General features: G+C 39.9%; 3 protein-coding genes across 3 annotated transcripts in view; 1 reads left to right on the forward strand and 2 right to left on the reverse strand.

Annotated features, from left to right (window-relative positions):
* Positions 1-2,341: 2,341 nt before the first annotated feature.
* On the reverse strand, positions 2,342-47,032 carry LOC140242362 (DNA polymerase theta-like). The gene is made up of 27 exons (XM_072322097.1): positions 46,624-47,032; positions 45,274-46,261; positions 44,800-45,093; positions 44,308-44,423; positions 43,511-43,667; positions 34,913-35,048; positions 33,961-34,154; positions 29,872-30,033; positions 29,259-29,405; positions 27,838-28,050; positions 26,954-27,096; positions 26,055-26,253; positions 25,302-25,453; positions 24,591-24,915; positions 23,515-23,758; positions 17,080-20,561; positions 16,466-16,603; positions 15,215-15,372; positions 13,937-14,090; positions 12,153-12,313; positions 11,352-11,531; positions 9,246-9,549; positions 8,186-8,455; positions 7,479-7,663; positions 6,501-6,612; positions 5,482-5,751; positions 2,342-4,568 (listed from the first exon to the last, which is right to left on the reverse strand). The coding sequence occupies exons 1-27, from the start codon at positions 47,008-47,010 to the stop codon at positions 4,321-4,323; spliced, it is 9,519 nt and encodes a 3,172-aa protein (XP_072178198.1). The 5' UTR covers positions 47,011-47,032; the 3' UTR covers positions 2,342-4,320.
* Positions 47,033-60,736: 13,704 nt separating this feature from the next.
* LOC140242363 (cationic amino acid transporter 4-like) lies at positions 60,737-64,820 on the forward strand. Its single transcript, XM_072322098.1, has 3 exons — positions 60,737-62,395; positions 63,953-64,061; positions 64,654-64,820. The coding sequence occupies exons 1-3, from the start codon at positions 60,737-60,739 to the stop codon at positions 64,818-64,820; spliced, it is 1,935 nt and encodes a 644-aa protein (XP_072178199.1).
* Positions 64,821-69,236: 4,416 nt separating this feature from the next.
* Positions 69,237-72,089, reverse strand: part of LOC140243161 (caspase-3-like) — a 23,365-nt gene continuing 20,512 nt past the window's right edge. Inside the window, exons 5-6 of the mRNA XM_072322891.1 lie at positions 70,135-70,279; positions 69,237-69,472 (exon numbers count right to left, since the gene is read on the reverse strand). Of these exons, the coding sequence (XP_072178992.1) occupies positions 69,237-69,472; positions 70,135-70,279 (381 nt within the window). The remainder of the gene's footprint in view (positions 69,473-70,134; positions 70,280-72,089) is intronic.

Below are 72,089 nucleotides of genomic sequence, written 5' to 3' on the forward strand. Positions count from 1 at the left end.
TGCAGTTGCAATACATATGCAATTTCAGAAGAAAAAGAGATCTTTCTTCAAATTTGTTAATATGCATTGTCTTTTAGGTTATCAGGCATCTTCACTTGACCCGACTTTGTGTAAAAAGTTTTGGTTGGATCTTAAGTTGGACATGGAAGCGTATTTGCAGTTGCCATTACAAACCAGGACACATTCATACTTTTCAGTGTGACATCTCATACACACCTGTGATCTCAAGGATTGAGTGTTGAAATGGGTGTACCAGTTGGAAGTATGAAGACAACCTTTATTGAAATGAGGGTATCACCATGTTGTAATACCTGGCTCCTTTCCAGCTTCCCACAACTCAGCACAATTGCACCCTTGGGGCTGAACTGAGTACATACACTGTAGATGCATCCCAGCACTGAATTTCTGCACAAACCCATTTTCACTGGTTTTATTCATGTACGGACCAATTGATGCTCTGTATTTGTAGGTCAGCTCAACAGTTTGTGGACTCTTTGAGAAGCTGACCAATCAAAGCTAGATTTGGCAGTACTTTGGTGTTAAGAAGAACTGTTAAAGACACTGATGGGTATGAGACAAGAAAATCAATGTACAATCTTGCCATATGCATCTGTACAAGTACTGGGCATCAGGCCTCTAGTTATGATGAAGAGCGCCACAACACAAAAAATATACTGTGGTTTATTTCGGTTTATTCTAGGTGTGTGAAGAGAGCCCCATCATTCACCTAAAACATAGGGTAATATTCTACCATGCATTCTCACTGGCATATTTAAGTGTTCGGTTTTTCTCACACTTTTGCTGAAAGATACAGAACAGAGAGTAGCCTTCACAGAAGCTATGCAGTGATAATAATGCATACAATATAATTACACTGATGACATAAAATGCAGATTGTTATAACAGTTGTTTCAATGAGTGTGTGGATGAACCTCCATGGGAGCACTGTATTACATTGCTCAATTTCTTCTTCTCTTTTTGGTATGCATTTTTTATTTTGATAAATGACAAATGTTCATGGTTAGACAGTTTTTGTAATGATTATAACTTTACTTTCCAGTGAGTGAGAAAATAGAAAAGTTATACAGTATCAGGTTAGCTCTGTAAATAACTTTCCTTCTTGTTAATTTAGTGGTAATTTTGTGTTAAGAATTTTGTGATTATCAACAGCCTGTTGTGCCATCATCTATTACAACAGCTCTTGACTGTGCAATACGTAGAAAATCTCCCCCTTGTTGAAGGAGAATTCAGTCAATCCAGAATGCCACATGTAATACCAGAATGATTTAAATTGGTATGGAAGAAAGTGCAGGTTTCTCTACAAGCAGTGCTGGCACGAAAGCATTTTTCTAATCATCAGGAATCCCTGGGCTGCCCATCTCATGCAGCCTCTTCCAGTCAGAACTGTAAAAGAGAAATATTCCTTGATATCGTTTTAATGTCCTGTGACAGCATTCCGGTCGCAATTCTTTGGGAAATCTCCAAATTCATTTATCGAGATTGCCATGACAATGATGGTCGTGGTGATACTTACGATGTCATAAGTATGTACAATCAACCCTGCCTAAATCGATTCTATTTGGACTGAACAAATAGCTTTGACTTGAAGAAAATTTAACTTATGAGGGATTAAAATCAATAGAATATAAAGAGAAGAGGATTTGCAAAGACCTTTGACTTAGGTAGACTTAAGCAAGGTTGGCTGTAGTACATAGTCATATGAATGCAGAAGAATGCTCGCACAGTTCAAATAAAATGTGTCTGATGCTAATGCCTGGTTGATTCTCGCTGATGATTTGAAAGGAAATAATAAGAGGCAAGCAGTGGAAGTTTAAAATCAGTGACAAAGATGATACAGGTGTACTCGACTTTGCATACTCGACCTGCCTTTCATACAGCAGTGTTCTGTGGGTATCACGCTGATGAATGTGTTTACGTGTAATACTTTTCAGTTTTCCTGTTGAAACAGTGTTTTCAGCTTTGGTAAATGAAGTTATGTAATGTCCCCCCCCCCTTTTTTTTTGGGGGGGGGGGGGGGGGTTGAAGGGCCTGGCACTCCTGCCAAATTGTATCACATATTTTCAAACAACTAAGTTTGATGAAATAATACTGAGGGCAATCATCATGTAAGAAATTGGAAATGCTTGGCAATGCATTACAGAAAATGTCTGGGTAGATCAGCCCAGTGCCGGGTAAATCTTGAATGTCCAGATTTGAAAATTAATGCACCTTTGGTAGTCACATTGTAAATATACCATTTTGTACAGAAGTCAATGTTTCTTTTCTCTGGTTTGTCACACACTTATACACTTAAAAAAAACACATTTGGCACATTTGAATGTTCATTCCATCATATTGTGTCTTATTTATTGACATCGTTGACCAGAATAAATACTGTAAATGTTGATATCGCAGCTTCCTACACTTGTTTTATTTCTGTCTTTATTTAAAGTGTTTACCAATATCAAGTTCAAATGGCTATTCATATGTACGTCAGTCTCAGTCATAACCATCCTTGTCCATTGGGCTGTGATATTTCTTATTTCTTATTATCCACCATCTTCTAATTGATCTGTAGTAGCTTGTATTAAAAGTGGACATTTTCATTGTGTAAAAAGTTATGCACATTTTGTGGAACCAAAAACTAGCGCGAAAATAAAAGCACATGAATATTTTAATTCGCCATATGTTCCAGTAGCTGCTGCCTTGATTCCGCGGAATTATAAACATGCGAAACTCTTCTGAGCGCGAAAAATTAACACACACAAAAATATCCACTATTACAGTATTTCTCAGCTGTCCTCATTTATTTTTGTAAAAAAAAGTGGCATCTTTAGATTCTCCATTTAAAACACAAGTCAGCAATTACAACTACATGCACAGCTGAACAGATACCCATCAGGATAACAACATACCACCCCATACATTGCATTTTTGAACTAATGTTTTTCAGTGTGATATGATATGAAGAACACTATTTTTTTCTTATTACTGTATTGTTCATAGCAATTACAACAGAAATTCATGGACAATAGAATTGCTTTGAATATACACAATATAGAAGTTTCCCCTGAGTAAAGGCACTCTGAATAGTAAAATATGATCATATTCAAAAATGCAATTAGGAGAAAATTTGATTCACATTTTTTTTTCAAGAAACACAGATGGTAATTTTTCACCTTACATCTACAAAACTTATCAAAGCATCATAAAATGCATTGTTGCAAGACAAGTAAGTTCATTCTATTCATGATGCACAAATGCAACTTCATAAAATATTCGCAAAATTAGATTTCCTATTTACAAAATAATACAGTCAATAGATACAATACAGTTCAATACACAGTAGGTACCAGCCCCTATTGTCTTGAATAATATGTATTCTAGAAAATAAAGCAAGAATAGACCCTTTCCTAGGAGACAGCAATTGTATGAAAATTGTTTTCTGAGTGCAATAATTGTATTGGATTACAGAATATTTCTCCCTCCATTTACAGTTGGATAAGGTAAACTATATGTGCATATGAATTATAATAGTACATCTGAATTTGCAAAACAGTTCATTAATTGTGGAGTTGTAAACGTAGACATGATTGATGGGAGTGCTAGTTCCTCAATTCATGTGATACAATTCATTCTAGCACAATCTCCCCTTCCTAACTTTAAGATCAAAATGATGGTAGAACATTCTAGAAGCATGCTTGCTATTTACATTCATCAGGTAATGTTTGACTATTGACTGAGCAAACAAGAGTCAATCTTTCATTGTATGTGCCAATATGCAGTGTGCGAGTTCACAGAATTTGTCTCTGGTCCCAAAAAGGTTTTGCAAAGTCTTTGTGAGTTTGAAGAAATAAAAGGTATGCATGCATTTCCAGACATACAAAATATCCAACGTTCTCAATCAGCAACACTTGCAAGAACACTATCTTCGATACCTATGCAAAGTATTCTGCTTGTGTGTTGTGGTATGTGTAATCATGGAGCGCATCCATAGTGACCAAAAAACACAATTTCACACAATGCTGTGGGCTTTCAAAAGCGACACCAAGCTGTGGGTATGAATAGCACTGCACAGCTCATGCAGAAAACTACAAGTACGGTATAATCAACTACAGAAATCTATGTGAAATTGCACAATATCTTTGTGAATACATTTACCAGACATCTCTGATAACAAAACCTCATGATGTGAGCTATTGACTTCTCTGCTATGTTTTGGCTATATTTAACCAGTCATTATAACCAAATATGATTAAAAAAAAAGGAGGGGGGGGGGGGGAGTAGAAACCAAGGCACAATTTCACTGAAAGCAATTCATCAGAGGTCCATGTCTTCCAATGTACCCCATGTTGGTCCCACTTTGACCTTGACTGGCAGCCTGACGGATAGTGCGAGGGCGCCTTCCATTTCCGCTTTAATCAGCTGTGCCACCTGATGGACATCCTCCCTCCGCACCTCATAGATGAGCTCATCGTGTAGCTGCAGCACCAGGAAGGCCCCAGAGGGGGCGGCGGTGGTGGCGGCAGTCTGCAGTCGTCGGCTCTTGCGGCGATTTGGGACGAGCCCTTCGGGAAGAGAGACAAAAAGATCGGATTAGACGTCAGTGGCTTCCTGGCAAGACGCAATACAAGAGTGCTGCAGTATTGTCAGCTAAATGGAAGTGCCATCTTTTCTTGAATTGCACTTAATTGATAATTTGTTCTATGTAGCTGAGGAAGCGATGAGTGATTTTAAGCAATCAACAGTGGGACTGACAGCCTTGAGGTCTGCTCAGCGGGACTACAAATGCCTTGGAAGGAGCACAACTGCTGAAAGGGGACACGAACCTGGAAACTCAGAATAGATGGTCTGGTGTCAATATCTACTTAATAGCCAAAGCAGTTTCTTTTAGAACACATTTAACATTCAGACCCTTCTATGCGCAGTGATGGTTTTTTTTTAATGAGGGAATGATTGCTACTGAGCAACAGAGTTCGTACAGTTTTACAGTGCACTCCCGTTGTAACAAACACGGTTATAGCGAAATTCAGGTTACAAGGAAGCAAAAATTCAGGCCCCAACATTATCAGCTCTATATTATTCTCGATTGTTCATTTGTTCAGTTATAGCAAAATTTCCATACAACGATAGGAAACTGCTGGTCCCAAGGACTTCGTTATAATGGGAGTTGACTGTACAATTGTTTTGATCACAACTGCAGAAGATTGCAGCTGCACAAATAAGGACACAGTCAATCATCATTTTTTTTTTTTGTGTATGGCACAATGCACCTGATTGATCACTCTTTGCTGATTACTGCTAGTCAACCGGGGCAAACCACGAGGGGTCATCATCTTTCGCCCATTTTTTGGTGTTGGTGGACCACTTCATCAGGTTAGTAGAAGTACAATGAAGGTTGGCTTTTTTTTTTTCTTCACTATGTACTATAAAGGGGCTTTTTGTAGTCTCAGAAGAAAGTTAGATTTTTGCTGCACTCACCAAGCTGTTCATCTGAGCGATGCCTGTGACTCCTCTGGGTGTCTGGAAACTCGACGGCCAGCCTGCAGTCAATCTTGACCATGGCCGTCTTCACCAGGTCAGCGGCGGAGCCCTGGACGGTGGTGTTGACCGCCTGCCTCTCGGCCTGGCTCCGGGCACCGGGGTTTGCGTGGTTGATGGACGGGAGGTATCGCCTCCGGCCCGTCAGCGTCTGGACGTAACCTTTCTCCTTGCACTGCTTGACCACATTCAGCAGGTAATTCTTCATACCTTTGGGTGATCAGGAGGAGAAACAAAAAATAATTACCATTAATTGAGACATTAACTGAGAAAAATAAGAGAATCTTAAGGCCCCAGTTGCAAAGATGTTGTTATCATCAATGACACTGAAGGTCCATACTTGATCTGGGAAGCACATTCTGTTCAATAATTTTGTTGAAGTATACATGCCACATATGCCCTTTTTATTTCTTCTCACAGCCTAATATTAGGAGCAAAAATGAGCAAAAAAAAAAAAACCCAAATACAAACAAAACATATTTTGTAATAATCATGTCTCTGTCTGTCTGTAATATTGTCAAGCAATGGACACAAATAAAATCTACATTTTGAATAAAATGCCTACTAACTGTAATAGTGGAAATTTTTGCACATTTAGTGCAACTAGAAACCAGCATGAGAATAAAAACATGCTAATATTTTTGCAAGTCATATGTGTTCCACTAATCAATGCATTGATTCAGCGAAATCAAAAACATGCAAAATTCATCTAACCTTGCCAAGCGCAAAAAATAACTTGTGTGAAAATAACCACTTTTGCAGTATCATGCCTTCATTGGTTCTGACCCTTGGCTGGTGACCTTTTCACATGCTGAGAGTCACATCAGCAAATAACCACGCCAAACATTGCATCACAGTTTAGGCTGACAGTGATAGTGTACACGTGGTGAAACACATGCTGGGCATCATATTTCGTGCTATTATTTCATTGCTGTATCAAGAGGGCGCTATTGTCTGACCTTTGTACTGGCCCTTAAAGGACTCCATAAAAGCCGCTGCGTCTTCCTCGCACACTCCGAGCTGCTCCCCCAGGGCTTTGGCTCCGATGCCATAAACCATCCCGTAGCAGATCTGTGGGCCATAACACAGAAGAGTGTCATTTCACTAGCAAAGTATTATTGAGCTCACATTACAAAATGCATACGGATGTATGAAATATGGATAAACTGATAATGGTACATTCTCTGTTTATGGAATACACTAACCTTACTTCAGAGTTACATATGAATATGTATTTAGGTTCGTATGAAGATGGACTTGTCTTTCTTGAATTATCTTGCATCTATTTACAACTGTATTTGTACTCAGGACTTTCAAAGTGGAGGAATGCATTGATAACAATGTATTGAATGATGTCATTCATCATGTGACTTTTCATGTCCAGAAATCATTCTTATTCTTTAAAGGTTATGTATCCCTTTTGCAGCCCTGAAAATTAGATTCCTTTCATAAGCTGGTTTATGGTAGAAGTAGGTAATTCAGACCTTTCCTCAAAATAATACAACTCGAAACTTTTTTATGATGGTTTGAAGCGGAATAAAAAAATTGATTTCACATGAATTCATTTGGACTTGTAAAAAAAATTAATCTCTTATTCTCGGTACAAAAGGGAGCTTATTCTCAAGTGACAATGGGCTTTGTTTTTAAAAAGTCAGACGTGTATTATCAAAAGATTTAATACATGATATTGGGAGACATCATTCTTCCACCAAGCAAAATTTTGCTATGTTTGCAAAACAAATATTCAACCCTTAACTTTTCTTATTCCTTTAATAAAAAAAAAAAAATGACAGGAGGAAATGGATGAGTGCAAGAGAGCATGTAGAAAAGGGGATAAAAACCATGATGAATAAGATATGGTACTTTACAAGATGGTGCTACTTCAGCCGGGGGGCGGGGCGGACTGGGACTGTGGTTGACCAGTGATGACCACTAACCTGCTTGGCCTGCTGTCTCTGCTCCGGTGTAACGTCGCCAATGTCTGCCTTCCTCCACTTGGCAGCTATCTGCTTGAAGACATCACCGCCGCCGTTGAGGATGGCGATCAGGGCCTGGTCGTCGGCCAGGTGGGCCAGCAACCTCAGCTCCAGCTGGGAGTAGTCTGCCGCCAGCATTAAACCACCTGAACAATATTGAGACAGAGAGAGGGAGTTCATGATCTGATGTGGCTCAAAAGAATCTGGAGAACAGTCATATTTTGCATGGAGTGGACAGACATATAAAACTGAGCTTCAATCGACAATACAATTGGCATTACATGGATGATCCCCTTTGTGTCACATTGGGGAATGTCCCACATAGAAACAGTGCTTCTAAGTTTTGTCATTAATTAGAACTATTCCAAAAATATTTGAATTATTATAATCTTGTGCAGATCTCACACTGTTACATCCTGAATTACAAGCATAATACCACCAATACTCATTGTGTATTAGATATCAAAACATTCCATTCATACAGGTTAGTGGGCTGAAGGTATTTAAAAAAGACGCAAAAATGAAGGTATGATTTTATAGTATAGATGTGCTGCAGAGGGTTTGTAAAAAAGTACCTTGATAATGAAAATGAGAAACTAGAGCAACCTTCCTCATGAGCCAGCATTATTTCAGTACATGGGGCTATGCAATGTGTATAACATCCCCACCTGGAAATGGGCAGAAAACTTGTCTGATGCTGACAGCAAACTTTGGACCCGGAGCTTTGGATGCCAAACTCCCCGCTCCGGTGACTGGAGTATATGCTCCACCCTTCATCCGCCCATGCTTGCCCCTACGCATGCAAGCTGCGGCACCAGAGTACTGTCTGTTTGGAAGGGCCCCAACTCCTGGCGGGCTCTCTTCGATCACTGACGGCATGTGGATGTCGAACTCCTTTGGAATGGCTTGGATGTTGGGTTCAAAGGTCGCGACACGTCCTACATGACACAGCATCATTTTAATTGATCATTACTTACAAAAAGTGTAGCACAGAGAAGCATGAAAATTCTAGTGTCGCTGCTTGGAGAGCAGTTGATGACAGTTTTGAGTCCCACTGGTTTCTTTTACCGAAAAGTTTGTTAATACAGTATATACATCAACATTTGTGCAGAGGGAGACAACTGATAAATATCTTTCCGGAAAGTTCTAGTTACTGTTATCTTTTGAGTTTTGCTATTTAAAACTTTACATGTCCAATGATACAGTTATTTTCAATTTTCATGGCAACTTGTCTTTCATGTTTCACAGATCTCTTCAGTGGTTAAACTTGGTCTGTCTTTTTCTGATCATTTCTACATTGCTGTTTGTATCTGAAAAGATATCCATCAACATCTAATGCTAAATCTCTCATCTCCAAATTTATAAAGCTAAAACAGGAGATGAGAAAGTATATCTTTATAAAACTGTTAAAAGAGATGGGAATGTATCTATCTTTTTTCAAACTGTAAATTTATGAAACTGTAAAGGGAGATGAGAAAATATATTTTTATAAAACTGTCAAATTTAAATAACTTTAAAAGGAGATGAAATAGTATCTCTTTATAAAACTGTAAAATTCATAACACTGTATAAAGAAATGAGAAAGTATATCTTTACAAAACTGTAAGATTCAGACAACTGTAAAAAGAGATGACAAAGTATCTCTTTATAAAATTGTTAAATTCAAAACACTAAAAAGAGATGAGAAAGCATATTTTTATAAAACTGTAAAAGGAGATAAGAAAGCACCTGTTGCTGTGTGTGTCTGGTAGACGGTGTAGACACGGTCCATCTTCAGTCTCTCATGGGGAACCTTCTCCTTCTGTAGTGGGAAGACGACCTTGGCCACCGCCGCCGAGATGCGGCGGAACTCGAGGATGACGTCGGGCAGCGGGTGCAGCGGCCGGAGCTTCTCCAGCGCCTCCTTGGACGTGCTGAAATGCTTGGCCAAGCGGGGGCGCCCTCTCGCCCCCAGTGTTCGGCGGGCCGGGCCAGGCAAGGGGGCAGCCGCGGCATCTCCGTTGGGTGGCAGTTTCAATTCAGTGTACAGAACCTGGAGGGGACAAAATTAAAACATATTCACATATCTCAGCACCTGTAGCAAGCCTATCTATACTCTACTTGGTGAAAGGAATGCTACAAAATTAAGTGAAATCTAAGTCTAAGCTGGAATTTTTAAGCGGCGATTCATTGATTAAAGGCATAATTTACCATTTGCAGATGAAAGCATTAGTGCTATGAAATAGTTCTAAAATGTGAGTTAGGGATAGAAACAACCACTGTCAAAATTTGAATCCGTATAATCGATGTTAAGTGTTGTTAAATACACAAAATGTGAACAATGGTTATAATAAAAAATTTTCCAGACTAAACCATATACAGTTACGGTTTATTGAGAAAAACCCTGATATCTCCTTATATTTTAGGTTTTACTGCAAATATTTCATATGGTAGGATGTTTTATGATACAACAGACCTACACATATGCATCAAATATGATATCTTGAAAATTTTTGAAATCACTGCTCCCAAAGGTAAACTGGACCTTTAAAGGACCTTGGCAATGCAAATGCATACTGATTGGTGTTGGCTTAATGTACCCTGACCATCACTTTTTACTTACAGTGTATATGAGGGCAAATGAATATGTAAATATGTGCAATACATCTACATCTTTTGATACTCTTTTCCATTTTTTATTCCAATTTTTTTTTTTTTCAGATGACTAGGAAACACCTAAGAAAATCTTCCAACCCAAGGTTCTGTCACTGACAACTATCTGTTAATCACTGCTAAATGACTAATATCACTAACAAAAGACAGATGTATCGGTAGAGCTAAATTGCATTGCCAGTAAGCATGGGCTAGCTCATACAGTGTACATCTTGAATAGCCTCAGATATTGATGCATTAATTCCTATGGACTAAACTCCCACAAGACATTTGTAACCTGTCCTCTCTTAGTAACTTTAAAATTTCACTCAAAACGTGGCTATTTGGACAAGCATTTTTGTAATATTTTCCTAAATTCATTCTTCTCATATCTCTCTTCATGGATATTCCTTTTTGCCTGTCTTTGCGCCGGCAGCATCTATTCACGATAGATACCAGCACATTACAAGTGCTCACATTATCATTATTATGATCGTTGGATAGTTTACTGCATGGCCGGCGGAGCTGTGGGGGCTCGGGCCCCCACACTTTTTGTGCACCATACAAAGGAATACATAAGGTGTCATCACTTTGGGCCCCCGCACTTTTTTTTAACCCGGAAGTTTAAAGTAAGTGGCACTAGAATAGAAATAGATAGAGATCTTGAGGTATGGCGGTGGTAAGGTTATGTTTTTTCTCTGAAGACCTTTTTTTTTCGCTTGACAAATGAAAACACCCTGAAATGGAAGGGGAGAGAATGAGCTGAGGCCCTTTTTTTTTTTTTTTTTTTTTTTTTTTTTTTTTGCTTGTTAGCTCATGAAACCCGGAAGTGGGCCACCACACTTTTGAAAACGCTCCGCCGGCCCTGTACTGTAAAATGAGGAATATTCATGTGCGCTTTAATTTTGCAAATTTCACAAGAGCCAAGATTTGCAGAATCAGCATGCACGCGAAAGCTCTTGTCTACACTACATGCCTTGAATGCTAGTGACAATTCACAAAAATTTCATGCCACAAAAAAAGCAGTTGTCTCGAATTTGCAAAAATTTAATGCAATGAAAAAGGTTGTCTCCAATTTGCAAAAAATTTCATGCTGCGAAAAAGATTATTGTCTCCTATTTGCAAAAATTTCATGCTGCAAAAATCTTGCTTTACAGAAGTCCACCATGCAGTCTCCCGAGTGGGGACAGAAGTGGGCATTACCTGAGCGATGTCTTCAGGTGAGGTAAGGGAGAAGCAGTGGCCAGCCAGCTGGTAGGCTCTCTCCTCCAGGCTACCCAGCTTGGCCTGCATGATGGCCTTCTGGGTTTCGCACTCCGCCCCGTCCACCCCGATCCCGTTCAGCTCCACTCGGGCCAGGGTCACGATCGATGGCATCTCCACCTATTTCAGCATTAGAGATACAGATACTGATGATTAGTATACTGCTAACTTTGACGGAATAATTTCACTACAACAGAATTGCCCACTGTCCACCCTAATCCTGTTCATTTCCACTCGTGCCAGAGTCATTTCTGACGGCATCTCCAACTTTTATGGTATTAAAGATACAGATACTGATTGGATAGTTTAACAATGGTAAAGTTGTTGGGTACAAAGGGAGTGGAGCAGAAGAAACAGACAAGCCAAATTTCATTGCATGGAATTACAACATCTGCTATGATATCCTACAGGCACAAAAAAAAAAGAAGCTTGAAAACTGCACATCTAAAGACTTGAAAGCATGCCCTGTTTTTAATAGTTGAAAATCAAAAGACTGCATATGCTGATTACCATCACTGAGAGTAAGTGCTTCAGTGTTAGCACGAGATATACCTAAATCATAGCTTGTGGTGACTGAAAATATAAACAACAACACACAGGAACAGCATGAAGAGTCCTAAGATGAAAGGGGTCAGCATGATAAAATAAAATATAGGCTCAAGAGTCCATGGCATTTGCCTTGGGCCAGTGAAATGGGGGAATCATAAGGGCATAGCAACCTGTTTCATGCAAAAAGCGTACCTCTTCAAATGTCTTCCACAGAGACAGCTCTTCAAGTTGTGTCTTCATCGCGTCCATGAGGCAGAGGCCCAGGACAGCTTCGGTGGTCGCCCTCAGCCTCCCGGAGCCCTGCATCTCGGGACTGGCTCCCGGTCCCCGGAGCCCCACTCCGCCTCCAAGGTCTATGGGTCATGAATGGGATGATAAACCAACACTTTTGAAATTCAGATTTTTGCACCCCTCTTCTTGCAGCTCGTGTCTTGTTGCTATTCTCATTTGAATTTCAATAGTAATCATTATAGAATGGGTAGCGAGAATCCTGCGATCTCATTGGTCGAGAGCTATGTGTTCATTTATACTGGCAGCACACTGAGTCACAGTGGTAAACATGTTATCGCGCACTTGTAGCAAGAGTACGCGCACTTGTAACAAAGGTTCTCGCATTAAGCTAGTGTTCGCGCACTCAGTACGAGACGCCTATTGGCTAAAACAACTGATGCATGAAACCATGCGTCCAGTAAAAGCTGATGCATGGTTTTTGGGCTCTCGTCTATGGCAAGCCAAAAAGAAATGCATCCAGTAAATTTGTCATCGGGTAACACGATAGAAAAATGGTTTCTGGCAAGAAAATTACCCATTCTATAAAACAGATTACGCACATGTCTTTTCGTGCGTCAGTCGGAATATAGTGTGCATGCGGTAACTATGGAATTTAGCCTAAAGCCACTGGGCTTCGCCTCGTGGGTTAAGCATTCAATAGTTACCTTATGCACACAATTCTGACTGACGCACTCAGACCTGTGCGTCATTTGTATACTAATGATGATAGGAAATGGCAGCAGCATATTTTGATTTGGATTCAATTCTCAGATCAACCTGCCATGCCACTTTGGCAACAAGAGGTGGAAGTGCAATCTAGTTTTGCAGTGGATGCAAGAACTATATTAATTCACTATACTAATATATTATAGGCATGCATGTGCACAGTTGAGACATAGCCAATATTTTGATATACTAGTTAGGGAGCTTTACCACAGCAGTCCTGAGAAACAAAAACCATGTGATTATCATCTTATATCCTGAAATTCATCATTATAGCACTTGTAAGATTATTTTCCCATGTATCTTTTATAGATTTATTACACATGCTTTTCTCTGGGCATCAAGGCAGACTGACTTTGTTCATACACAAACACTGTTAGAGTAATCTCTCAATTCAAATTGAACCGTTTCCATCTTCACTCAAGCTAGACAAAACTATCTAGGAATGGGTTTGTACTGCCAGACTTTGCCAATATTTTACTTCACAAGAATCAATGAGGGATACAGTCTGAAATAGCATGTGATGACAATTTACTGCACAGCAGAGTGGAGTGACCTGTCCTGTGAAGACCACAAGATCACAATTTGAAGAAAAAATCTTAGCAGATATGTGAAACGTACCGGTCAGCAGCGGATCTTGAATGTGGAATGAACAATGGGAGCTTTTGACCTTGAAAATGTCTTTGCATGGCATAATGTAAAGTGTCCATGGGATAACTGAATATAAAATCTGTGATCTCTGTGACTGTGATGTTGAGAAATACTGTAAAGCACAATATTCTCGCGGCATGAAATTTTCGCGAACTGGAGCCGACAACTTTTTTTCGCGGCATGTAAGTTTGGCGAGTTGCCTCTAACATTCAAGGCATATAGTGTAGACAAGACCTTTCATGTGCATTTAAATTTTGTGAATCTTGGCTCTCGTGAAATTTGCAAAATCAAAATGCACGTGAACATTCCTCGTTTTACAGTATTCTTCCTACCTTCCAGGAGATGGGTCTCCAGGGGCGTGTACTGCGTCACCAGGGACTGGAGGTTGGGCTCTTTGCTCCCCGGGTCAATCAGCCACTGGGCCACCTTGGGGTCTTCTAGGGAGCCACCGAGGAGACAACCACAGGAGCGGGAGAGGAGCTTGTACTGTGATGGCAGTGGAAAAGAATAGGAAATGTTACTTTCATTGCTTTGAAATTTGAGATTGCTAAATAAACCTAGTGTATCTATATCTTCTTATTTCATTTATCTTTCTAAATATGCATCTTTCTTTCTTTCTATCCATCTATCCTTCTATTTACCTATCTTTTATCTATCCATACATCTGTCTCTCCATTCATCTCTATATCTGATCTACATATCTTTCTATCTACCTATATATCTATCTCGCATATTTCTATCTATCTTTATATCTACTAGTAACAATCTATCTATCTTTCAATCTTCTTATCTATCTACCTACCTATCTATATATCTATTTTTCTATCTACTCATCTATGTAAAATAATTCAATAATTTTGACTACCCATAAATCCACATTTCCAATTTCCTATCTACACCTATACATCTGTGTACCTAGGTAAAAGGCAGAAGACTAGATATCGTCTGTTGAGAATGAGAAGGGCGTTAAGTTGTCTCGAACACTATGGGTTTTGTGAGAACTTAACGCCCTTATCATTCTCAACCGACGATATGTCTTTACATTTTTCTTCTCGAAGATGGCATTTTAGTACAATATCATGTATCCCTCTACAACAGAAATGACATAAGATTCAAGAAATCGAAAAAAAAAAAAAAAGTCTCCTCGTCTCTTATCACACAGACGTTCATATTGCTTGATACCTCTTACACTATAGACAGCATTTTAAAAACTATCATGCATCCCTCTACAGAACAAAGGACATAAGTTTTAAGCAATCGGAAAAAAAAAAGTTCTTGTCTCTTATTACACAGACATTCATATTGCTTGATACCTCTTACACTAAGATAAAAGTTCACACCTAACCGAGACAGATCTAATACCACTGGACATACTATATATGTGCTCAGGGATACAAACCTTGCAAACACAGCATTGCAGTATTCTGATGGCTGAAAAGGAATATTTTTTGGCGGAAAAGCAGAATTTTAACCTTTCTGCAAAAGACATGTATAGTTCTACAAATTTCTTGAAAAACAGTGTTTCTTCCAAAACTTGAAGCATTTTTGGAACAAAAAAGTAGAATATAATGTAAAAAGTAACAGCTGGCATCTCTGCATGTTGCACCCACCTGGAGTTTTGCCCCAAACACCACCTTGCACTGGCGCTGGGCCCTGGCTCCCCTTCCAATCTTGCCAATCTCCATCACGTGTCTGACCTGGCCCAGTCTCTCCCTGAGGGGGAGACCAGGTGCGATAGTGGGCTGGGCCAGGCTGTCGTTGGGGTCGGCTGTAGGACAATCATGAAAACAGCAAGCTAATCACACTGAGAAATTTCTAGAGTCTGGCTTACGATGTCTAGCAAGGAAATGTGGACTTGACATGTCAGGCAGGTCTGTGATGAGTGTAATATAAAGTAATGACGAGGTTCCAATGACGTCATCAAGCCATGCTGAGGGGCAATAAACTGCATATGGGGGGCCCCATACACAAGGGCAAGCACATCAGGGTACATCCCATGTCCCATGATAGGCAGGCGGGTTTGCGGTATACGTACCATGAGAGAGAGCTGTGCACTTAATACACGTGATACGTTTTGCCCTCCAAGCAATGCGTCTTTTGAGGTTATGGAACCTTGCTTATAGATCTTGTCCAGAAAAAATATATTTTTCTACACAATTGGCAAATATTTCTACTTTGTATCACTGAGCATAATTTGAAATGTAACTCGAGATTAAAACAAGACTGGCCTCGTACACAAAACTTAAACACAAATATCTTATCAGTACTAATCCAGCCATTTCCATATCTTTCTGCACCTTCTGTCTGGCTATATTTGTTGGCATTCAATATACAGGTATGTTTCCGAGTATAACTGCATAAATTGATGTGTCCAGTCCATACAATTAATTATGTCAGTTCATCAAACTCTCCAACTGTCAGAACTTTCTATCTAGTGACCTTGTGTATCTAATTCAATATGTTTTTTACAGCAACTATGATGTTTTTACATATCAGAGTATAGAAACTGAATAAATTTCTGGGCCTAAGCACATATGTTATTTATCTAATCAACGAAATTTTCACATGTTACATTCCTGACATGCTTCCACAGATCAAACAGGAGTTGCGACAGTAATGAAAATCATATGTATACAGAATGAACCTCAGACAATAAGTACAGTTACAGGATACACTTATACTCTGTCTAAACAGTATATCATGTTTATATTTGGAATTGTAACAATATGTTAAATAATAAATTAACTACCCCTCTGTATACCCAGCTGAAACTCTATAGGAGCTTTACAGGTCAATGGGACCAAGAAAGTGAAGTATGAAGTGGGTGGGTGTGGCACACCATATGCCTGGATGATTCTGACCTTCTGGTATCCGCTCCTGGAATGAAATAAAGTAGGCATCCTTCCCTCCCCAGCACACAGCAATCCCAGTCACCAGCAAGCCTAAATCTTCTATGGGGAAACCATCGGGAAGAGCAGCTACAGCCTTGGTGCTTGCACCTGAAGGAAAAAAAAAAAAAAATCAAAGAAGGTCATAGAGCTGATTAAACATTACATGTATGTCTTTACAATGCAACACATCTGCTTTTTCTTGCTGCTGTTGGTTTGTTTCCAAGGATAGATTATTGATAAAAATATTGAACAGAACTGAAGTGTCAGTATCCATCCTCAGGTCAGGATCTTCAGAGAACACAGGTGATTGATTGCCTAAAGCTTTCCGGGAGGGCATTGCTCCCCTAACACTAACATCGAATTGATCAGTACTTTACTGTATGTAACAAGCTTTGCTGAAAGTGGAAGACGATGTATACCCGCTGCTGCTCTCAAAGAGCAAACTTATCACACAAAATGTAAGGCATCGTGCAAACTACACAGTGCACACTTGCAAAATGTGAAATGCCTTTGCCCCTTGCAACAGTAATTGCACCACAAAATACACTGTTCTTCAGATTTTGAGTTTTAATGGAAAAACTCACCTGGATTTTTAAAGTTGCTTCCAATACCGCCTTGTTGCGCTGGTGGCTCATACCTTTCGCATGACACCGAGACCGAGTACCTCTTCTTTCGCTTCCATTCCGCCACGAATGTGTGGAAGAGGTCAACGTTGGCGCAGACATCTATGATCGTGAAGGCTCCGTCAGAGGACGGGATGGATGGGGTGTTGCTGAATGACTGAGGGTATGTGAAGGAGGAAGCTGGAGGGGGAAGTGATGAGGAATCAAGAAGCGGTGGTGGTGACAGCCCAGGCGCTGCTCTGGGAGAGGACGGCATCTCCACGTCGCTGTCCACACTTAGTTTGAGGTTGAGATCAAACTCGTCCATGGCCATGTTGAGGTCATTCCGGCCGTCGAAGGTGCCCTGAGAAAAGAGGTCGTCACACTCCGGATGCAACATCTGGCTCTCCAGGCAGGGCATGGAAGGTGTCACTGCAGGGATGGGTGCTGTTTGGACAGCTCCGCCCTTTACCGCATCATCTGCTCGTCCTGTTGATTGATGGGTATTAAGCATCTCCTTACCTGGAGCAGCTGTGGATGTGGGAACATGGTAATTTGTCCTCGGCTGTATTGTACCTTTGGCTGCTGCTGACTCCTGTGAACCCTGTCTTCTCCTTGGTGATATTCTTAGAGATGTATACTTGGTAGCTGAAGCTGGCTGGCTTGGGGATGCTTTGGGCTTCTTTGGGTGCTGAGAAGATGCTTTGCTCCTGATTCGTGGACTCTTCCTTCGAGTGGTGCCTGTGGCTCTGAGCAGCTTTGGTGTGCCTTGGGTCGGCTTTGGTGGCGTTGGAGGTATAAAGTCTCCCGAATCGCTGGTCTTCCTTTCTGACGGTGAATCACTTTTATCTTTAGGCTGACGGGAATTTATCAAATTATGGTCTTTCTTATCACAGGTGAGTGTGTCTTTTGGAGGAGTTTTTTGTCGCTTAGGAGGGGAAGATATGCCATCACTTCGCCCTTTCCTCTTGCTTGTCTGTGAAGTTCGGCTCACATTGGACTCCTTCCTGGTCTCTTTCATGTGAGTGTAAGCCTCTCCTTTCCCTCCTTGCTTCTCAGTGTGACCAGAAGACTTCGTCTCTTTAGAACTGTTTCCATCTTCCACGATGCCTTGCGATACCACACCATTTGAACGTGCTGCTGCTCTTGCTAATCCGGATGAGCTATCGCTACATGGCAATTTCTTTCTCTTCTCTAACTTCTTAGCAGGGTGATGATTAGCTACAACGGTTACGTTCAAGTCCCTGCCAGCAGGAACTTGGGTATTGCACGACTCTGCATCCCCTTGAGGGCATTCCTTCAGCTGAGTAAACATGTCTACATCATCATCCCCAGCCAGGAAATCAAGCATGGCGACGGTCCCTGGACTCAAGAGACTACTTTCATTTTTCCTTTCACTACCTCCTCGACAAGTTGTGGGGGTGGCTGGTATTGATTCGCAATGTTTAGCACGCCCAGCTGACTTTGCTCTCTTGGATAGACTACTTCTAAGTTGAGCATCTGATGGTGACTTTCGGTGGCATCCGGATTCTTGGGCATGGTTGGAGTCTCCATCTTGCAGGTGTCTTGCAGATGTCCCTTTTGTGCAGTTCACCAGATGATGCTTCTCTTTGTTCTCTGCTCCTGCAAACAAACGGTCTCCATCATCCAGAGTGGGAGGGGACAAATCAGAGTTAGCATTCCCTGAAGCAGCTGCAATTCTCTTTGGATTACACTGTCCATTCCTTGATCCTTGCTTCAAAGTCATGCCCACGGCAGCATGGTGATCCACTTGCACCTGGGTCCTTGATGTCTCTTCCCCATTTCCTGGCGATCTGGGGTGATTCCTCTTTGTGTTAATGGGAGAACATAGGATACTGCTTGAGAAAGAGTCAAAGGACTCACACATGGCTGCTGCAAGCAATACATCTTGAGTGCTCTCAACTTCTTGGTTATCAGGGTGACTTGATTCTGCAGTAGGTACATCACCTTGTTCCCGACTTCTACCCAAGATTTCCATAGCGTGCGTGTTCCGGGAGAGATCATCACCACCATCTCTCTTTATGCTTGCATTTGTAGACTCTCTACCCCTATCATTACAGATATTTGGACCTGCAGTTGGTGGCATAATCCGTTTCCTGCTCCCAGTAAGGTCGGGGCTTGCTGACTGAGCAACGGTCTCGTTTTGAGTGCAGTAGGCTGCCATGAACTCCTCAAGCTGGGAATCCATCGAGGGAAAGCAAGGACTCCTGTCGTCCTCTCTTGCTTCGCTAGGCGATGACTTTTCACCAACGCCAGGGACATCCAAGCCTTGATTGGTCGCATGTTCTTGTTGTGGGGATGTCCCCAGCTTCTTTTTTCCTGTAATGGCATGCATGGCGTCTACAAGCTCTTCATCTTCAATGGGGCAAGAGAAGAGGTCTGGTGAGGTGTCCTTTTTCCCATCGCTGCCATTCCCTTCCCTGGGCCAATCTTGCCCTGATGGGGGTGTTGTTTCTTTACTCGGGCGAGTGCTCTTCCTCTCATTGGTGACAATAGTGTGTTCACTTGCTCCTGCAGGCATAATATCTGCACTGGCTGTGCCAGTTCTAGTTCCTGATTGAGGTGGACTATTGCACATCACCTTATTATCAGTTTGTTTTACTATGACATCTGGCTTCTTTGTTGAAAGTGCATTCTTCACTACCGGCCTCACTGGTTGTCCAGTGGAGTGTGATGAACGAGCACTTGGATTTGGATGAATTGTTGCAGTAACCAACACTTGATTCTTTGTGGTTTGATTTAGAACCCCTTGACCTTCCAGTGTCATGTGTCTAGCACCATTTACAGGCAACATTTCACTCTTCATATCTTTGTCTTCAGAGCAAACCTGTTTCACCGCTGGTTCATTTCCTTCTCTTTCACTCTTCTCACCTTGACAACTTCCATCACTTTCCCCACCTAATCCAGTGTGTCTGCTTTGAGTGTCTCTGTTGCCTTTACTCAGGAGGACAGTTCTTCTACTTTCTATGTTTGCTTCGGGCTGCATTCGTCCAGATGGAGGAGATGTTGTATCACTTGTTGCATCTCTGCCAACACCTCCACTGGACTCCTTTGTACTGTCCCTGGTTGTCAAAACAGATTCTACAGTCACTTTGTGACACTCGAGGCCAGTCTCCCTTGATGGTTCTTTGGCAGCATTATCCACTCCCTGTTCTGATTTCATGTTTCTCCTACAGTCCTTGCTTTCTGCATCTTCATAGACCATTTCCTTAGCACCTGCCACACTGGCGCTCCCCTCCGCCTGTTGACCGCTAGTTCCCTCGCCCCCTTGCCAAGCCACGCCCTCAATGCCGAGCTCAGCCTGGACGATGTGTCTGGCCTCTGAGATGATCAGCTCAGCAGCCTCCGCCTCGGTCAACCCCTTTCTCCCCGTGGCCCATATGCACCTCGTCTGTTGCCTCTCCAAGGCTTCATAAGCAGCCTCGCCCTGGGCTTGTCTGCCACTGAAAGGGAACAGCAGCAGACAGGAAATTTTACAGCTCAGCAATAAAAACTTCATCTCACATGAACTGCTGATTTCAGATGTATAATTTCCAGTGATATGAGAGAAAAGTATGGGGTGCACGTAGGTTTCTGCAACACCCAAGTATACAAATGTGTAGCTGGTAATGCTGGTTAATCATAATGATAATGATAATGATAATGATAATGAATAACATTTATATAGCGCTTAACCCTATTCTAACTGGGGGGGGGTCAAATTGACCCCCCCCCTCGACGTTTTGCGCCACGATTCCGCAACGCGCAAAGATTTTGCCGCGTCGTTTCATGACTTTTTTCATTGAAGTCTCCCGCATATTTTGAGACCAAATTTGCGACATCCGGGTACACCGTTCTGAAGTTATGCCATGTTTTGCATATGCATGTCAACCCGAAAACCGCTCAAATTCATGATTTCGTGTGCAAATCCAATGCAAACTGTGTTTTTCTGTTTAATTGATATAAATTTTTTTATAAAACTTTTAACCATTGAAATAAATCAATTCTAATGTAGATAAGCTTGAAAAAGTGCCTCCAACAAATTTTGGCAAAAAAAAAATAGAAAACAAAAGATCGAAAAAACAATAAAATACATAAGAAATTAACAAAACAATAAAAAACAAAAGAAAATGATTTTGATTCCGCGATTTTTTTACAAGAAAATTGTTTGATGTGTCTTGAGGAACTCTGACACAAAAATTTAATAATCCTTCAGTCTTTTTGATGGAGTTATAGGTGAAAATATGATTTCATGCGTTAATTTGCATAATTAATTTATTAAAAAATATGAAATCAACATTTTTCTATTTTATGACCATGTAATCTTGTAGTTGACATCCGGCTCTATGTTCAGGCAAAATTTTGCGGCGATCGCGCGATCGGCGGCCGAGATCTGAAGGGGGGGTCAAATTGACCCCCCCCCAGTAAAAACTTGGTCTCAAATAGCCCAGTTAGAATAGGGTTAATACTGATGTTTCTAAGCGCATCAAATCGGGGAAAAATAATAATATATATAACGTAAAAACAAAATACAGCATTATGTACATATTATGATAACGACAGCAACAACAACAGCAAGATTAAGGTTGTGTAAACAGATGAGTTTTCAACAATGACTTAAACCTATCAACATTTTCAGCGTTACGAATATAAAAAGGGAGTTCATTCCAAAGAAGTGGGGAAATAACTGAAAAGGCCCTATCACCATAACGTGTACAGGTGCGGGGACCACGTGATAATTGGAGAGCGGAGGAAGAACGAAGAGAACGGGTTGAAGTGGAGGAGCGGAAGGAAATTAGATCTTTAAGATAAGATGGGGCAAGATTATTACATATCTTGTAAACAATAAGGAGGATTTTAAAAGTGATACGTTGATGGATGGGGAGCCAGTGGAGGGATTGGAGAACTGGAGTAATGTGGTCAGATCTTTTTGTAAGGGTCACAAGCCTAGCAGCTGTATTTTGAATTCTTTGAAGTGGTGCAGTACTTGAAGCAGGGAGACCAACAAGAAGGGAATTGCAGTAGTCAAGATGAGAGGAAACAAATGCGTGAATGAGACGTTCTGTGGAAGACTGATCCAATAATTTACGTATTTTACCAATTTTACAAATACCCCAAGCAGCAGAACGACATGAATTCTTAATATGTTGTTGAAAGTTCAGATGCTTATCTACAATAACTCCGAGATCTCTGACGGACTGAGAGATGGGGATAGTACTATCTTCAAAGGAAAATTCTGTTAGAGAGCTACCCCGCCTGAACTGAGAATGAACATACAAAAATTCCGATTTAACACAATTCAATTTCAAATAATTATCGTGAGACCATTGCTTGATATCATCAACGCATCTACTAAGTTTGCAGAGTGCTTCGACTTGGGTATTTGGTTGTATGATTATGTAGATTTGAGTATCGTCGGCATACATAACATGTAAAATATCGTTATGAGAGTTGATTACTGAAGACAGAGGGGCTGTGTATAGAAGAAATAGTAAAGGACCAACCACAGACCCCTGGGGGACACCATGTCTAAGAGGGAACGACTGAGAAAATGCACCGTTCACAGTAACCATCTGGTGGCGATCGTGTAAGTAAGATGCAATCCATCTCAAGACTGTTCCCGTTAGACCAAAATTAGTCTCCAATCTGTTAAGGAGAATTTCATGATTGATAGTATCAAACGCAGCAGAATAATCTAAAAGCAGAAGAGCAACTTCATGGCCTTTGTCTACTGCTAAGAGGAGGTCATTGAGTACCTTCAATAAGGCGGTTTCGGTGGAGTGGAAGTGTCTGTAGGCAGACTGATTACTAGGAAACAACTGGTGTTCATCAAGATGATCTCTGAGTTGGCGAGCAACCACTTTCTCAAGAACTTTACCAAGAAAAGACAGATTAGCAATAGGGCGAAAATTATTCAAATCATTACGGTCTAAACTGGGTTTCTTTAGAAAGGGCAATATGAGCGACCTTTTGAAGTGCTTAGGAACTACGCCTGATGACAACGAGAGATTCAGAATGTGAGTTATTGCAGGAAGAAATTCATCTAGACACTCTTTTAGTAGCCATGTGGGGAGAGGATCAAGAGAACAAGACTTGGACGGAAGAGAATTGATGAGACGTTTCATTTGTGACTCAGTGACTAAACCAAACTCAGAAAATACACACTCAGTGTTTAAATTTATGCGAGGGGAATTAGAGAGAGAGATTTCAGGAGACACCGGGAATGAAGATGCAATGGTACTAATCTTGTTGTCGAAAACATAATGGTAGGACCCTCTAGGAAGAGGAGAGGCAATGCTTTAAACGTTGGTGGGAGTAAGACCATATAATTTTCATGACTGCAGCAACAGATTCTACAATTGTGATGCAAACACTGACACAACACACAGCTACCATGGCGAGGCAAGTTTTGCTCACCTCCTGAATGGCACTGAATTCCTCAGCAGCATCTCAACGTCAGCTGGGTGGGAGGCGGCCAGGGAGGCCACTGTCTGGTAGCCCCCGTCGTACAGCAGCCTGGCCCGCTGGGCGTTTAGGAGCGAGATGCGCACCAGGTCGCAAAGCTCGCGCTGCACCCCAAAGTTGAGGCGGCTCTGGAACTGGGCCAGGAGAAGCTCCAGGTTCCACCAGCCCAGGCGATTGCAGAAAACTGTCACCATGCCTTCAAGAAAGAAGAAGATAAAGAAGATGATGACGAAAAAAGAAAATGGGTAAATGCAAGATGAAGAGTTCAGAGCAGTAACCATGTCTCATATACAAAATGCAATGTATAGTCTTGCGCTTTTGTTAGATAATAAAAATGATTGCCAGAGCAGCATGAGAGTAAAGTATGTTGAGTAACTTTGGGTCAATGAAGCATTTTTAAAAGAAAATATGAGAACATCTGTACAAAAGATTTCAATAATGGACCCTTGTTTAACTTTCATTGAAGACTGAAAGAGCAATAAGTCACATAGGTGTCAGAGCCAACCTATCAGCCTCTATTTGTAATAGCTTTGATGGAAAATCAGGTTCTAATTACAGTAAAACCAGAAATTTTCGCATGCATGAAAATTTTGCAAATAGTGCGAGGAGCCACGATTTGCAGAAGTAAAAGGCACGTGAAAGCTTTTGTCTACACATTGACAATGCATTGAATGCTAGTGGCAATTGCGATAGCTTTATGGCACCAAAAAATGCCGCCGGCTTTAATCTGTTAGATAAAAGTTTATGCTGTGAATGTTTCTGGTTTGACAGCAGTATCAGTGGCACTGTAAAGAAAGATCTTTTCAAGGCATGAAGTTTTCATGAATTGTCACTGGCATTCAATGCATATAGTTCAGAAAAGAACTTTCATGTGTATTTCAACTTCATGAATCTTGGCTGTCGAGAAATTTGCAAAATCAAAATGCACGCAAGCATTCCTCGTTTTACAGTACACTTTATAGTACTGAACAATGTATGGCGAAGGTTATTTACTTTTCACACCATTCCATGTATCAACATTGACTCACCAGCAAAAGTACTGGCTGACTGCTGTAGAGACTGCAGCTGCCCGGTGGCGCAGTTGTACCGGTTGGCGACCACGGGTAGTGGGACCTCGTTCACCAGTTCGGCGAGGATCAGGGTGGTGTAGAACCGGCGGTGGACGGCGATGCTCTTCTGGACCTTGGCTGACCGCGAGGCGGAGGTGACCAGCCCCTGACTGGCCCTCATCAGGAAGGACTCCTCCACCCCCACCAGCTCCGCCACCCGCCGCTTGTCAGACGACATGCTCTCCCAGCTGCAGACGAACTGGTACCAGTCCGGCTGGAAGCCCTGGTCGTAGATCGGTGTCACCTGGTTTGGGTGTATTGAAACATTGTATTTGACAGGTTTTTGTATTCAACTTTAGTTTCAGCATAGTTTATTGTCATATTTATCAAAAAAAACCCATGAATACAATGTACATTGTTGTAACACAAAATACACAACATGCACAAGATACTTCTTTTTATCTGTAAATCTCACAAAACAAATGACTGTAAAAGTCACATTTCAATGGCCATAAATATGCTAATATTGTATGTGGAAAAGAGCAGAGAGAGAAACATAAAAAAAACCTATGAAAAGCTGGGGCTTGTAGGAATCACAGGTTTCCAAGGAAATAAGCAAACAAGAAAACATATTAGAGGAGAAAAAAACCCCTCTGAGGACAGAAATATTGCGGATATAATCTCGGCTACCTGGTAGAGGATGTGCAATTCGTTCTCAAGGACAAAGTTCTTGCGGGCTGTCTGGAGCTCGGCGAACACTCGGAGGGCCTCGTCTGGTGAGAGGGCGGAGGCAAGGGTTGCCCTCCCCAGCTGAGTGGGGCAGTATCTCTCCTTGGTCTGCCCTGTTTGAAGGCAGGCAGGGCATAGTGACAGGAGATTGAATTCACAAAGGGTAGGTTGTGTGCAACTTAATAAAATTTAAAAAGAAAAAAAAACAACAACTCTTTTCTTTCTTGCCTACATGGGCATTAAAGGATCCATGCGGTGCAAACTCATATAAACTTGTGTTGATTCATGATACCCTCAACATTACTTGTGTTGCTAAACAAATATCAAAATATGTTCCATATATTTTCTGATAATTTTTTCCCCTAATATTTGTCATCAGATTGCTTGGATACACCCTCAAAAACAACATCCAAACCAAGATTCTGCCATTGAAATTCTCTGTCAATAATAACTAAAGTACTCAATATGATTAACAAAAGAAATTAGAAATGTACCTTCCCCTAGACTGGGCATAACTTGCGCGTTTCCCTAAAATGTCTTTTTTATTGATATCAGTAACATGGAAATTCAAGAATATCACAAAATTTGCGAAAAATAAAAACCATGGCGTATGCAGTTTATTCAAGAACCACTCACAGCCATTATCTTTCATTCTTCATTTTGATAATGATCAAGCATATCTTTCATTGGGAGATATTATGCTGAATTGCTTACCTCCAGATTCAACATTCTGCAGTCTGATGAATTCATTCTCTTCCAGAAACTTGACGCAATGAAGAACTGCTGATTCTGTGTCCAGGTCTGACTCTGGGTCATCGGTTGCTTGACCCTCTGCGAGACTGGCCGCAAGGAGCGTGCTTGAGGCGTAAGCCTTGACTTCGGATGGAGATGATGCGACACTGCTGGCTATGACCTGCCATGTACATGATCAAAATAAAGTAATATGGACAATCAATATTGGTTTTTATTTATTTATTTTTTGTTGTTGTTAATTATGTGATCTCAATTGCATGGAAAGCGCAGTAAAAATCTTGTTTCATAAAAGACAACTTTATATCTCTCACTCCACAAAACACAATCGATTGCAGTGTCCAATCTAAATCACTTCAATCATTGGCTACATTTGAATCTTTACAGTGTGTAGAATGTTATTCTCATGTACTTGTTCTTTCTTTCATGATGACATTTCCAGCAACTAGTTTAAAGTCTGACATGATATTTGGTTCCTGCACATCTCCTGACAGATAGAATTAGTTTTAAATTTCATTCAATGAAAATCAATTTGGAACTGCTGTCTTGTGTACTACGCAAAAGGACGGTACTACACAACATATGCTGTAGTCAAACTATTACAACAGCCATTAGGATACTTTGTTGTCATTTTTATCGTTTCTGCAATTTTCCAGATGTATGTAATCTTCAAGTAAACTTTCATGTCAGGACTGATTCTTCTGTTCATTATATTAAAGTTGATGCTACTACAAACCATTACCATCACTTGCAACCAGCTACTTCAAGTAAAACTGAGTAACAAAACAAATAAGTATTGAGAATTATACAAGATATATCATTAGTACGCATATCTGTGCTTCTGTTGCCGATGCTGTGTTTACCTCAAGGATGGCCCTCTTAAGACTGTTGCTGAGGTCGTCTCCCGACCTCTTCACCAGGCAGCTCTGTACTGCGGGAAGCTGGGATCTGATGAGCTTGGATGCCTTCTCTCTCTCACTGGGTTTGCACACTAGGATGCTCTCCCCTGGGAATTTCATTCAAGAGACAGTTTTTAAGATAACAGCACCATCTTAGGTTGGGCTTTGGCTTCCATAAAAGATGATTTAGTTATCTATTTCTAAATGACCTCATGCTCCCTATCATTCTCTCATAATAGCTAAATTTCCAACTTTCAATTGCTTGACTGAAAGTTTTGCCAAAAATAAGGCACCACATGCGCATATACTACCTAATATGTGACATTTTTGTCTACTTTGATTAATCGTTCTTCAAGAATCATCACAAAGGAGGTATATATCAGAAATACATGACCAGTAGCCAATGGCTACAGTGATTGACGCTCACAACTCATGTAGAGTACTGTGTGATGAAAGTCTTTCTAGAAATTGGGTAAAATCTAGGACTGTACAGTCATTAACGAAAAGAGTATGTAATCATGGCAACAACAACAGAAACAAATCAAACATGGGATTACAGTCGAAACACTTGATGGAATAATTCATGAACAATAAAGCAGTGAATTTGGCAGTACAGATTTTAGTCAGATATAGAATGCCTGTAGGTAGAAATAAAGCCAATTAGACATCACAGCTATGCCCAGGAGTAAGAGGATTATTCATCCTAATTCTATGTTGGCATGCTGCTACATTTCTTGCATCTATACAGAGCTGTGGAAGAATTGTTAAAAAAGAAGCTTTATCAAGTCATTGCATGCAAACATAGAAACAAAAATATATTGCAGTCTTGAGCGGAGGTCAAGTCTCACCTTCCGTGTCCACTCCTTTCCTTCCAGCCCTCCCTATCATCTGTTTATAGGTCAGCGGGTCGATGACCTTCCGATTAAACATCAGGGATCTGATGATCACCCTCCGGGCAGGCAGGTTCACCCCCGAGGACAGAGTGGAAGTGGCCACCAGGATTTTCAGGAAGCCTTGGCGGAAAGCGCCCTCTATGATGTCCCTTTCATCAAAAGTCAGACCTGGGAGAATGAGAGGGGAATAGGGAAAGGGGGAAGAGAAAGAACTGAGAACTGTTGATTTTTGTTCAATCTGTAAACATGTGCACCCATGCTCAACAAGCAGTGGCTGGGCGGTGTCACGGTTATCATTGCAAAGAGTCCTGTTGTAATTTCTTTGGGGACATTCATACCGCTATATGTACCCAATCCTTCGCAATATCAATCCAGGGAATGTCTTATCATTACACTTACATCATGAAGTCCAGTCTGCTTGTATCCACGATGGCGCATGTTGTAGTCTCTTTTTTCCCCTTTTTTCCTTGTTTTTTCTTTTTCCCTTCCTAAGTTGATTTCATGTCAGTTGACATTGGCTTCTTTGATTTTGTTTCACGTAATGTTTGTAGTTTCATTAAGTCATTATTTGTTCTCTTATGTATTTTCCGAGGGTCCCATACCCTACAAGCTTTGCTTTTTAGTGGGACCCTCCATTTCCCTTCCATTCCATTCCAATCCTTGTATTATGCATATGTATATACCTTAGAAAATGAATCTATGTTGTTACTCCTGATCACATGTACGTTTTCTGTGAAATTGTTACATATACAGTACATGTATGTTCTGTTAATGCATTGTAAATAATTTCCCTGTTTATTCAATGGAAATGAAAAATAAAAGTTGAAGTTGAAGTAGTATGATGTAAAGAAGAAAACATGAAGACGAATTCAACAAAATTTCACTTTCTATGAAAAGTGCACATTCCCTTGACTGGTTATCAACATATATTAAGGGTAATATTATTCTCCCTACTTTCTGAAAGAGCCAGGTCAAGTGTTTGTTTATTATGCCAGAAAAGTACAAACATACAGTGAAATTTTTTCGTATAATTTTCTTTAAATTGTTTTTCATTTGTAACATTACAAACTGTAGTAGTCTTCTAATCCAGCAATGGTTGCACAAGAACTGTAAAAATTCATAACTTTTAAATGGATAATCAAACAAATTTCCTTAAATTTTCACTGATGTGTTCTACTAATATTGCTGCATTCACTCAATCTACACATATATTGGGGTGAACTTGTCCTTCAATGCACAAGGCCCTGGTGCCACTACAACGCAGAGGCAAGCCAAAACGGTTAAACATGAAGAAGGGATACCATACTTTGCTTCATGCATACTGATTAGGAGAACATTCATGTTGAATAGACAAGACTTGAAACATGGAAACAGACCTGCATGGTGGTAGGCCACGCCGTAAGGGACGGTCTTTCGGAGGACGGGGTTTATGCTGACCGGTGTCCTTCTCAGCTGCTCCCAGACATCCCGCAGGGCTCGCTGGTCAAGCTTGACCGGCAGCATTTGAGAGGCCTTGGTGAAACCTGTTCGAAATTGAAGAATTATGGAAGAGTTTCAACATCATTATCTCTTCACGTGTCACATACGATGGCATAAATATATTCATTATGCATGAGAAAGGAAGGGTCTATAATGATTGTGTCAATTTTTTTTTTTTTTTGGTCATAAAAAGGCCTTGCTTGTTGTGGTAGAAATTATATGTATAATTTACAGGTGATCTAAAAGTTTCTGACCAACAGCCTTTGGGTGAAGATATCACTTAAAATGAACACACACAATACACATGTGTACCTGTCAATTTCATCTAAAATCCATTCACAACTTTTTGACATATTTTGCAAACTGACAAACAAACAAACACCCCAACGCAGGCAAAACATAACCCCCTTGGTGGAGGTAAACAAGAATCTCTAGAAAAGTGAAAGAGAACTACAACTAGTGCACTATAATAGCTGCAGCTGGTACTCCTGTTGCTACATCAGTCAATACCTGTGTTGCCCGTGGGTAGCTGCCCCTGGTGAAGCCTGTATATCTCCCTGGCGACTGTCTCACACAGCTTCTCACACCAGTTCTTGGTGGGGCAGAAGATGAGCACCCCGTTGCCCTGGGAAACGGTCTCCAGGCACAGGGTCACAATGTGGTCCTCGTCACCTTTTGGAGAAGGAGAAAACAGGAATGCAGACTTCCCAGGTCAAAATGCAAGCATTGCACCACTTCAAATACAGTGGACTCCTGTTATAACGAAGCCCTCGGGACCAGCAATTTTCTTTCATTGTATCGAAATTTTGTTATAACTGAACAAATAAACAATAAAAGACATAGAGGGGATAATGTTGCAGCCTACATTTCTATTTCGTTGTAACTGGAATTTTGTTATATCCGTGTTCGTTATAATGGGAGAGCACTGCAAAATGAATTCAGACCGTAACATTATCTGCTCTATTTGAGTTTTTTTATCGTTCATTTGTTCATTTCTAACAAAATTTCGATATCACAAACGAAAACTGCCGGTCCCAAGGACTTTGTTATAAGCAATACCGTTACACTGCTTTCATGGAGACTGCTCCACTCTGAATAGTCATCAGAAATAGCTGATTGTTATTGGCAATGCCTGACCGCAAATCGAAAAAGTGGTTTCAGTTTTTCATGTTTTTAGATGATGCATATCTCCATAAACACTAATTCAAGGGTCATACTGTTACAACTATGACAGACAAGGTTTCATGTCTGAAAAATTTCAAGAATGGGTTTGTTTTGTAATATCTAGCTTCAGTGGCCGATCCAGTGGGGGGTGCACCGGGAGCACGCCCCCCTTTATTTTTTCATTCATTATTAATCTATTTTATTGCTATTCTTTCAGATTTCTGTGAGATATGATATGAGCTAAGGCTAAGGGAAAGCTGATGCCTGGAAATTTCTATCCATATATCAATTTTAGTCATTTGCGGGCCTATGTACTTACTATATTTATTTCTTTTATATATTCCTATTAGATAAGTACAACCACCGCACCGCGCACGCACGTGTTGTAACTGGCTACTTATGCTATGACTGCGATATCGATGCCAGCGCCAAGCACACAAAAGGTATGCAGTCACAATGGCCAAAACCAAGTCAAAAATCACCACAAAAATTATGGATTTCTTCACCAGCAAGAGGTGAGTAATGCAAAATCAATAATGAATTTATATAGAACTGTAAATAAAAATATTTTATGATATTCAATATTAGAAAATCTATTGAAGGAGGGATGTGACAATAAAAAGTACTCCAGCGCTCAGTCATGGAAAATGCCCTAGGTTTCTATCCAAACCTGAATTAGGAATACAGTGTACTTTACTAGGCCTTGGAATTAAGGGGGATCTAACACAGCTGACTGTGCCAGTCCCCTATAACACTCTATAACTTTGAGATCAGACATTGTACCCCTTTTAGTAATTCTCAATCTGGTGAGGGCCAGGCCACCAAACACCAAAACTTCCTCTTCCAACAGATACCAACCTAGATATCGCAAAGTACAGTGCCGAGATAGAATTGAAGCTCGTAGAGAACAGAATCCCACATCCGCAATTCAAATTCCCAACTCGCGAATTCAAGGACAAAAGGAGAGAGTCTGGTTCCACTAAACGACACTGTAAATATGATTGGTTTCAGGTTTATCCATTGATTAGATACTTTGACAGTGAAGATGGATAGTATTGTCTTACATGCATTCTATTTCCATCCAAAGCTTATCATGGTGTACCAGGCAAGGTTTGATATCGCAGCCTTGCTTCAACTGGAAAGACGCTAAGGCAGACCTAGCAGAACACCACACACTTGAATACCACAGAAACGCCATGGCCTCCTTGAAAGCGTTCTACACAACAATGAAAAAGCCAGAGACAAGGATCGATCAAACTCTTGCGGAGAGAGAGACTACTGGTTGAGAAAAATCGGCAGTTCTTGATATCAATCATCAAGTCGATTGAGTTAAGTGGTCGACAGGGCTGGGTGCTGAGGGGCCATAGAGATGACTCAGAATCAGTAGCTCCTAACCAGGGGAATTTCAAAGCTCTTTTGAATTTCCAAGTAGATGCCGGAGATGAGGAGCTCAGGAGTCACCTTGAAAATGCTCCGAAGAATGCACTTTACACTTCAAAGACCTGTCAAAATGACCGTAAGTGTTTGAAAGATAACATACAGCAAATTATTGTGTCCGAAGTGAAGGTGCAGCCCATGGGAGCTCTGTACACAATTGAGGCTGATGAAGTCAAAGTATGCATGAAATCGCACGATGACCAACATAATGTAAAAAATGTCCCTACCGTGGGAGGGGGGACACCCCCCTCACTCACTTCGCTCCCTTGCTTTGCACCCCCCCCCCACCTTTATGGAAATCCTAGATCCGCTCCTGTAGCTTTATCCATTTTTTTCAGATTCTGTTAATATTGTGGGTCATGATGAACACAAAGCCTGAATACATGCTGAATGTTCAGAGGATACGTTTTTTTTTATGTTTTTGTCTAGGCTAGGTGCCTTTTCTATTTACTCAGATGTCTGTGAAGCTGAAAAAAAAATTAAACATCCATCCAGAGCAGTGATGGGATTTAATTTTTTTTATGCACTTTTTCTTTGTTTCTGTGTACTTAAAATAAGTTGGAGGATTTGGAACTTTGTATAGAGACTGTCCAAATTTGTGTTTGAATTGTTATGTCAGTGACATGAAATTGCTAATGTGCAACGTGATCTAAGATTCAAATTGGTTGAAATGACACCACTTGACATTCACTGTTTATGTTGTGATGAATTGTCATTCACTGCAATCATGAATTCTGACACAGGTATTAGTAAACGTTCACATTAATGCACCTTAAAATAATGTACTTAACTTTGAAATACCCCAAAGAATACCCATGGTAATGCATGCGCTAATCAATGCATGCGCTAATGCATGCGCTAATCAAGCCTGGAATCAATGGACTCCAAATTCATTGTTACCCTTTCATGATATTCCATTTCAACTGAAACTCCATTTGAGTTGATTGTGTAGTGTTGCTGCTCAAATCCTCTAGTTAATAGTTCAAGAACCATGCATGAACCATTCATAAATTGTGTTGACTGATTCTTTGAAGATTTTTCAGCTTTCTGTTATTGTGCAAATAATGCACACTCAAGGTCATGCACACTATTCATGTGTTATAACTGCACTGGCTGTGTCCTTGCAGCCACGACTCTTCTGTACTTGTGCATATAATCTGGTATATTGCCTTCACGACCATGAACTATTCATGCGATATTAACTGCCTTGACTGTGTCCGTGTAGCTGTGACTCTTCTATTCTTGTGCATACAATCTGGTATATTGCATTAAAAATCATGAACTATTCATGCGATATAATTGCCTTGACTGTGTCCGACCGTGTACAATGTAGCTGTGCCTTTTCTGTTCCTGTGCATGCAATCTGGTATATTTCATTCAAGATCATGAACTATTCATGCGATATTAACTTCTTTGACTGTGTCCGTGTAGCTGTGACTTTTCTGTTCTTGTGCATACAATCTGGTATATTGCATTCAAGATCATGAACTATTCATGCAATATAAACTGCATTGACTGTGTCCTTGTCACCATTCAACATTGCAGACTTTATGCAACATAAACGGCAATGGCTGTGTGCTTGCAGCAGTGATTCTGCTGTTCTCATGCAATAAAAGGCAAATTCCTAACATGAGATAATCTCTACCGCAAACAAAGTCATGCCTTGGTATACACATTATGAAATTAACTGAACTTGACAAAAATATTCTGTTTGTTTGAAGAGGAGTGGCCAAATGGCTGTTTTGACCCCCCCCCATAACATATAAACACACATCAAGATACAGACTTCAAAACAGACACACAATTTGTATGTATAACTTATGTACGTGTAGATACACTATCTGTATTCTCTTCCCTTTATTTCTGTGTGTCCTTTCATTGTAAATCAATCAAAGAGTAAGTCATACTGTCAGATGAAAGACGAATTCTATAAAATTGTCAAAGAACTGAAGAATTAAGACAGCGTCTAGTAGTGAACAAGATACATCTTGGACCGACCTTTGACCTCAAAGCGAGGCTCCACCTCCCGGATCCGGGCCATGGCGTTATCGTGCAGGGTCTTGCCAATCTTGACGTGCTCCGAGAGAGGGACTGGCCGGAATTCAGTCCGGTAGAGGTCAGCCTCAAGCCACTTGGCCAGCAGGTCTAGGTTGGGCAGTGTGGCACTCATCCCCACAACTTGGATTGGGTTACTGAGGTTAAAAACAACAACAACAACAATAACAAAGATAAAAATAAGTAAATAAATTATCATGACTAAAACACTGGCGGTGACGTTGATGATGGTGATGACAATGATAGCATTACCAGTAATAGTAATAATGATGACAATGATAATAGTGATAATATGATAGATTATAATAACAATATTGTTATCATGATAATTACAACACTGTTTCTATTATACAATGTATGCTCATTTTTTATCATTTATTATCATTTATAATTATTGATTAGAATAATAAGAATATTATGACACTGCAATACTATGACACTGCAAACATCAATATTTTCGTGCAAATAATTTTTTTGCACTAAGCAGCTAAAAACATATTGGTGGATCTTGAATTCGCACTGTGCAATTGCTTTATACCCGAGTGTTTTCATTATACATCTAATTCACAGAAAAGACGTGCTGCCCGATCCATTCAAATGCACTGCTTGCACAGGAAATACAAGTACTACACATACTCTAAGCTTGCAAATACAAATACACATGTATGCAAATACATTGTACTACGAGGGCACAGGCGCACATACACACACTTGTACCTACTGATGAAGCTCATTATTAAATGTGCTCAAAGTGTGCAGAGAAAATTGTGAAAATATTTTTGCGGGTTCTAAAACTCATGCCAACCAAAAGTAGCGCAAAATATGTGAAAATTAATGTCCCGTGAATTCTTCTGTTTACAGCACACCACCAGTATCAAATGATTCTACAACTGACCTCTGCTTGTCACCATCCTGCTCAGCGGGTTGGAGAGAAGTAGCGACCACGTAGCGGAGTTTTGTGAGGAGTAGTTCAAGGAGGTACCCTCGGTGCGAATCGCCAATCATGTGCAACTCATCAACCACTACAATGCCTGAGTGGGGAGAAAAAGAATTAGTCAAGGCGCTAATTCCTGTAGGAGGCTTAATTAAGGAGTTCGTTCAACCCACCCCGCAGAAAAGGTTTGACCGGACAGGGTGGTAGATGGGACCTCCATGAACATCCCCAGGTAGTATGTGGTTCCAAATTGTGGTGTCAGTAGAATTTTACTGGCCATTTTTCATCATTATTTGTTTGAACAAACGCAAAGGGGTCTGCGCACGCCAAGACTATTACACTCACCACTAGCACTGCTACACGCGCCATTGCAGTGGTGCATGTAGTAGTCTTAGCACACGCATACTTTTTCTTCGACAAACAAGGGTTTTGCCTGCAAACTATACTTTTCACACCAAGCTGGGGTCGGTATAGTGTAGTTTCTAGACGTTTTTATTTTGTCTTTATTTCTCCGAGTTGAAGTAAGCAGAGTGAGAGCGCATACCCAGTGATTGCGACGCCCGAATCGCAATCACTGGGTATGTGCCCTCACCCAGATTAGCGCAATACAGCGGGCTTCTGCCCAATACACAAGTTGCAACTCAGAGAAATAAAGACGAAATAAAAACGACTAGAAATAAAGACTAGGGTCGGTAACGCTTGTCGCTATTGGGGCACTGAAAATACCAAACTTATCAGAGTTTTTGCATTTATTTCATGAAGAATTCATCAAACCTGCATAAAACTTTATATGTACACGTTGCTAGAGATGTCGGCAATACAGTAGGATTCAATGTAAGTTATAATATTGTACATGGTTACCATGGTAACCGGATGCCTACAGGTGATTGGTAACCCCCAAAATGCCTCCTACTGCTGCAAACTTTGATTTTTTTATTTTATAGATGCAATTTAAAAAAAAAAAAAACTTTTTATTGACTATTGTATGAAAAAAAAAATCTGCTGCCAAGGCAACTAGTATTATCCAATCATGATTCAGCTGTCAATAAATCAAAAACTAAAGCCCATAATTTCAAAAAGCTCAGTGAGCATGTCCTTCCTTTTGCATATTTTGTGTACAACTTATGTGAAGAATATACTAAAGCATTCTCAAGTTACAGCAATATTTGTAAACAAAGGCATAATAAACGGCCATTGAAAGAAAGATATCATTTCCGAATAGTAAAATGCATGAAAAAGTTGCATCCGTCGTACTTTCAACACAAATTTGGCTTCAAAGTACATAGGCAAATGTAGTTTTTAGTAATGTATGGACACAAATTTCCCTTAAAAATATAGGTGAATACAGAGAGCAAAGCCAATTCTATTCTAATGTTAGCTCTTTTGAGCATTAACAGAGCGATGGTTATGCAAAACAATCCTGGAAGAGAGCAGAGGAAAGCAATAATTGTTCATGTTCGTAAAGGAAGTTTATTCAAGAATGCAGATAAATTTCTTTGTAAAGAAGGAATACACACGTGCGCTGGATTATCCACCAAAGAATTAAACGTACTTTTGTGTTCGTTAGCTTTTGTAAATATATATATATATATATATATATATATACATATATATATATATATATATATATATATATACATATATATATATATATATGGTCAGTTTCACAGTAAAGGGTGTAACTTTGATGTGGCAAGGGTCAAAAATTAAAGTTGTGTTTCCTTTTTTATCTTTGCCTTTATTTTATATAGGAATGTCTATATTTTCAATATTTTGTCATTCCAGAGCTTAATTCTTTGGCTAAATATGAAAAATGAAGTGACTATTATGGAATTTTAGATAAATTTAGGTAAAAACATCAAGAATGTTTTGGTCACCCACAACAACCAAATGAAGATAAATGGTGGATGTAATGCAACTTTTCATTTGCTGTGAACATGTATTTGAAGTATCAAAACACTTTTCCCCCAACAGATATTCGCTCTTGCAATTATTTGGATGTGAACTTCAAATTCCTAGGTAAAAATGGTACCTGACAAAGTATTTTTAAGTTAAAAGAATGTTCTAGAAGCAAGAGCCACTCTAAACATAGCCCTAAATTATCTCTTGGTAACAAACATTTATCAACCAAAATCCCAAAGAAATTTGATTATTTTTGACAAAGTTGAAATTTTCAGACTTGTGAGTTTCGGAGGCTTCAGTTAACAAACTAGTGTGTTTCGGAGGCTTCAAAACTGCTAACACAAAGTTCTAGTCTTGTATTCACTTAAAATAATAAAACTACAGTAAGCAACTATCACTACATGCTAGAATAAGGACAGGGCATCAATAAAATGTGAATAACAGTATACAGATGTACATTTTATGGCAGTGCATAATGTTTACCCTTCATACTTCTTATTATAAGGAAATTGGCTTCCACAAAAGTGAATAACAAACTGTGTACACTTTGAGCAATGCTAAGTTCAAATTTATGACATTACATGAGGCAATATGATTCTAAAGGGAACTGCAACAGTAGCAATAAAAGTACACTGATTAGGAACATCTTTTTTTTTTTTTTGCGGCTTAAAGTTAGCAGCAATGCATGTTTCGGAGGCTTCATCATAACTGTTAACATGCAAAAATGGTCCATTTTAAGGTGATATGAAGTACATTAATGCAGCTGATTGTTTCCAAATACACAACTAACAATGTTGTAACATGTAAAATAGTATTTATTTGTATGCAGAAAAAAGACTTTCCAACATATATGTTAAGAGACAAAGAAAAATATTTTAAATCTTTATGCTCAGTTGTATACATACACTGTATTTGCATATTTTATGCATGACTTTGGCAATGCAGAACATGATTAGGCTACACACGTAAAGCTGTATGCATTTGTCAAACTTTTCATCATAATGCAGTAAGAATTACTTTCAATGAGTTAGAACTGTAGCTAGACTTAATGCAAAGATTATGCTTGCTTACTTTATAAGTGCAGTTTGTGGGATGTATATTGGCATAAACCACCTATCATAATTGTTTTTATGTGAAATCAATTTCAACTGTTGATGAGAAAGGGATAGAAAATAGACTATGTGATGGCATGACGGTTAGATTACAACATAGCATTGTAAAATATAGAAAGGGGAAAAAAGGCTTATAAACATTCTTTTGCATATGGACCATGCCTGATATCCCCTACTATAGCTGTCAAATGCAGTGATCATGGTCATAGAACAGCAATCTTAAACACCGATCAGCCATTCCATGTAAGGGTCATCATCAAACTGTCATCATCAAAATGGAGTTGGAATAATCAATATATTGGTGATATTATCATGGAGCTCAATAGAAATTGAAATGGTCAAGATCCCATTCATCTTTTTGAATCGCCTGTTGAAAAGATAAATGTACATACCCTACCCATGACTGTGTATGAATTTGAATTTAAAAAAAAAATGTTGACCAAATGTATAGTTCCCTATCATATATGATAGTTAGAATTTTACTTTCTTTTTATGTGGTATACAAGTCACCCCTGTTTCATATAATTTAATTTTTAATTTACTAATTCTTCAAAGGCTTCTTTTTTTATAGTTATTTTATAAAATTCCAATTTGTGTGACTCCTGTGACAGCTAGGAGGCCTGTTTTTGAAGGTATACATTGAGAAATTGCTAACAGAACCTTTACTGTTTCTAAAAATGACAACCTTTTTAGCAAAAAATTAAAAAGCAGCAAATGTGTTTAAATATCTAAGTTTGTTAGAAACCCACAAGTTTGTTTTAAATAGTATATAAACCCACAGACTACAGTTTTAACCCTTTGAATTTCAAAATAGTTAGGGGCTTGTAACTTTTTCCAGAAAAGCCAGGACTAAACAGATTATAAAGATTTCAATCATTTCAATATTGTTCTTCATGAACATAACTTCTCCAGTCACCCACCCATGTAAACTACATGTACATGTACCCCATGACAACAGGCTATTTATAAGTAGAGGTCTTGTGTATGTCATTTATAAACAATCCTATCCCAACCATTACTGTCCATTTACTGCACTGAGAACTACATCCGCAAACATGTCATAGAGTCTCACACGTGTATGCAAAGAGATGTTTCGTAACACAAGTTACATTTTGTTTAATCAAAAATAGTCAAGTGGTCCATGCCAGCGTGATAAAGTATGGAAAATAGGGCATAGTATCAAGATTGTGTTGCACCTAGCATGCATTAGATCTGACATACAGACTGACATGAAAACCTGTCTGAATGAAGTAATCTAATGTCAAAATTCCAAAACAGTACCCTGTGATCCAAGTCACACCACAGAAATGATAATCTGCAAGACGGTAGCTATTTTCAAATCCACTCACAAATTTATTGATTAATTACTTTCCTCCAAATAAGTATTTGAAATGAAAGCCAAAGAACTTGTTAAGAAATGGAAAGCTAAAAATGTCACGATTTTAGTATGGCAAAAACAAATGCCAGGTGAGTAACAATGGAATGGATTTGTCAATGGGTTATAAATGGACATGTAAAAGATTGTGTTTCAAAACTATTACACTCAGATGATAGTGAGTCGAAAGTGTAAAAATCCAAAAAAATATTTTCCACCATTTGTTCTTGATCATGCATAAAAGATAGAACCTTACATGTAAATTCAAAAGTAATATATTTCTTAGTTAAGTGTTTGCTTCCCTCTTGAATAAACATCTATTAAAGTCCTTGAATCTTCAGGACAGGAATAGTGTTCAGTTCTTTTTTTTAAAAAGTGTATTTAACACTAAATAATCAAGTAATTGTTTGGTCTTCATCATCAAAGTGTAACCAGTCAAAAGAGTGATACAAATATGGTCAAAACACTTCAACTTCTCTCAAGAGTAAAAATGAGTTATCCAACTTAAGAACATTGATGTATCCACAACTACTTGCTTTGTTGCACTACTGTTGCATGATGTGGGCATGCACGCGAGCTGGAAGTCACTTTCATTACTCACAATATCTAGCTTGTTCCATTGTTTCAAAAGGAAACCTACAAAATAAATGCTTTTCATACATTTAATCAACTATCTACACCTTGCTTGAGGAATCATTACGTCTCATTCAGTCCAAACAGTTATTTGATAGACTTAGAATTACACAATTGTAATCAAAACATTCCATTTACATGCTGTTAACATAAAATGAAGCCTCCGAAACATCTGGAAAATTAATTTGGTATGCCTTATGTTTTTATGAAAATCATGTATGTTACGTAGAAAGTGATGGATAAATTGTGTCTTTTTTGGTTGATATACACTGTTTAAACATATTTGTAGGGCAACATCCTCATCTGCTCATATTTTATTGCTGAATGAAAAGGTGAGTTATGTGTGACACATCTGCACTGTTTAAAAAAAATAGGTAAATTGTATAGTAAATCTATATTGGTGAGTAAACAAAGCAGCCAGAAAACTGAATGTGATTAAATATCTTTAGATATGTCATAAGCAATCATTGGGTAGGTGAACAATAAATCTAATTTGATTTTGTCCAGAGAAAATCACAAAAATGCAGTGTTAACATCCGTTTGAAGCCTCCGAAACCACTTTTTCTCTATAAAGTGTATTGGCTCAAAAAATTATTGCAGTATCATAATGTTTTTATCATTTTTGTTGTCTGTCCATGTCTGTTGATGATTTCATGGCATAATTTGGGGCAGACACTCAAAGAATTTATCAGAAATGTCAAATTATATGTTTTTGCTGTTTCGGAGGCTTCAATGCGTCTCGGAGGCTTCACGTGTTAACGGAAAATTTGTATTGTCTCCTATTTTCAGAGAGTTTGGCGGATCTTTACTGTTTTTGGTCTATTAGGTTAGGGCCCCATATCCTACATTTTGACATATAGATTAGGTCGCTTCTGTTATCTATATTCATATTATTTGACTAAACAATTTGTTTCGGAGGCTTCAAAACTGCTAACGGAAATTTCACTTGATGAAATCAAATTATCACAAAATTTCAAATAGCCCTAGAATCAAGTAAACTTTGATGTAAGTCTAAAGTTTAGATGTACCTTACTATTTTCAACATAAAAGAAAGTAACCAAAACATACCCACTGATCATTACTGTCCATCAAAGTTTGTAAACAATTGTTAACGGAAAATGAAGCCTCCGAAACCTCAAATTTGAAGTCATAGCATTCTAAAATAAAGGGCCAGATGCAAACAAAACTAATTTGGTCATTTCAATTGACCATACAACTATGCTTTTAACATAAAAAATCAGATCTCTGCAGTTGCTGTAGAAAATTATTAACATTTCAAAAATGTTATATAAATTTCAATGCATCAAAATAGTCATTTTTAGGGTACATATGTGTCTGTCAAAACAAAACGCATCAATACCTGGACCTGATTATGCTACCCAAGGTGGCTACTCATAAGGTGACTCACATGGGAAAAAATCTTTGAGATCTGTAAATCTATGTGTTCAGGGTGGGCCAAAAGGCTAAAAATTGAAAGTTACACCCTTTACCGTGAAACTGACCATATATAGAATAAAATGAAAAAAATCATATTTAAATTTGTATCAAAACGTGCAGTAATGAATTAATGCTATGGAGACAATGAGGGAAAACTCTTGGGCGTCTTTTCCCTTTTATCCAGGCTAATTTAACAGTGTTGAGGTAGGTCTACAATGGGTGATGTGCACGAAAGGCAAAAGAAACAAATATGTCTGAATTCCAGATATATATATATATAATGTATACAATAAATATACTTTTTTTTTTTTTGGGGGGGGGGGGGGTTACCAATCACCTGTAGGCATCCCGTTACCATGGTTACCATGCACAATATCATAACTTACAATGAATCCCACTGTTTTGCTGACATCTCTAGCAACGTGTACATTATATAGTTTTATGCAGTTTTGATGAATCGTTCTTGAAATAAGTGCAAGAACTATGATAAGTTTGTCATTTTCAGTGCCCCAATAGCGACAAGCATTACTGACCCTAGTCTTAATTTCTAGCCGCTTTTATTTCGTCTTTATTTCTCTGAGTTGCAACTTGTGTATTGTGCAGAAGCCCGCTGTATTGCGCTAAGCCAAGTGAGGGTGCATACCCAGTGATTGCGACAAAAACGGTTGTGGCGTCGCAATCACTGGGTATGCGCTCTCACTCTGCTTACTTCATCTCGGAGAAATAAAGACGAAATAAACACGTCTAGAAACTACACTACACCGACCCCAGCTTGGCGTGAAATGTTAGTTTGTAGGCAAAAACCCTCGTTTGTGACCTAAGAAATCTGTATGCGCTAAGACTACTACACGCACCATTGGCATTGGCGCCTGTAGCAGAGCTAGTGGTACGTGTAGTAGTCTTAGCGTGCGCAGACTCTTTCTTGAAGAATAAGGTCTTGTCGCAACTTAAGTGGCCTGTAAAATTTTATTGATACCACAATTTGGAGTCACATACTACCTAGGGGTGTTCCAGAGGGTCCAACCGACCACCCCATGCAGTCAAACCTTTTCTGCGGGGTGGGTTGAACGAAGTCATTTTTTCTGGGTCCCTGCGCCTCGACTAAATGTAGTTATCAGAAATAAGGGAAAGTATGAAAATTAATTTTTTAATTTTAGCTGCCCAATTGGGCCACCAAAAGATAGCCTTTTTAGAAATTTGGTGGCCCGACATCAAGTTTTACTGGCCCCGGGCCACTGGACCACCACTAATGTAGAGCCCCACCTTAAAGGGATGGTACATTTAGTATTGGTTGAAGCAAGGATTCAGCTTTTAACATTCGGCAGAAACCACACCAGGAAATGTTAAGGAGCAAACAATTCTAAGGAGAATTGAAAGTTTATTTGAAGAAAATTGATTCTAAAATGAATGAGACATTAAAAAACAAAGTAAAACAAAGAGATCCAAATAAAAGTTGGGGTCTATTGCATTTTATACGGATCGCTTCACTGGATATCTCAGCCATTTCAAGACCAATCTTCATCAATAAACTGAATTCCTCTACAAATTACTTTTTTTTTTTTTCAAATATTCCATTATAGGAAGTGTCTCATTATCTCACAAACATACGTTGTACATGTACACACAGACACAAATAGTTGGAAACTTGCAGCCCCATCAAACCAAATCTATATCATCCCTTTAAGATTACTGTCTGTAAGTCTATCCCACACAAAGTATGAGCAACTATATTGCGACGTGTGGAAGATGCTATAAAATACAATTCAACTTAATATGATATCAGCACTCCTCAGCCTTTTGTCATGCCAACCTCTACTGATAAAGGAAGCAGTAAAATTATTCCACAGTTTGGAACATACTTCAACAAATTGATTACATGAAATATTCATTATTTTATTCAACATCCTAGCACAAAAATTATTTATATGCAGTGAAGACACTGCAAACCTTTTTACACAATCACACCCCTACTACAGATGCACATTCACACTCACACACACACATACACACAAACTAAGGAGTGATCGCTGGTCGTTCAGACTCCAAAGGATTTACGCACCAGCTATCAAATAGATGAAGGTAATATGAACCCTCACTCACCAAGCTGCCCAATCTTCTTCTCCTCCAGCAGTCGGTTGACCAGGCTGTTGGCCTTCTCAATGGTGCAGATGGCTATGTCCGTGCTGGCCAGACCACCGGGTGGGGAGTGGCTGCCCATGAAGCCGTCCACTCGCACCCCAGCTTCTGAAAACATGGACTGAAAGTCACCAAGAGACACTGATGAACATAGAGACAAAACTACTGGAAGAAGACACAATAACCAAGATGACAACACAAAACCATGGGCACACTGCATAGAGAAAATTGGCCAGTCACATTAACCCGTTGAGGACGAGTCCCAAGTATACTCGGGCAGGGGTCTATGGGAAATACATCCTCAACAGGTTAATAGCCTGAAGCACCCTAGCTTACAAAGAGGAGCTAACAATATCTCTCACTAAAATTCCATTTCTATAAATTGTTTTTTTTTTCTGATGTATTCCATACCACAACTGTAAATGTTTACTTAAAAATTGTAAATTGTGTGTATATGCCCTGTGATAGAGGTAAGATGCGTATATGAGAGCAAAGAGTGAGAAATAGAAAGATGGAGACAGTCTCTCTATCTTTCTATTTTCTACTCTGTGTTCTTAAATGCGTGTGATAGAAGATAATAAATGTAATGGAAAAGAGAATCTCAAAATAAAAATGGTACATATTTTATAAATATTACTTCCATGCAAATGAAACCTGACTGAAAAAAAAAGGAGCACTCAAAACTAGAAATCATTAACGCACACTATCAGCACCATGACAGGAGATACAAAAATTATACAAATTCAGTATAAATTTCATACCTGCAAGTAGAACATTTTCTCCCTGGATACAGAAACGAAAGGAAGAATGATGAGGGCCTTCTTCTTCGTTTCCAGAACTTTCTTCAAGACGAGCAGCTCAGCAACCAGAGTCTTGCCTGGGTGGAGAAACAACATGGGCAAGTATAAGACCTTGACATACATAAACATAAGGGTGTAGCACTTTTTTTCCCCTTTTTTTTTTCATCAGCATTTTGTTTCAACATATATATTATGTTTGATCACATGATGCCAAATTGACCAATCAGGATCACTTAACAGGATTTCAGTAATGAGGGATATAGTGTAGTAGAGTAACTGAGTATAGTACAGTATAGAATACTTGTAAAGGATAGTATGGCATGAAGTAAATGACTGGTAAACAAGTATGTTATGGTATGGTATGACATGGTACAGTATAGTTAGGTATTGTGTAGTATGGCATAATGGCATAATATGTCTAATATTGTTTTGTTTCAATTCTAAAGTTGTTACCTGCACTTGTGGGGGCAGCATAGACCAGGTTACCTCCCTCCAGCACCCGCCCCACCCCTAGACAGTCAGCCTGCCATGGAAACATCTTTGTGATGCCAGCCCGGTGGTACTGCTGGAGGACCGGGTCTGGGAGACCCCAGGATGACAGGAGGAGGCGATCCCTTGCGGGGGAAGTTGGGGGCGGCGGAGAGATGGGTAACTGGAGTGGTGTGCGTTGCCGGGTGTGGCGCACTGGATGGCTAGGAGTGGCGAGTGCGGAAGTGGTGGCCCTCGTTGGAATACGAGAGTCACATCCTAAATGAAACAAAAAGAAACATAAAACTGAGGGAAAATGTTGTAGAACCATGTATTGGTGGTCAAAATATTGAGTAAACTTCCTTGTGTACATATAACGCAACACAAATTTTATGGTCTGCTTCATAAACAAAGCTCAAGAAAGAGAGAGAGAGACGCACACACCAAAATCAAACTAACCTTTAGAATTTCCCTTGCATTGTCTTGGAGTCTCAGCATCACAGGCTCTACCTTTCTTGGTCACAGGTTTGGCTTCAGACACACACCGCTGCGCTATCACTACTGGCTCACTTTGGCTTTGTGAATCTTCACAGAAAACATGAGTCACTTTTGATCCTTGGGGACCAGCCCCTATCAAAGACTCGGTGGTTTCAGCATCAAGAAAGGAAGCTAGATAGCCACTACTTTCTCTCTTGTGAGACACTGGTGCTTCTTCGATGGCAATGCTCCTTACCATGCCCTGTGTCGCTCTTTTGGACTGTGACTGCACGGAACTCTTGGTGGTTGGTTTCTTGGCTACCTTTGTCAATGGTTCTAGGAGCTCTTTGGAGTTGCTACTCATGTTGCTTGCATTTTTACCATTACATTCTGCTGCTAGCGGTCCATTCCTTGGAACTTGAGATGTGATGACAGTTGCTGGTACTAAAGGGGAGTTTCCCTCAATGTGCCTTTTTTCAGTGACACTCCTTGATGTCACAGGCCGCTCTTGCCCAGAGAAACTACGCGCTCCAGCCACGGATCGTTGTTCATGTGGCGATGAGTCTTCTTTCGAGATTGCCATATGGTTTTGATGACGCACAGTGCTCCCCGAGTTCGTTGCTGCTTTCCCGTCTCCCCTAACGACGCCCCTCTGACGTGCTGTGCTCTTGCTCCTTTCTCGTTGCATACTCTTCTGGTGGGACAAGACACTGCTGCAATGGTGACCGTCCTCAATGTTTTCCTTGTCACTTTCCCGGAAGGTCTGCACTGATCTGCTCGCATTCTGCCAATGCAAGGAGCCTGCCGCTACTGCACCAGACTGCAGGATTTTCTCTCGGAGACACGCCATCTCTCCCTGACATTTTTTGAAGTCTGCCTCAGCCTGCTCGACTGCCAGCAGCACGTCATCGTCAAACTCCAGATCTCCGCCGAAGGACGACTGGAAAGAGCGGTTGACCATCTCTCCATTCTGCTGCGGGGAGAATTTGCAGAACTAATTCAATATATATGGCACTATTGCGGCCTGTTTTCACAAATCATATACATTTAATAAGCACATATCCGCACATGATGTGAGAATATTTTAACAACATTTACGAATAAGTATGAGCTGTACATCTCATAAACGTATTCTCTATTTGGTGATTGCAATAAATTACATACACTGTACAAATAAATGTTGAGTACTGAAGTATGATGTTATAGCCATTTATTGCTATAGAATTGGGACCAGGAAACCAGTTCTAAACAACCTCACATAGCCCAAATATCTGTGAACACGGAACTTGCCACCAGTGCTCGTGACTGCTTTTAACTCACAAGTTACAGTACCTGCATGTGACCAGACGGTGTGTGTTCCTTCTCCATTGGTGGTTGGAGAGATGTTCTGTGGTTTAGTTTGCGAGAAGGGGCGTGAAGCTTCTCATTCTTTTGCGCCTCCCTATTTTTTTCCTCTCCTGCCTTCTGGACAGGTCCTTCATCGGGAGACACAGACACCGCAGCTGGAGGGGTATGCCGGAAAATGTGCTTGCCCAGACGCTTCCTGTTACCCCCGCTCCCCGACGACCCAAAGGAGTCGCCGTCAACATTGGGACCGCCATCTTGAGACTTCCTATCCTCCGCCTGGGAGCGTTGTTGCGAGGGGAATATCTTGGAGAAGGACCGGTCTCTTGCCGACGTCGTCTTCTGCTGTTTCCATGTCTCCGTTAGCTTTCTCATTCCATGCACTGCAGATTTTCAGGGATTTGTGCTGAAACCAAGAACAAGAAACAGCATTGCAAGTATCATGTAGCAGGCATAGCAAGCACCATAATTTGGCCACTGGCTAGCATTGGTAAGTGGTATTCAGTTATAATTAATGATGAACAATATGAAGGGTCACCACTGGTCTGCAATTTTGTACACATGTTTAAACATAAATCTACCACTGGTAGGCCTACTGTTAAAGGATGGTGAACAAGACATTAAAATCAAGAAAATCATACAAAAGAAGGTGTCAAAGCAGAGGGAAATGTCTGTTAAAACAGATTTTTTATGTGACTTTTTAAAATATATTCGTACCACTGAAAAATCGCGAGTTAAAACTGACTGATTTACTTCACCGATTTTCGCTCCAGAACGGCCGTCTTTTCGGGGCCCTAAAATATGACGTCATGACATGGACGAACGTACCCTTTACGATCGAGTGTGCAGCGCTAGCTAGCTCTACATCGAGTCCGCCATTCATAAAGCACGTAGTTCTTTGTGAGCGGATGCAATACAATACTGTACTTGTACCTTGCCTGTCTTTAGTTGCATCTGCTTTATTGGCAGAAACAGCAGGGTAAAATGTACCATTATTTAAAAAAAGAAGAAGAGATGAACGAATAAATAAATAAATAAATAAATAAATAAATAAATAAATAAATAAATAAATAAATAATAGCCATAATAATACTAATAATATAGTCTGAAGCAACGTCAGTAGCAAACCGCCGAGTCTCCGCCGGAGAGCTAGTTTGGTGTGTATGGTAGCCCCACTACATACTCAGTATCGGACCGCGTATAATTCGCGCACTGAACACTTAGTACGCACTTCGTCTGCGCGCAAAGCACATAAAAATGGATTGGCTTTGAATGTAGATGAGGATGGTGTGGGAAAACGCGATAATTCACTGTTCATTGATGGTTTTAATCAAGGACAAAATTTCGAATGAATACTTTCACCGAATCGTAATGACAGCACAATGTAATGTCTATGGAAGTTCCTAAAAAGCTTCGTTGACGTTTTCTACAACACGGTGTTCAATACAACTCGGTTTGCGTGCATTGTCAATGCAAAAAACAGCGGTCGATCCTGATAACGCGATTTACCGCGGGAAGCTGAAACGAGGCCACGCTAGTTCGTCGGCGACATTTTTGCACTGAAACTTCGAATCGAAAAGGGAACAACGGCATTTGATAGAGCTGGATTTTCTCAATCACGTAGGTCAAGTTGGAGTTTTTTACGTGAATTTCAGTGTTAGATATTCTTATCAAGCAAATAAACATTAGGCGGTCGATGAGTAGTAGGTCCAACCCTACATAGGCTACTCCACAACGTAGATCCTTACGTTAGCTAGGTCAGAGTTCTTGTTCTACCGTAACGTTAGGCTCTACTACTGTACTAACTAGGCCTATTAAACGGTTACTATAAGCCGTTTAAGAGTAGAGACTGAGGCGCGAAAGCGCAAGTAGAAATTTAAAAAGGTATACGTCATGGTAATTCGAAGGAAGATGGATTCAATAAGTGAAATTATAACTCACTTTTGCTTGATAGAGTAAACAAGACACGTACAGATACCTCGGTGCACTCAGGCCATCGCCCGCGGCGGCGTGATACAGAGCGTAGCTTGGGTGCAAAGTTAGCTAGCGGTAGCGTATCACATCAGCGAGCGCAGGGCTGATTCGTCCATGTCATGACGTCATAATTTTGGTCACCAAAATTTCGCCATCAGATCGGGTTCAGGTGGTCTAAAAAGGGCCTCAAAACACCATCTCTCAATCGTTCTAAAGACATTTTCACCTTCTGAAAGTTAACTATTCATATTCCTAGAGACTTAAGCTTTGCAGAAATATATAAATCACTTTGTTTATGAATACCGACATTTTTTTCTTGTTCACAATACTTTAAGTACATTTAGGTAGTACACTGTATAGGAAGAAAAGGCTGGCTCAAATGAATTGACAAGCTTCACCATTCCATTGACTGTGACACCAGGGGTGCACACTGGAAACCTTAACCGAAAGAATGGTATGGTCTGTGTGAGTATTGGTCGTCGGGGATATGATCCGCGGAGATAGCGTCTGGCTTCGTGGAATCCCCTCCTAGTCCTGCATTTGTATGTCCATGGTATGGAGGAGAGCCATGAAAGTCAAAAAATGATAAAAGACTCCTCTGGACAGATGGATTTTTCTGTCTGGAAAACCTGTGTTAACTGCGACCAGCCCAAACGCGAACAAGGAGCGCTGTGCCCCAGGGTTGGTGGTCTAACTAGTTATGCCAAACTTACGGAAAACCATCAGGCATCATTCATAGGCCTAACGTTAACTGTTACATTGTAGATATCCCAATTATTGAATTGACAATCATCTGGAGTGGTATTCTGAGGCCGTAATTAAGTCTGTAATTAACCTTGTATTTAAGTCGAGAAGTTAATAGGCCCTTAATCATGGGCAAAATCGGTATTCTGAGGACATAATTAAGGTATGATTAAGTCCCCTATAATTATCTTAGGTTCCTCCCATCTAATTGTTATTCCATCCAATCAGACGCGTTGTGGATAGAAGCCAAAATGATGACCATGTGCGCAAATATGCCCTCAATGCACTCTCCTCCACACACCCCCTGTAATTACAACGCAAGAGCTCCGTGCGCACACTCCGGTCTTTGATTACAACCCTTCACCTACGCACGCGAAGAGCTCACATAAAATGACAAAATTCATTGAAGATCGCCTAGAATCTATAGAATCTATTTCTTTTTTCTCTGAATTCTACGGATACCATGACAAGAAGTCTCAATCGCTCCTCGGTTACCGAAGACGGTAAGCATCGTTTTGGCCAAGAAAAAACGCTGTAATGCGTGATATCGGAGTAGTTAATGACACTCTTTGGTATCATTAAGTTTTCCATTAACTTTTACAATGTATACTTAATCACACGCTCAGAATACCGATTTGTAATTAGACAACTCTGACACTCTAAAAATGTCTCCCAGCTTATTACGTATTCATGTCCGCGAGGTCCATGCATACGCGTACGATAAATGCGAAGGCTTTTCAGGACGTTGCGGTCTGACTGTAAGTGCTTTAGAACCGTTAATCAGACACTTAATAAGCTCTCAGAATACGGCCCCTGGGCTGTGGTAGGGTTGGGGGTACCACCTTACCGTCACCCTAAGGATCTGTAGCTTGTTTATTCTAAAAATACATGTATGCTGTATAACACAAATTCGCCTAATTCTTACCTCAAATATGCCATAAATACTGCAGTTTTGAATGTCGTGACCGTCTCGTTAAAATCTCTGTTTTAAAATAGCGCAATTTTAGTGCGTGCGTTCCGTTTTCTTCGCGCAGCTAAAAAGGGTATGGTTGGACCTACTACTTATCGACCGCCTAATGTTTATTTGCTTGATAAGAATATTTAACACTGAAATTCACGTAAAAAACTTGACCTACAGCTGTACGTGATTGAGAAAATCCAGCTCTATCAAATGCCGTTGTTCCCTTTTCGATTCGAAGTTTCAGTGCAAAAATATCGCCGACGAACTCGTTTCAGCTCCCTGACAATGCACGCAAACTGAGTTTTATTGAACACCGTGTTGTACGAAGCTTTTTAGAAGCCTTTTAGAAACTTCCATAGACATTACAGATTGTGCTGTCATTACAATTCGGTGAAAATATTAATCCGAAATTTTGTCCTTGATTAAAACCATTAATGAACAGTGAATTATCGCGTTTTCCCACACCATCCTCATCTACATTCAAAGCCAATCCATTTTTATGTGCTTTGCGCGCAGAGAAGTGCGTACTAAGTGTTCAGTGCGCGAATTATAAGCGGTCGGTTTCAATAAGGGTGGTCGATATGTAGTAGGGCTACCATACCTTGTGATCGGCACCCCCTCCCCTCCATAGAGGTATACACGTGAATTTCACAGCATAGGTAAACTAATACGCGTGAATTTCACCGCATATAGTTAAATAAACGTGAATTTCACAGCCATGCGTCGTTACTGAGCGGATGTGTAATTTTTAGTTTGTTTGAGTTTGATTTTCGTTTCTTCGTTTTTATTGTCATTATACTAAGCTAATGACACTTAATCCCACGCGTACCTTTTCGTTCTATACGCAAACAGCCATGATACGCTGGGTGCCGATCGCCGATGGGAAGGTGCCCTGCCGATAGGTGGTGCCCTAACTGCGACCAGCCCCAACACGCAGTTTACAGTGTGTAACTGTGTACACGGAGCGTCCCGGGGTTAGTGGTGCCCCAACCATATAGGCTACCTAGATGCTCTACAGTATGTTATTGTTAACGGTTAATTATCTTGGGCCTCATCTTGGATTGATCGCATCCTGATCTCTACCATCCCAGATACATTTCTATTCTTTTTTACTGTACGCCTACAGTGAAATGTCTAGAAATTTAGAGAGACTGGAAATATTGACATCAAACGCCAGTGCAACAATGCACTAGCCACTAGCAGACTAGTCTCCTAACAAAGAGCCACTACTGGGCACTGCACTGCACTACAGCAATGCCAATGCCCGCAATGGGCTACATCAGTACAGTTGTACACACAGTAACAACAAACCATGCAAACAGGCGTTCACTCGCGTGCAGCTTGCCAATCACACTAACAATCGGTTTGTTACGATGGGAACAAAAAGTAAAATGCATTTTTAAGTGGCATCTAAGTTACAAAATATCAAATACATAACATGAACTAAACAGAACTTACGATTTAGGGTTCTTTCGCGTTTCCATAGTAGCCTAACGTTACAACTCTGCCATGATGTCGCGAAAGCAGCCGCAGCGAAGATTTAAAGTCGCCGCATTTACTGTATAACGTGTGCTAGTATTAAGCGTAGAGGGCGCCCGTACAAGAAGATAAAGAGATTTTCATAGGCCTAAAACATAGAGCTCTATACCTCTCATCGAATACCTCCTTGATTATATGTAAATACAGCTCTTATGGCCTAAAAAGATCTTGATAAATCCGACCTTCAATTCGCAGGGCCGTTTAGGTTGACCTGCGTGACTGTTGTGATTTTATCTAACATACTCATAATATCAACTGAACTGATCTGTAAGTAACGTAGCCATATACGTTTTAATGAACGTAAGCTGGTGATACTCTTTTCGAGATTCATGAAATTGCAGGGGGATCATTACCAGATTATCAAAATTGAAGAGTTCGTTTCCAAAACCGGCTAAGTCCCTTTTCATATGTATATACACGTATATATATATATATATATATATATATATATATATATATATACATACATATATGTATGTTTTTTTCGTAATGTATGCTTACCAACATGCCCACAATCTGACACTTCCAATTCAATGAATTTCAATTTAGTAACATGAAAAATTTCAGACATCAAAATGATTTTGTTTCGGAAACCGTGCTAATTCCATTTCTGTTTGTTAAAAAAACGTGCTAAAAGCAGCAGGGCAATCCCTTACCCCACTGACCAATCAGAAAACACCACTATGAGTTACAGACTATTTTGTGACTGACCGGGGTGGTGAATGTGTGTGCATCTGGGAACATGCTTCATGATTTAATATAATATTGTGCACACAGCTCAATGTAGAACTGTGCAAAAAAGTTTGCAACAGCAGCAGAAATTGCGTTGCCATGGTGACAGTGCATTACAGCCTCAAAATCAGGTTAAATATTAATTGCAGATCGAACTACTTCTCCAGCTTTCAAGCGATTCCTATGAAATTTGACACATACGATGTTGAGTTCAAGGTAAAGTTCTGGAAGATACAGTTTTCAAGAGCAGCGGAAAGTGCGTTGCCATGGTAACAGCACATAATATCCTTAAAATCAGGTAAAAGGATTACAATCGAACGCTACTTCTACAGTGTATTCAATATGGAGACGTGGGTGACGATTTGCTGTCATAACCTCAGTGATGAAAGTATAAAATTCAGCCAATTAAAAAAAAAAAATTATCGTTGATTCTTTTGTCCAAGTGTGAGTTCATAAAGTGTTATCAATTTACATGAACACATTCCAACTTCATTATTTGTCATTTTGATGTAGACCTCCTGCTCTCAGCCTTGAAGGTCCGTCTCGTGATTATGCATGTTAATCATGATAAACTTAAAAACATAGTTGATGCAATTAAGGGTACAATGCGAATGATATGCAATTCAGAAGATATCGATGTACATGATCATGAGAGCTATTCGAACTTCAATTAAAAAAACAAACAAACACACACACACACACACACACACACACAAACAAACAAACCCAGCAATAATTATGTAATAGCGGCAAATGATCGTCATTTTGAAGGTTCGGTAATCCCATTGTGAAACTAGAGATTGTAATTTGTCATCACTGACAAATTAAGGTGATCCGATTTTTTTTAATCAATGACTCGAGTCCTGATAGTGCAAAGTCTCAGCTACAACATATTAAAATCTGAGAAAAATTCACCGAAGGGTAAGTGAGCTAGTGCTCGATAAAGACAATCATTTCAATTTTCACATCTAGAAAAATTCCCTCCCATAGAGATAACACGTCATAACGAAGAAACAAAAAGAAGTACATATGACCTTATGACCCCACTTTGCACAGACAAGATGGCATCTGAGCAAAGAGTGGTTATTTTGTGAAATGATTCTTGTAACATGATCTTTGCGTGTGCAAAATATGGAAGAGATAGGACATATATTCACTTAGATACAGGATGAACCATTTATGACCTTTGACTCTAATTTACATACCCAAGATGGCGTCTGATTAAGTAGTTGTTATTTTATGAAATAATGTTCGTGACATGAACTAAACATGTGCAAAATATGGTGGTGATAGGGTATGTTTTTCTTGAGTTATTTCACATAAAGTTGCAAAAAGAAAGAAATATTTCAATACATCGAAGATAAACTTTAATGTCAACCAAGTTTTTTGACGTGATCCCGACATCGTATGAAAAAACGAAGGGCACACGCACGATAGCCCAAAGTCTCAGCTACAACATATCAAAATCTTGGAGAAATTCACCGAAGCATAAGTGAGCTAGTGCTCAATAAAGATAGTAATGTCAATTTTCATTTCCAGAAAAACTGCACTGCCATAGAGATAACACGTAAACTGGTCAAATTTGACAAGATTACTTTCAATCCATTTTTACGAGGTGATGTCGTCATCTAATCAAAATACCCTTATTACACTAATGAAAGGGCATTTAATAAGCTACAACATACTGAAATCTGGGTGAAAATTGACAAAGGATTACTGAGATATGCTCGAACAAACTTGAAATTTGATGACGTCATTTTGAAAATTTACTTTTTTATTTTATCAAGAAATTTGATATCTTTCAATCATTTTGCCAGCATTGCCACCCCATGAAATGACATGTACAACTCATCAGCTTTCAAAATATGTAAAGAAAATGGGGGGTCACCGTCCATCCTCACGAGTAAAATCGGATTTAAAATTTGCGGCTTTTTGGCACAGTTGCACTGCATATCGCCATTGACGCGCGCGCGGAATTTCAACTTTGACGGGCCCGTATGACGTCATATTGAGTCGGATTGACTTGAAACTTGGTAGAAATATTCCTTGACATTTCAGACATCCGATCAAAGTGTAAAAACGGGAAATTTCTATTGCATATGAGCTGTGCGTGCGTATATGCGCGCGCGCGTACGCGTCCGTCCAAATTTTTCAATTTTTCAAAAAATGCTCCAAATGGTCTGAAACGTGTGCAAAAAAAATTTGAGCTCGATTGGAGCATACAAATATTTCAACGCGCGCGTACGCGCACGTTTTAAGGGTATATATGAATTTTGAGAATTTGTGTAGAATTCGCTTGACTTGAAATATATGTGACGTAAATTTCATTGAAAAATTCCATTCCATTAATGAGATATGAATGAAAATGTGTTTTCATATAATGACGTCATAGTGACGTCACGGTCGACTGATCACAATGATTTTACTTGATCTGTCGTCTTTGGGAGACGATACATATATGGTATAAGTTTGACATTGATAGGAAGAGCACTTTCTGAGCTAATCGAAACACAACTTTTGTCCAGAAAGAAAGAAAGAAGAAGAACAAAGAATCCGTACAGATACAGAAGGTGATCCGAGAGGATACTCGGATCACCTAATAAGGTTCATTTTAAGGTTAGTTAATCCGAAAAATAATGCTCGTAATTCCGAAGGTTCGGCATACGCCCCAGTTTTTTTTTTTCGAATTAACGAACCCTCTGAATAACGGTAACAAACTTTCTTTTTTCATCGTCGGATTAACGAACCTTCGGAATAATAAAACTTTATTCCATTTTGAGACTAATCGAAAGAAGCTCGGAATAACGCGTTCTTTCTGAAATAATTCCATCTAGTTCGGATTAACAAACCCCGTTTAATTTCGGATTAATGGACATCTATTATGTGTAAGGAATGTGTGTCTTAGAATTATTATAACGAACAGTCTGAATTAACGAACCATATACAGTATCATTCAAATTCATGAAATTCTTCCGTCGATGTGTTCCTATTGCAACTGATGACAAATTGCCCAACATCGAAGTTTCGTCGTACAGTATCACTTTCGGATTGATTAATGAACCTTCGGAATACATAGTGTATACTACGAACATCACCAGGATGAATAAAAAGTGTGCGCATGACTGATGATGTGTGTCGAACATTATAGGGTATAGGCCTAGTCTATCGCTTTTCGGTGTCATGACGTATCTGCAGGGATTGGTTAATCGTGCCCACGTGACCATTGTTTGTTTTTTGTGTTAATCTGACAATCTCTAAGATGATGATGATATGATATGATTTATATAGCGCCAAATCCACTCTGCAGAGTGCTCTAGGCGCGGAAGGAAGAGAAAGTGAAGGAGATAAAGGACATACAAATATCAAGTACATGGAAGTAGTCAAATTGAGGCTTTAAACAAGTGAGTTTTTACATAATGTATTAGAAAATATAACGTAATTACAACAGAGCTGGAAGTTAATATTGTTAGAAATCAACCAGAATAAGTATAATATATGTGAATCGTAACTTTCTTTTCACCAAGCCAATATCAATCTTACAATATAATATCACACAGCGTATAGATAGTTAAGTCATGATGGTATACATTATAATTATTATAAGCTTGGTCTTTGCAAATGATAAGAAATAATATTTTTCAGATAGAAGTATAGACCTGACTGCTACTAATGATTTTACTAGGTTATGTGTCACTGTGTAGTGGCTAAATTAGAATGATGGATGATTACATGGAAATAGAAGTAGGCCTAATCACCACTGCAGCATGCAAATGTCTCACGGCAACGAATTATCCTACACTTACCCTGTAACAATGTTGGCATTCCGTAATAAACTTTATTGAACGACAGTCAACTGTGGACGAAGAACACAAAACTGAATAGAGTACAGTGTGCCTACCAACGAGAGCAATAGCTTTGAAAGCACGACAAAATTATTATCCTTACAATCTAAATAAAAATAGGAACCAGCAAAATAAAGCACAGCAACGTAACAAAGGTATCAAAGTTTCAAGGACACTCCGCCTATGGTGTATATAGAGGGTAAAAAGAAAAAAAAAATCGGTGAGTATAATGGCTGGCTTAAACCTCTAAAGGACAGGCTCGTTGTATGGACTTCCATACACAAATGGGTCTTTATTAGCCACAAATAAGTTTGAATCAGTGCCTGCTGTTGTGTGTCCCAATTCTATTGAGCCGGTGTCTGGCAAACACGCTATTGAAATCACTGGGCCTGTACAGGGATAGCTATTGTGTGGTGAAAGAAATCTGTAGCAAACGTTCATACACCGAAAGCAATGGGTTATTGATGGTAACTATACCAGGACTAAGAGATTCTATAGGTACTCCCTTTTTTTCCGGACATCATAGACAGCTTGTGACGGATGCAGAGATGTTCAAGACTTCGAATTCCATATCTTCCGTCCTTAAGATCCGATATTGATGAAGTACCACTCTCTCTGCTCACTGCTCAGTCAACATGAAAATGCTTCGAAATTGCACTGCAGGGGTAAGTACTGGCGCGCATTGGCTTTAACATTGATTTCTGCTTATTTTTGCTTTGAAAACTTGACGTGCCATTGCATGATCAAGGTGTGACAAAGTAGGCCTACATGAGTACGGAAAGTTTTTGCGAACATTTTTAACAAACTTGACTATCACAAAACAAAGATTCGCCCTTCATCATCTCATTCATCGTACTTTTCATAGGCCAAGAGTATTAATTAGTTTTAACCAAGACAGTTCTGGTAACAAGCTGATCTTTTTTTTTTCTTCAGGATAGCTCCAGGAATGTGCCTAGAATAACATGTTAAAAGTCCTTATAACCCGAGTCTGGACTGAGCAATGTTGTGTGTAATCATACCGTCCCCACTGGCAAGAGGCAAAACACTCTGTCCCTCGGATAGGACATAAAATGGAGGTCCCGTGTATGAGAGAGTCACAACTCATGCACGTAAAAGAATCCGCTTCATTCATTCATCGCAAAGAGCAGGGTGTTTAACCAGGTGAAGTGGTCCCGCCTCACATCCAAGGGAACCCCATGGAAGACCAGCTTTGCATAACTGAACATGGGCTATCCAGCTATCTTCTCAGATGAAAATGAACAAAACGGCCGTCATTTCCTGTTTTTCTCATAACCCTGAACCAAATACGCACTTAAATTTTGAAATATATATTTTGAGACATGGTTCAACCCAATATACTACTTATTCAGAGATCATAAAACACAATTCATGTCCCCCTAGAATTTTTCTTGGGTTTTCGATCTTTAAAGAAAGTAACCTTATTTTTCAAATTTTGTCAGCATATTTAAAAGATTTGTACCTGTTCAAAAGGTTCCAAACTTTTGATTGGAAATTGTCCAAATCTTTCATCAAATGTGTGCTCGAGATCGTTGAGTGTCAATTATAAGAATGCAAAAGCTCTCTCGTATTCGAGGAAGCCGGACAGTACCCCCTCATTACCCTTCTACTCCCTCTCCTTTTGGTCCACCTCCAGCGTAATTTGAAGTAAGGAGTGAAGACCCATACAATGGTCATGAGATAACAAATGCCATATACAGCCATTTGCATTGTCGTTGAATATCAATTTTCTTTATTTATTGATTGAAACATTGGCTGATATTCTTGGGTTTCGTCCCTTCTCTTATACGTGGATAAAAAACATGGCCTACGATTTCATTATCAGAACAATACTGCTTAGTGACGCAGTGGGTATGTTGGTTTATATTGACCTCGTCTACAGCCACTATGTCTATTTTCCAATTGGTCTACTGGCAAATCGTCTATTACCGATTCGTCTAATACCCATTTGGTCTACAACTTGTTTTGTCCAGTACCCATATTGTCTAATAGTCACTTTGCCCACTACCCGTACTGTCTAATACCCAACTCGTCTAAGGAGCATTTCGTCTACTAAACAATTGATCTAATAGCCAAATCGTCTTCACTCACAATGTCTATTTGCCATGTCGTCTAATATATATTTTGTCTACTACTAGTTAGTCTACTCCCACCTCGTCTACAAGTCATTTCGTCTACATTCACTTTGTCTAGTTATCATATCGTCCAACCCTTAGTTTGTCTATACCCAATAAATATGGTCTATACCTATCTGGTCTACTCCCAACTCGTCTACTCCCAATTGGTCTACTCCCAACTCGTCTACTCCCAATTGGTCTACTCCCAACTCATCTACTCCCAATTGGTCTATACTCGTCTATACCCAATTGGTGTACTCCCAACTGATATAGTTTTACTTTCAACAATTTACCCAAACTGATCATTTCCATCTGGTCATGCTAATAATCTCTCACGACTAAGGATGGATACTCCAAAGCATTGTAAACAAAAATTGAATCTAGATTCCACATGGAATGGCGCTAGTCACATTTTACTGTTTCCTTGAATATCAAGTTTTAATGCATTTAAATCATGTGTTTACAAATGTTATTGTGAACTTAATTTTGATCAATTTTCAAAGATATGCTGAACAGATTTGAATACTGGGTGGCGGGGCACCTTTGAGCTTATTTAGGGTTCCTCGCGAAACGTGTATTGAGTACATTGCAGGCAAGTAAATTATTCATCTTAGTAGTAGCTATATATTGTACATGAATCATATTTTTTTTTGTGTATATGTTTCAACCTTTTTTTTTTGCGCATTTAACCGTTTACATACATCAGTACGTGGCAGACAGAATAAAGAATACTGATAATGTACTTCTAATGTATTCCTTTTCATTTTTACCATACTTATGATTGTGTATCAAAGTTGAATGGATGGAGTGTTCAAGTTTGGGCATATAAATGCTGCATGATTGCTTCTGATATAAATTACACATCCACCACAAAAATAACACAGCAAGTTTTTCACACTGTGACATTATCTTTTTTTCCCTTAAAAAATTGTCATAATTAGAACATAAAAATTTAAACCAAATGGGGCACCAAGAGTGTTCAACATATTTCACTGCGAAAAAAGAAACGGATGAAGTATACTTAAATAACAAAAAAAAAAAGAAAAGAAAAAACTATAACTAGTAGTAGACCAGTTGGGAGTAGACTAGTTGGCAGTAGACGAGTTGCAGTAGACGAGTTGGCAGTAGACGAGTTGGGTGTAGACCAGTTGAGTGTAGACCAGTTGGGAGTAGACGAGTTGGGTGTAGACCAGTTGGGAGTAGACGATTTGGGAGTAGACCAGTTGCAGTAGACCAGTTGGGGAGTAGACTGACTGGTTATTAGACTAATTGAGTATTAGACAAGGTGGTTGTAGACCAATTGGCTATTAGACAAAATGAGCTGTAGACTATTTTATTCATAGACCTAATGATTAATAGACGAAATGGTCAATAGACATAAAGGGTGTTAGACGAAATGTGACTTAGACAAATTGGACATTAGATAAAATGGTTAGTAGACGAAATGACAATTAGACTAATTGGCATTTAGACAAAATGGTTGGTAGACGAGTTGGTAGTAGACGAAGTGAGTTTAGATGAGATGGCATTAGACTAGGTGGACAGTGGACAGGGTGGTTGTAGACGAAGTGCCAGTTTACCGGTATGTTGACAGTGGTGATACGACATTTGCTCCAGCGACAATTGCGCCGGTCTTATTTTCTCCAAGGACTCGGGGTTAGGGTTGTGAAAGGGTTTTACGTTTAGTTTGATGTGAGGATTAGTATTAGGGTTAGGTATTATGTTTGTGTAGGAATTTATATGCATGACTATTAATAGCGTGCAGGTATTTCATGGGAGCAATTGTCGCAGGAGCAAATGTCATGGAACTATGGACAATACTGATTGTCCGCCAGTGATGAATGAGAAGAATGATTAATGAGATCAAGCAGGAGATTGCTTTAAACAATGCCTCATTTAGATATTGTGTCCATTCACAGCTTTCAAAATATCATGAGTCTCTGTGGATGTACACTGTGATTTTGTGTCAAAGGTGATCACGTGGATCACTGTCTGGGTGTGGTTTTTCAGAACCTGAATTTAAATCAATGACAAAACGAAGTCACAAGCTGCGATTTTCCGTATTGCTTTCCCCTCTCGCTATATTTCATTCACAGATCTGAAATCGAAGATAAACATCAAGGCCAATAGATCGAACATTCTGCATTTGACTCTCGATACTGCTTGCGAACTCAATGGCGCTAATCAACAGCTGCTGGGAACACCTAGCACATATGACCCGGAAGAAGACACTGGGAGCAGCCGAAGATCCTAGTGACACCCCTCTGCAGCGCAAGCTCACAACGGGCCACCTTGTCCTGATGGGTCTCGGCATCATGGTTGGCAACGGTTTGTATGTTCTCACTGGAGTGGAAGCCAAAGAAACTACGGGACCTGCAACTGTTGTTTCGTACGCCTTGAGTGGAATAGCCGCTTTGCTTTCGGCAATTTGCTTTGCCGAATTTGCTTGCCGCATCCCCAGAACTGGATCCTCGTATACATTCACGTACATATCGATGGGAGAGATATGGGCGTTTCTTATCGGCTGGAACGTGATACTCGAATACGCCATCTCAGCAGCCGCTATTGCCGTCGCATTTATAGGCTACGTGGATTTTCTCTGTGGAGGTGCTTTGTCAAACTTCATGATAATTTCAGTAATGAGGAGTAACTTATGGACTGTGCCCTTCTTTGCTCCGTATCCTAACATATTTTCTGTCATTTTCCTTGCATCGATCACTGTCGCCGTCATATTAGGGATAAACGTTTCCGCCGCACTCAACGGAGTTCTTGTGGGTATAAACGCATTGGTCATACTGATCATTATCATTCTTGGACTGCAGAAGGCGGACATTAGGAATTGGCAGGACTATGGCGGCTTTGTGCCCTATGGTCCTGGAAGCGTATTCTCAGGTGCGGCAACGCTCTTCTTCTCTTATTGTGGATTCGATGCAATTGCCTATGCCAACGAGGAAGCAGTCAATCCTCGTAAGAGTATACCGAGAGCAATGTTCATCTCCATCCTAATTACTATCACTGTGTACATGCTTTGTTCCGCCACTCTGACTCTCATGGTTCCCTACACGACACTGGACGAGTCTTCCGCCTTTGCTGGGGCGTTCGTCGCGACTGGTGTGGGATGGGCGAGATGGGTTGTTAGTATAGGGGCGCTTTGTTCGATGGTTACAAGCAATTTCATGTGCCTTTATTGCCTCCAGAGGTCGTTCTATGCCATGGCCATAGACGGACTCTTGTTCAGTTGTTTGGGCCGGGTCAATGAAACCACTCGAGTCCCGGTGTTTGCGGCTTTCTGCTCATTGGCACTTGTATCTCCCTTGGCTGTATTCTTCTCCCTGCCGGAGTTGGTTGAATTTTTGTCAATTGGCTTCTTGCTCGGATATATTTTTGTCGCCTGTGCAATCATCATTATGCGATACCGCCATGATCAGTCGCCGGAGGATGCAGCGATGGAGATGCAGCAGTTTTCGGACGAGCAAAGAGACGTTACGCGGCTTCTATCTTCAGTCGGCGAGGGTAGAAAGTCATGCCACAACGAGAGATTTCTGGCCAACGCTTCATCCCATCTACCAGGGATGCTAAAAGAGAAGTTTAGAGAGGTGCCCCTCCTGAGACAATTTGCCAGGTTTCCACCCGGTTTTGTCGTTAACACCTGTCTTGGACTATCAGTGGTCCTCTTTTCTGGCGTCATCCTGGTTCTCAAATATGGATTCCAAAATCTGGCTGCTGACTGGTGGGCAATTCTTCTTCTTGTCTTTTTCCTAGTCGGCGGTCTAGTCAGCCTTCTTGTGATTCCGCTACATGAGCAAAACCAAGTCTCTGGAGATTATTACAGGGTGAGGACACTACGTAGACACACACACACACACACACACACACATACACACACACACACACACACACACACACACACATATATATATATATATATATATAGATATACACGTATACAAACGTAGAATATTTACTGATTTTATTTTAAATCCATTTTGTTATGTTTTTCTACAATGGGACTACCATAATATTCCAGACCATAAAGTTCACTTCATAAAGACAATGCTTCATAATACGGATGATAATGTTATCTCCGATTTGTGTGAAAATGACCCCCTTTTGTCGGATTGAATAGATGATGAGTAAATTCTCGCTGTTACCCAAAGTGATTTTTCTTTGTTGGTGAACCATAAAACGTAGTCAGCCTTTTGTTATATTATTTACAACCATTTCGTTTTTCCATTCAAAGTACATATAGCCTTGATAAGAAAGAATAATGGGGATACACCTTGGGAAGGGATTCGAATCCACAACCTACTGATTATTAGCAGTGACTAGACAGACATCTACAAGGCTACGCAGATTCTGCCTGGACGTGCATGGTGGGTTCGAAATCCCACCCGGGTACGTAGGTACCTGTGCCCATGCTTTTGTTATCATGGCTGCTGCTCCCAAACGTACTGAATAATCGGTGTCTATTTACGTCGATGACGGGTAGGACCCTAATTTAATTTTGTCAATCACTTGCAATGAAAACTAGAGACGAAAGAAAGTGACACGTCCATCTATTATCATCATTATTGTTGTCATTACACGCTGCACCTCAAATCCGACAGTCGCTCTCACACACCATTGCAGGGGCGGATCAAGGAATTCCTTAAAGAGGGACGCCTTTACAAAATTAAAGGGGCGCACGCATCCCTCCCCCAATTTTTTTTCTTTTTATTTATTTTGCTTAAAAAAAAAATAAGGGGGGACGCACACGGTGAGCTCCCCCTGGATCCTCCACTGCATTAGAAGTTTAAAGGGCAAGTTCACCTTCATAGACATGTGGGTTGAGTGAATGCAGCAATATTAGTAGAACACATCAGTGAGAGTTTGATTAAAATCGGACAATCCGTTCAAAAGTTATGAATTTTTGAAATTTCTCCTCAGTCATGGATGGATGAAAAATCTACTATAGATTGTGATGTCACATGACGTGTACAACGTTATAAAGAGAGAATAAAGAAAATTCAACATATTTCCATTTTTCTAGCATAACAAAAGAACACTAGACTTCTCTCTTTCAGAAGGCAGGGGGAATAATATTACCCTTAACATTCGTCAGTAACAAGTCGAAGAATTTTGCACTTTATTCAAAAAGTAAAGTTTTGTGAAATTCTCTTTTTATTTTCCTTACATCGTTGTACACATGTGACATCATACACTGTAGTAGTCTTCTTATCCAGCAGTGACTGCGCAGATACTTCAAAAATTCATAACTTTTGAACGGATTGTCCGATTTTCCTCAAACTTTCACTGATGTGTTCTGCTAATATTGTTGCATTCTCTCAATCCTCATGTATTATGAAGGTGGACTTGTCCTTTAAGAGAATGCGCCATGTTTGTTGTTACAGGTTCCCTGGGTGCCCTTCGTTCCTTGGCTGAGCATCCTCTGTAATTTGGTAATGGTTCTTCAGCTCAGGGCTATTACCTGGTGCCGGTTCCTCATCTGGGTTGTGATAGGTAAGTTTTAATAGAAGCTAAACTTAATCGAAAAAATATCGATCTATTTGAATGCATTCGTGTATTTTTGATTTCCGTATTTCTTTCTTTCTTTCGTATTTCCTTTATCTATTTATTTATTCATCTATTTATCGATGTATGTATGTATGTATGTATCTATTTTCGGGGTGGAGGGGTGAGGTTGTGGGGGGGGGGGGGTGGAACAGAGCACTCTGGGGTAAGACAGCTAGGATTTGGACAGGGCCTCACTTAACCGATTATGTAACATTTAATCTAAAAAAAAGTGATTTTCACCAAAATTTTTCACACAAGGTTTTGTCACCCCAGCAACGTTATGTCACGTGAACCAAAGTGATTATGTACTGATATAGTTAATACGTCATCAAAAGTTCTCATGTAAATGTTAAGAATAAAACAAAAGGCAAAATATGAGGAATCGGCCAATTTTTCTTATTTTTCTGCATTCTAGTAGTAAAAATAGTGTGTATAATAGTGTCCGTGACAGCAATCATTACGTAATCTCTTTTGAATGTAAAAACTATATAACACTGCTCTGATGATCCGTATTAGCGTTCTCTTCATATATTCATAGGATTGGCAATATACTTCCTCTACGGATTCCGGCACAGTAAAGAGGGGAAGGAGCGTCGAAAAAATGAACCACGAGCAAACCAATCTAATCCGGGTCAAGCCAGCGCCTCCTACGGCAGTATACGGGACAATATTGACGCTCCAGACTGTCGTATTGGACAAAAATGAGGATACGCTTAATTCTGATTCTGATTGACTTAATCAGAATAGAATCAGAATATACATGCTTGTTTATTTTAGACCAACGTCGGTCAGTCGTGCGATCGAAAGTCGTATAGAAGTGCGGTGACTCTTAGTCGTACTACATTTTACTTACTATGATTCAAAGGCTTGGAAAATATTCAATCGTGATATCATGATAAGCAAGAAAATCAGCGTGCCTATGTAGGACTCGTGATGAAAACAAGTTGCTTGTTTGGAAAAATAAATGTGCATTCTGTTATTGAAGGATTTTGGAGAGTGGTTGACAAACGATTATTTGAGATGAACGAACAGGTGGTATCCTTGCCCTTTTCCCACCCTGTTCCCGGCTTTGTCCCTGTTGCTGGCATTCTTCATACCACATCGGGAGTTGGGCCACATGCATTGCTCTGTTATTACTTTCTGTGCCAGTGAGTCAAAAGGGCACAAATTTCACACGCAAAACTATGGACAGGTTATAAATGTGGGACACAAAGGCTTAATTCGTATGCCGCCACTCCCCATTGTGAAGTCTTCGATGACCGAAAGACGCATGAAAGAATTCAAGATTCTTCTTTTTTCCAACCGGTGATAAAAAGTTTCTCTTTCAAATCGACAAAATTCATTCCGGTGTCCTATGAAAATGTAAAAATAGTGATCATTACACATCAGCGCGATGCTACTTTTGTGTGTGTGTTTTTTTTTTGGATTTTTGTTAAACTTAAAAAGACAGAAACACATGCATAAATTTCTTAGGAACGTATATGATGTTAGATAATGTCCAACATTTTGGTGCTGTTACGGATTATGCTGTTTATTTGATTATGTGGCAATTATATTACAGGGATATTCTTATGACACTAGATTAAAGAAGAGATATCCGCATTGATTAGCTGCATACTATTTTATAAGATTACCCTGAAAATGAGGTGAAATAAAATACATGCAGATGAAATTTTACATCTTCGACATGTTTGTGTCCTAATGACATTGCGTGTACGAGGAGTCCGCTTCATAATCTTGAGGATAGACAAAGACTTGGACGAACCAGTTGCAACTCCTAGCAGAGCAGAGGGACGTACTGATTTGATTAAATGAAACATTGATTGGAACGAAGAAGAAGAAAAAGAAGAAGAAAAAAAAAAACACACGTGAAAAATACATGTACTACAATCAGAATTGAGAGACATACAAGCTAATCCAGGTGAAGCACGATAATATCCCGCATGTGGATGTGAAATAAAAGAGTGATGTATGAGGTGAACGAGTGACGTATGAGGCGGATTTTAGTGGCCTTATGAAAGGAAAGAGTGATGTATGAAATCAAAGGGTGACGAATGATGTGAAAGTTTGACGTAATCCAATGAAGTGAAAGAGCGATGTATGTAGTGAAATATGCTTTGAACTGAAGTATTATACTGAAGAAAAGTTTAATCAGTCTTGCAATCCTAAAGGACGTCTGAGTGACTATGCGTTCAAGCATTTTCACCTGAAGTCGACTGCAAATACGAAATTATATCACTGCATCTATATCGAAAGTTTGATTATGTTTTAGACAAATATTGGATCATACAATAGAAAAAAAAAACTAAAGGAAAAACAAAAACAAATCAAACTGATATGTAACCAAGAAACAATCATCGCAACCTTTAAAGGAATTAGGCTCTGGAATAGTTGCAATTGAGTTTAAAAGAACTTTATTTGATGCCTTTCCAGAAAGTCACAAAGTTACATAACAATAACATTTACCGCACGCTATCGCTGCATGGTCCCGTTTCTCAAAATATCTTCAGTTTGCAAAGTTACGGTCGACATTGAAAGAAATACAAGTTCACACATAAGAGTTTCCTGCCCATCTGTTGTCTTACTGACTTCACACATATTGCATGTCGAGCTATTGTCGAGGACGCTTTCAAGGAATGAAAGTTTCTGAGGATAGTTATACAGTGAGTATCCAAAAAAATGAATCCAACTTTAGAGAGGTCCTTTATACAAATGATGCACAGAGTGGATCGGTGAGAATTGGATGCGCGAGTTTAACGCACGAGCGCAGCGAGTGGGTTTTAGACTGTCCCATAGTTAAACGAGGGCATCCAATTCTTACTGATCCACGAAATAGGCCTGTGCACCATTTGTGTTACAAAATGGGCCCGTAAATTCATGAAATACAACTATTTTCGCCATCATGCGTCCGGTACACCTACAACACTATACAAGACTTGAGCCATGCATTTGGATTTTACCGGACGCATGGCTCAGTGTGGACCAGTAAAAATCAATGTATGACAATTGACCAATCAGATTGCAGAGATTCTAGAGCCCATTTTATAATCCATATTGTCAACTATAGAGAGCTCAATGACAGTTGTGAGGAAAGGAGAACACTTCCTCTTTCTATTGGTACCTAATTGTTTTGATAAATAACATATGACTGATCACATTAACTTTAAAGACTATAATGACAAGTTGCTTTTTTTTAAGTGTGAATGTTATCCTGAAGGCATATTGAATGTCTCATTAAAATGAATGAGATCTGTCAATGACCATGGTCAAATAATAAGGCCAGCATGCACCACTGCAAATCTGTGTTTAGGGCTAACTTTTACCTTTAATCACATGTCCATGGTCCATAACCTTCAACATGGTCACTTGCCCTTTCAACACACAGTTGGCAGCGACCGGGCCTTGTCTCAATCGAGCGGAGAAAAATGAAGTTTGTGAGTTGGCCTTTGTGGGAGTTACCAGGTAATCGGACCTTTTTTTTCTAAAGCAAAGTGAAGGGTAACACGTATACCTTCATTGTGCTTAATGAAGACATGGTACTGCAACTGGAGGAACACTTTGAACGACAAGACTTCCGTGCACATAAGTTCAGGAGGGTGCACCAGCTCATCGCCTTGTATAGCGGTCAGTAATCGTCTGACAGAACTCTTTGGAGAAAGAGTTGTTGCCCTCAATCATGACACTGAATGGCCACCGAGATCACCAACCTCACACCTTGTGATTGTTTTTTTTTTTTCTCTGGGGCTACTTGAGTCTCGATCGTCATCTCCAGGAGATGCAAGAATGCATTCGCGACGAACTACGGAAGCTACCATGGCAACAGCCCCTGATAGGAAGATTTCAATGTTCCCAAAATAGCACTCAAACTTGGGAAAAAAAGTGCAACTTGTCATTGTTTTCTTTCAAGGTAGCGTACTCAGTCATACATGACATTTTCTTAACACGATTTATCCAATCGGGAAAGAAGAAGAGTTCTCCTTTCCCTTGGACCATCATTGTGATCTCTATAGTTGGCGATATCGTAGGGAAAAGTAGAACTCTAAAGTTGTATTACTTTTTTCTGATACCCACTGTAGTTATTCACATGAAGAAATGGGAGTCTGGTCACACAGAGTAGTACATGTGCTTCAACTAATAACCATACGATGATGCGGCTGTGAAGTGAAAGAGTGACGTATAAAGTGAGAAAAGTGATCCAAAGCAGGGGCGGATCCAGGAATTCTGTAAGGGGGAGGGGGGAGGAGGACGCAACAAATATTTCTGGTGCCACTTCCGGGTTTCATTTCATTTTTTCTTTTTATTCGTTTTTAACGAAAAATAATGGGGGGGGGGGGCGTGTGCCGGTTGCACCCCCTCTGGATCCGCCACTACAAAAGATCACACAGATAAACACATCCGATAGATACAGCGGTACACATTTAACGTACTGGGTGACTTTGTCAGGTCACAGTTTGAATGCTAGATTTGAATGGATTACGTTGACGAGGTAATGTTACGCAATCGAGTTTAAATACTCCTTAACGAATTCAGTAGCACTTCAAGTAAGACCTACACGACACTGGGGCAGTACATGTACAGCATTGTTCCATTCCATGAAGTCAACTTCCATGTCCAACTTACACCAACATATATGATTACGTCTCGAATTCTGCACGGAGTAAAATCGCACTATCAAGCAATATAAGGGGGCCAAGATTGTTCAGGGGAGAAAAAAACACAGATGAAAGTATCAATGCATTCAACTTCTGATCACCAATCCAATGTTGTCTTTACGGGGACACTGCTCCACCAGACTGAATCCTGAACTCCGATACCGCTCAATGCGCATGTATACTTCATTGGAGACGATATATAGAATGTACACTGTACCGGGTTCCTCTTGACCCGGTGTTTCAAAATGGCACTGGGATATTGAGGAAGGCAAGGCCCCGGCTTGGAACAGCAATGGCGCTGGCGCTGAAGAGGCTACCCTTGGTACACATAGACCTTATGGCAGCTCTTGGAGCAAGTGAACACTCCTGCGTGTGGGCCCAGAAAGCGGCACATGCAAACTTGACTCATTTTGCGATGGGAATCTCCTGTCCCGTGTTCAGGTAGGAATTTGTGCTCACAAACTCATCGTCATTTCTTCGGAGTGAAGTACAATTCTTTCGTCAATGTGGATACGAAACAGGGCATTTGCTTGAGACCGCTGAGACGCGAATCCCTCGTACTCGACTCGTAACTGTACGCCACAGTCCTGTTTACTCGCGTCATCATTTGAACCAGTTCCATACACGTGCCGTACTTCTCGAAGACCCTGACCAGCGCCTGGATGAACCAGCATCCCTCGCTCAGACTACGCCACGAGTAGTAACCTGCGTGTTTTGGGGGATTTATACACAGAGTGGCGTTACAATCTGAACAGATTTCGTTTCATGCAAAATGTTAATTGTGTTTGTGAATGGTATTATTGACTTGACACTGGCATAAACATGCATTGCACTTTGTCGGGTTATCTGAACAAATTACCAAATAATTCCATCCCCACAAAAACCCAAATCGAAGCAAAAATCCCACTTGCTTACACATTTTTCTAAAATCATTGCTAGCTTTACAGGACATTAGGCCTACCCCTTAAAAGTGGGCGTACGAATATGTTGACAAGTTTTCAGAGTATGCCTTTTTATAGAATGAACGCCATGCCCACTTTCGAAATCAAACTGAAATGTGACAAAAAGTTCTTAAAAACATAAAAACCCCCATATGAAATGACATGACAAGAAATTGCAAAAAGAAGGGGGGGGGGGTGTAGTGCTTGCAGGTTGCTTTCCATCTGGAGTTTTCTGTCTCGTTACAGGGGAACCTTGTTATATCGAGGACGTAAAAACCATGTAATATCAGTAACAACTGCCACATTTCTATGACAAATTTGCTCTCAGTCAAACAGATGCAAGGATTTCTGTATAGCTTATGCATAAGAAATATCGTAACTTGTTATCGATAACAAGTTTTATGAAACGGGGCCCTGAAGGTGTACCTGGAGGCGAGGAGTAAGCCAGTAGATAATCCGCCTCGACCGGAATGGTGTAATATTGCTTCGGGTCCTGGCCCGCGTCCGTCTCGTCGAAGTTGTCGGCATTCGCCGACTGCACACCTCTGTCCAACCTAGTACCTCGACACGCCTTTTTGGAGAAAGCAGAAGGGACACAATTATACAGATATTCATCAGTTACCACGTTTACTCTATTGAAATTATCAAGCGGGGTAATTCAGTTGGAATACTCTTATCAAAATTCACATTAGCTGGAAAAAGAAAATTGACATTTTGATACCGAATGACCCAACTGTCCAAATCGCAAGAGTGCTTTTGAATTGACAGTTTCCATGACATTTAATGAAGCATGCATACTACCTTGCATGTCCTATTGAAAATGATTACTAAAAATGTATATTTCATTTCGTTTCATTTAATTGTCAATGTCATTTCCAACTGAAGTATTGAATTCAATATGACATTTACATACACAAGCGAAATCAGTGTATCTATTTTTTTTTTTAAATAAAACAAAACCTAGTTTAGAGAAATGCATAAGGAAACAGTAACTGAATCGTATCTGATACAGTTGTCGGAAATGGAGGGAACTGCTAAAAAAATCTAGCTGGTAGAATGCAGTCCCTCATGAGCAGCAATTAGTAGTAATGGGCGAACGAAAAGATAAGACAATAATTATGTGGATTCATTATACATGTAGACATAATAATGGTATTCAGCGGTGACATTGAGGAAAATCGGAAAATCCCTCCAAAAGATGATTAAATTTATCCAGTCATCGCTGGATAAGAAGACTACGGCAATTCATGATGCCAGAGTAGGGCAACGATATATGAAGAAAGTAGAATTCCACAAAATGTCATTCTTATAAAAAGTACACTATCATCTGACTTATTACTGACGTACCATAACGGGAATACAGGTATCCTCTTTCCCTGCCTCTTCCTCTGTCCCTTTTCTGACCTTTGACCGCCTGTTTATTCTTTCCATGCACCCGTGTGTAAGAGAGCTGCTTTGTTTCTGTCTGTGTGTGTGCGTTTGTGTGCGCATTTGTTTTATATTCTGCTTCCCGAGGAATATGTCTTATCGTTTCGTCTGATTATTACTACAATTAACTACTCACGAGGAGATTACATTCTACAAGCTAGGCTTTTTAGCAGTCCCCTCCATTACCGACTGTTTTTCTTTGTTACGATTCAGTTACAGTTTATCCATGTATTTCTTAATCTAAAGTATGTTTTGTCTCATTCAAAAAAAAAAAAAAATGACGTGCATTTGAATCCCATTTGAATATGCAAAAGTCACATTGTACTTTACTTTGTGTAAGTGGTGGTATATGCAGATGTTATATTGTAAACTTTCGTCGGAAATGAAATGAAAATGAAATGAAATGAATCATTCCCCTTGCCTCCCAAAATGATTGGGGTAAATTTCTCTTACCAGTGCAGACCGTATTATAGAGTCTGTTCATGATTTTTCTTCTCTTTTTCTTTCTCTTTTATAATAGCTACCCAATCCTCAGCTTGTACTGTTGCAAACAAAAAGAAAATGTTCTAGTGCCATTAATGATGCATTGTGTACTATAAAATCTTTAAAAAATTGACGCTTGTTTGTGTCGGACGACATGATGATAGGCCTACTCATCCGCATTCGAAGGCGCTGAATGCCGACAAGGTCGGCAACCGTGGGCAAAGTTTTTTTTTTATTTTTTTTTGGTCTTTGTATAGCGCCCAAATTTTCTTTCTTTTGTGCAGGAAGTTTCACAAAGCATATCTGCTCATGCGAGAAGGAGGTAATGTTAAGATTTCTTGGTGTGAGGTGTTTTACCTAATTCCTGTGACAGTGCAGGGTGCATTTCAAGCGCATGGAACGCCACAGAGGCACGTTGTAGGAGCGCTGTGTGTGCCGTGGACGTAAGATGTGCACTGAGAGATGCGAAT

Source organism: Diadema setosum, chromosome 19 (genome assembly GCF_964275005.1).
Source record: "Diadema setosum chromosome 19, eeDiaSeto1, whole genome shotgun sequence".
NCBI classification, from domain to species: domain Eukaryota; kingdom Metazoa; phylum Echinodermata; class Echinoidea; order Diadematoida; family Diadematidae; genus Diadema; species Diadema setosum.

Excerpts from the sequence above, each read along its gene's own strand:
- LOC140242362 (XM_072322097.1), bottom strand. The coding sequence starts at position 47,010 with ATGAGAAAGCTAACGGAGACATGGAAACAGCAGAAGACGACGTCGGCA. Across the intron at positions 43,668-44,307 it reads AGAAAATGTTCTACTTGCAG|TCCATGTTTTCAGAAGCTGG; the intron begins GTATGAAATTTA and ends GGTGACTTTCAG. Across the intron at positions 23,759-24,590 it reads GTCAGCCAGTACTTTTGCTG|GCATGGTGACAGTTTTCTGC; the intron begins GTGAGTCAATGT and ends TCTTTCTTGAAG.
- LOC140242363 (XM_072322098.1), top strand. The coding sequence starts at position 60,737 with ATGGCGCTAATCAACAGCTGCTGGGAACACCTAGCACATATGACCCGG. Across the intron at positions 62,396-63,952 it reads TCTCTGGAGATTATTACAGG|GTTCCCTGGGTGCCCTTCGT; the intron begins GTGAGGACACTA and ends TTGTTGTTACAG. Across the intron at positions 64,062-64,653 it reads CCTCATCTGGGTTGTGATAG|GATTGGCAATATACTTCCTC; the intron begins GTAAGTTTTAAT and ends ATATATTCATAG.